At 44.9% G+C, this 72,089-nt stretch overlaps 1 protein-coding gene across 1 annotated transcript; it reads left to right on the top strand.

Moving 5' to 3' along the window:
• Positions 1-16,891: 16,891 nt before the first annotated feature.
• Positions 16,892-65,776, top strand: LOC133028154 (corticotropin-releasing factor receptor 1-like). The gene is made up of 15 exons (XM_061095349.1): positions 16,892-17,009; positions 17,079-17,131; positions 18,458-18,566; positions 21,405-21,464; positions 21,837-21,962; positions 41,411-41,493; positions 47,962-48,068; positions 52,381-52,501; positions 53,369-53,522; positions 57,153-57,213; positions 58,724-58,796; positions 61,137-61,222; positions 61,413-61,548; positions 61,739-61,780; positions 65,636-65,776. Exons 1-15 carry the CDS (start codon positions 16,892-16,894, stop codon positions 65,774-65,776), a joined length of 1,470 nt encoding a protein of 489 aa, XP_060951332.1.
• The last annotated feature ends 6,313 nt before the right edge of the window (positions 65,777-72,089 follow it).

The following is a 72,089-nucleotide window of genomic DNA, read 5'->3' as shown; positions in this document are numbered from 1 at the left end:
CTGCATCAAATACAAAAGGAAATCGAGGAGGCCTTAACCAGGAAGAAGAGTCTGATGTGGAAGAGAAGCCGATGTTACGAGACAGATTCAACGCAAAACTCAAAATCTGTTTATGTTAATTTGTTCGCAAATTCTTCAACATTGAAATCCTTTAAAGTTCACGCACAGTAATTATCAGGTGAAGATAAATGAAGTGAAACTATTTGAAATTACTGATGTGATTAAAACTTAAAAGACCTGTGTTGACTGAAGAGTTGAAGGTAATGAAGAGGATCAAAGTTTAATAACACACAGAGAATACAATTAAATTAAATACAATTATATTTAATACAGTACAATTAAATATAATTCAACTAAATTAAATGAGCTGAATTGACATGACGAGAAAACAAAAGCTTTTAGAGCAGATATTCTAATTTTATCTTTTTGTTTTCTTGACTCCTCCTCCTGAGGTTTGACATCAATAAAAATCACCAGAAATATGATCTGAAAAACACCATTTAAAGAGAAATGCTCAAATAACAGAGACTCGATCTGAAGCTGATGTTGATCAGAAAATGATTCCAAGTCATAGTTTGTCGTACGATCAGTGACATCATGAAGAATTCCAAACATGCATTTTCCTCCCTCCCCCTTCCGACCCAAAGTTTATATGGATAAGAATATTTATTATGATCATATGTTAGAATAATGACACACCAAACAAGATGTGAAGGTGTTTTTAACATGTTGATAATTTGATAAATCACATGAGGAAGATTCACAGATTCATGGTTTGGTAAAAATATACGATAAAGACGTTTTAGTATCAACATCAATGACTTTGAATAATCCAGAAAGTAAAATGAACAGAACAACATGTTGTTGAGAAGAAGAACCTTCCAGATCTCTCTTTCTCTCTCTCTCTCTCCCTCTCTCTCTCTCTCTCTCTGCACACTAACTCATCACCTGAGCGTTTACTTGTCCAGGGCGTTTAATTGACATAGGGGTGATTAATTTAATCATTACAATTAGATAATGGTTCTATCCGCTTTGATGTTTTCCGAAGTACAGAGGGACACACACCCATGCTGACGTTGGCACACACAGACACACACACACACACACACAGACACACACAGCCTGGGTAATTGTTGCCTGTGTTTTTTTCAGGCCTGTCACTTCCGCTGTGGCATGCGATTCCTGTTGTCAGTGTTGGCTCGGGCCCAGACTGCAGGTGCACTGCGGCACATTCCTCACCACTAATAGGTTCCTCCGAAGAAAACCTGTCTAACTGACGCTTATGCATAACAACAAGCCCAGTGTGTCTGCGTGATAATTAGAACGTGTGCCGTAACGAGCTTTGTGCCATCTCTCCTCCAGTCTCTCGGTGCGGTGCCGCCGGGGGACTTTTATTTTTAGCTCCTTGGTCTTTGATTAAAATATGACTCTGTGGTTGACCTTCACACCTGCCGCAGCTCTGCCAGGTTCACGGGAACCCGACCACCTGATAAATAAAGACCTGCCACTGGAACCGCTGACGAGGCGTAATCGATTCTGCACGAATCGGACCCGGAGCTGCTCTCTCTCTCTCTCTCTCTGTGTGAGGAGCAGCTGCAGGAAGGTTCCCGACGCTCCTCTGCAGCGCTGCACACGCACACGTCTGAAATCTGATGCTGCACAGTGGACGTGTGAAGCCTTTCTGCTCGTTAGCCACGCTAGCAGCTCAGTGGCCGCCTGTCAGTCGCTGCAACAAATATCACGTACATCTCCCGACGTTTCCTTGAGCGCCACCATGAGCCTGACGTTGGGACTGCACAAGGGGCCGAGCAGCCGGGGAAGAAGCAGGACGTTACCTGGAGCTCCCTGTTTACCTGAAAACTGACATGCACGTCGTACATGCACTTTGTTTATAATCATATCATAAATTATTTAGGAGAGTGGAATTAAATATCGTTTGGGGAGATAGATCGGTTTGAGCTGGTGAAACTCGAGCTTCCCCGGTGAGACTGGTTCAAACATTCGTATAGAAATTCACGATTCCACAAGATGATGAATCTTACACTTATGGTAGCAAGCTGTTGAGTCACATAATTCTTTTGGTTTTACCACATTAAAATGTGGAGAGAAGCAGATAAATAGATATTCATGGTTCCCAGTGGCTGAATCGCACTGGTTGTGATACTGGAATGGTGCATTGTGTAAACATTAATACAGATATCCAGATATGTCTGAAGTTGCACGTATCAGATCGACTTTGCTGCTGCTCTTCTCACCGTGGAGAAAACAACCAACTGGTAACGAGGAGAATAACAGGAGGAGTTTTATTCTCTCTTCTTCCTCCTGTGTTACAAAAACAGGTGATGAAGCAGGAAGGGACGTGACATGTGTTTGGACAGACGGGAGACGGATGAATGGACAGAACTATTGATCTGCACGGAGAGAAAGAGCTTTGACGGGTGATAGATGGATGAAAAAATGAAGCAGATGTGTGAGCAAAGGTTCAAGGAGACTGACCTGCTGCTTCTTGTCCACTCGATGGTGTCTTCATTACTGTAATGGATGAACGTTGGACAGAACCCTGATGAATTAAAGGAGCAGTTACTTCAATTCCCCGAGAGCTGAGGACATCCGTCTCCGTGGGACTTTATTTATGTTCATCTGTATTAGTTGAAAAAGGGTTTTATTGTTAAACAGCATTGAAGTTTACATTTACATTTTATTCTACTTTTGTATTTGTTGTGTATTTATTTAATTACAAAAATACAGTATGAGGTGTAAGATTCATACTGGTATACTCTTTACAACTGGACCCTGTGCACTTCATTTGTTTTTCATGTTGATGTTCTGTTTTAATGTTGTTTCTATCTTTCATGCTTTTATCTTTTATCCTGTATTATTTTATTGTAAGGTGACCTTGGGTGACTTGAAAGGCGCCTCCAAATAAAATGTATTATTATTATTATTATTAATTTATTATAATAATAAAAAATAGCTGTGTATTATAGAATATGTTTTTTTTATTTAATCAATCTGTATTTTTGTGATTTAATTAAATTTATAGTAAATAGGTTTGATGTTTTTAATTTAACTCTCATTTGTGTGTATTTGTTTTCCCTGTAGTTTGTATCTGATGTGTGTTTGTGGTGTGTTGGTCCTCGTGCACGCAGAATCTCACGGTTACATGACGACACATCGCCCAGATTGCAATTCCATCCGTGTTGTCATCATCTTACACAACCGTCACCTCTATCCCCATAAATGTCAGAACAGTAAAAAAATATGATGTCACTAAAAATTTCACAAACCAAATTGTCTATTTTTTTTCCGCCCAAACATGATTGTCGGGGAGGAAGTAATCCGGGAGAGATCGGAATTGACATGTTGTGTCACCGCTGCTCTTCTGTGTGTGATCAGAAAACAATAATCCTGCCCCCCCCCCCTGCTCTCCACTCTGCTCTGCGTGTGGACGTGAACTCTAACAAGCGACACACACTTCTCTAAATGAACCTGTCGTGCACGTGAGGGACGAAGGTGAGTGGTGCTGGTGAGCATGTGACCTCATTAGCATGCACGGGGTTGTGTTGCGTTCGGACCGGTTCACTACATCCAGCTCTGACAGAAAATCAATACTCCATCTTCTGAAGGCTTCGCCAATAACTCATGTTGGCTTTGTCACAAACTGCTTCAAGGTCCGACTCCTGAAATTGTTTACTAGGTGAAATATCTGTGTAGGTGTTGGAGAAGAGGAACCGTGCACATCGGGTTCCTCCGACCGTTAGCAGAACTGTGTTCCTCGTGTTCCTCGTCCTCCTCCAGGCCGGCAGTAGAACCGTGTTCCTCCTGTTCCTCCTGTTCCTCGTGTTCCTCATGCACATCGTCCTCCTGCTGTCTGTCTGTCTGCAGAACCCTGTTCCCCGTGACCATTCTCTCGTGTTCCTCGTGTTCCTCGTGTTCCTCGTGTTCCTCATGTTTCTCGCGTTCCTCCGGTCCCTCAGTAGAACCGTGTTCCTCGAGTTCTACGTCCTCCTCGAGGCCGGTGGTAGAACCCTGTTCCTTGTGGGGTCTGTCAGTAGAACCCTGTTCCTCGTGTTCCTCTGGCCCGGCAGTAGAACCCTGTTCCCCCTGTTCCTCGTCCTACTCCGACCCGTCAGCAGAACCGTGTTCCTCTTGTTCCTTGTGTTCCTTGACAGTAGAACCCTGTTCCTCGTGTTCCTCGTGTTCCTTGTCCTCCTCCAGGCCGGCAGCAGAACCGTGTTCCTCTTGTTCCTTGTGTTCCTCCGGTCCCTCAGTAGAACCCTGTTCCTTGTGGGGTCTGTCCGCTCGTGCTGATTGTTGTCGTTAGTTGTGTGTTTGTTGTCGTTGGGAGTTCTTCAAGTGTTGCTTTTCTAAAACACGGTGCACAGATGTGGTAAAAACTCAAAACAATAATCTGCAAGAACGCACACGACTGACACACACACATACACACACACACACACACACACAGACACACACACACACACACACACACACAATCACACACACACACACACACACACACATACAGCTTACTACAACAATCAGCACGAGCTGACAGACCCCACAAGGAACAGGGTTCTACTGCCGAGGAACACAAGGAACATTGTGGTATACCAAAAGCTGTTGAATTATGTTACTTGTTACCATAAGTGTTACACACACACACACACACACACACACACACACACACACACACACACACACACACACACACACACACACACAATCACACACACACACACACACAGAGACACACACACACACAGACACACGCACACAATCACACACACAATCACACACACACTCACAGACACACTCTGCTTAAATATGAAGCCGGAGCCTGTTTCTAGGTCACCGTCGCCGACTGACAAGTTTTTCCCTTTTTGAAAAAGTGTTTGAAGTTTCCCTCAGTGATTGGACGAGTGGATTTATGATAATGCAACTTTCCCTGAGTGACAGCTGGAGCATTTAAAGCTGAACTGACAAAAAAATCCCAAACAACCCGACAACTTTTGGATTCAAAGTGTAACTTTAATGAAGTCGACCTCAGGAACCCCCGGTGGACTGAACAGTGTGACCTCACATCCCGCTGTCGCCCTCCGCTGCTCGTCAAACAGGAAGAACCTCCCTCCTTTGCTTTTGAAGTTTTCATCCTCATCACGTGGTTGAATCGTCTCAACACAAAGTCGCTCGGGGCTTCAACTGCATCTTATTATTTGAGCAAATGTTGACTCAAAAGCTTGAAAACTGCAATTAATCTCTCTGCTACAGGAACAGGAGCTCATCAGAGGACTTTGGGGCCCGGGGCAAACAGGCCTGAGGGGCCCTTCATCGTGACACATCACAGAGTTCTTCAACAAACCTCTTAAAGCTGCTGATCATAGAACCTGTTTCTGAGGATCAACGTTACTCATCAGCTGTTTCATCCGAGCTTCAGTCACATGGTTATTAATCAGTTATTAATCAGTTATTAATCAGTTATTAATCAGCTTCCAGCAGAGTTTGGGTATTGCAGGTTTTTATTCATTCACGTTTGTTGGGGGGGTTCAGATCTCAGGTTTTTGAGAGCAACGTTAAATAAAGAGAAGAAGAATATCATATTATTATTTTTCTTTGAAATGTAACATCTTGAAATTGTTTGTTTAGTTTGATCAACTTTAAAAACCTAAATATAGCCGATACAATGTTTTTATTCTTCACAACTGGAACCAATTTCATGTCTTTTTTGATAAATAAACAACTGTAAATATCTTTGTCTTTGAACGCAAAACAGTTTCATTGAGACACTTTTCACTCAAGTTTCATTCCAGCAAACAGTCATCACAGGTGAGGTCATCGTGGGCGAGGTCATCACAGGTGAGGTCATCACAGGTGAGGTCATCACAGGTGAGGTCATCACAGGTGAGGTCATCGAGGCCCTGGTCATCACAGGTGAGGTCATCACGGGTGAGGTCATCACAGGTGAGGTCATCACAGGTGAGGTCATCACGGGTGAGGTCATCGCGGGTGAGGTCATCACAGGTGAGGTCATCGCGGGCATAGATATATATAAAGACTAGATGTCTCATTCAACGGAGCCGGACGTCACCACATGGCGGCCATCTTGCCAGAGGTTGCTCGCTCATCCATAACATTGTGTTGGTAAATAACCAAAACTTGCTCAATTTACAACCGATTTTGAAACGGTCTGGTTTGTTATAAACGTCAGAGATGTAGATATGACACTGCATACTTATGAATAATTATGTTATTTTCTAAAAAAATAATAGTTTATGCAGTGTCATAACTACACGTTCATAACAAACCAGACCGTTTCAAAATCGGTTGAAAATTGAGTAAGTTATAGTTATTTACCAACACAATGTTATGGGTGAGCGAGCTGCCCCCTAGCAAGATGGCCGCCATGTCGTGACGTCCGGCTCCGTTGGCCGGCAACGCAGACGAGACATCTAGACTTTATATATGTCTATGATCGCGGGTGAGGTCATCACAGGTGAGGTCATCACAGGTGAGGTCATCACAGGTGAGGTCATCACAGTGAGGTCATCACAGGTGAGGTCATCATCACGGGTGAGTTCTGCACTTTCACATTTTCATCACCAGATGCTCTCCTGTGAAGAGCACGTTGATCTGGACCTTCACCGGAGCAAGTGCACGTTCATTACATAAATGAACTGCACCCCCGACATGCAGCAAACGCCTGTCATCGTCCAGCATCTGCAGCGACCCTTAGCAGATTGAAGATAAATTATGTTTCAGATTAGACAGGAAGGAGGAGGAGGAGGAGGAGGAGGAGGAGGACGAGGAGTAGGAGGAGGAGGAGGAGGAGGAGGAGGAGGAGGAGGAGGAGGAGGAGGAGGAGGAGGAGCACAGTCGTCTTGATGGTAAACTCATTCAGGAAACAGAGGATTAGAAACACAACCTTGGTAATAAATAAACCCGAGTGGCCTCTGTGGGCGTCGACATCAGGACCAGAACGAAAGCTTCTTCCACCGGCGCCGGCCTGACACCTGCCTGACCGCCGGGCTGATTAACGAGATGCGTTTCCACACCTGAGCGCTAGTCTCCCCCCCCCCCCCCCCGACAGGTGGGCCACCGGGCGTCCGACCAGGGGGGCCGGCTCACACTGATAACAGATCCAAGCCCCATTAGCCGGTCGGCTGTGGTCTCCTTCGCTGCCAGCGCTGACACTTCCCGAGATGAACCACCCAGGGGAGGGGGGGCGGGGGGGGGGGGGGGGGGCTCTGTCACCTTGGATTAAAGCATCTTCTGAATAATGCCTCTTTGCACGTCACTCTTCGCTCTAAAGGAAGCTTTAGCGCACTGTGCATAAAGCGTTTTGTGCACTCAAAGCCTCGGTGGTGTATGGATATTAGCAGCTGTGTCACCCCCCCCCACCCTCCCCCCCCCCCATATCCTGCATGTGAGCATTATATCAGATGCAGTTACACACAGGAGATTGTGCAGCTACACACAGGAGATTGTGCAAAGACTGAACTCGGACATGAACCCGAGTTTATTCTCATCGTTGATTCATCTGTGAATGTTTCTGCCAATTATTGATGTGAAAAATGGACAATTCTTCAAATATCTGGTTTTGTGCGACCAACAATAAGAGATTCAGGATATTCGCATGGCAGAGATAAAAATGGAGAGAATCCGAGAAGCTGGAAGAATAAATGACCCAAAGTATTTGACCTTGAGGAAGAAATGTGAACATGAGGACGAGCGGAAAGAGGAATGTTCATCTGGAGAATGAAGACGCTGGAATGTTTATACATTATGAATAAAAACAGACACGTTAGCCCGGCTCTCCTCACGTCTCCAGTGTTCTATCGTCTCAAAGATCGGGAGCTTTACCATCTACGACTTTATGGCTCAAAATCTCGAGGCTCTCATTAACATCGGTTTCAGCTTCTGCAGGCGACTCTGCAAACACTGAATTATTGAAAACACAGTTACGGTTTTTGCTGGTGAACTTCGTGAAGCATTTATCAGGTCAGACGATCAATAATTGATCTGATCGTTTGGCCTGTGGGGGGGGGGGCGGTAGAAACGAGTCGTAAACTCTTACGTCAACATAGCGATCAATTGAATCTGATGCTTATACGACGCATTGTATTTATATAGCGACATCTTTAATTTGAAGAAATTAGCTCAATATTAACTTTAGACCCTTTTAGCTCCGTTGTTGGTCTCCTCCAACTCCTCCTCCTCTTTATATACAGTCACTGATCCTGTTTATATACAGTCACTGATGATCTTTATATACAGTCACTGATCATCTTTATATACAGTCACTGATCATCTTTATATACAGTCAGTGATCATCTTTATATACAGTCACTGGTCATCTTTATATACAGTCACTGATCATTTTTATATACAGTCAGTGATCATCTTTATATACAGTCACTGATCATCTTTATATACAGTCACTGATCATCTTTATATACAGTCAGTGATCATCTTTATATACAGTCACTGATGATCTTTATATACAGTCACTGATGATCTTTATATACAGTCAGTGATCATCTTTATATACAGTCGCTGATCATCTTTATATACAGTCACTGATGATCTTTATATACAGTCAGTGATCATCTTTATATACAGTCGCTGATCATCTTTATATACAGTCACTGATCATCTTTATATACAGTCAGTGATCATCTTTATATACAGTCAGTGATCATCTTTATATACAGTCACTGATCATCTTTATATACAGTCACTGATCATCTTTATATACAGTCACTGATCATCTTTATATACAGTCACTGATCATCTTTATATAGTCGCTGATCATCTTTATATACAGTCAGTGGTCATCTTTATATACAGTCACTGATCCTCTTTATATACATTCACTGATCCTCTTTATATACAGTAACTGATCATCTTTATATACAGTCAGTGATCATCTTTATATACAGTTACTGATCATCTTACAGTCACTGATCATCTTTATATACAGTCACTGATCATCTGTATATACAGTCAGTGATCATCTTTATATACAGTCAGTGATCATCTTTATATACAGTTACTGATCATCTTACAGTCACTGATCATTTTTATATACAGTCGCTGATCATCTTTATATACAGTCAGTGATCATCTTTATATACAGTCAGTGATCATCTTTATATACAGTCGCTGATCATCTTTATATACAGTCACTGATAATCTTTATATACAGTCAGTGGTCATCTTTATATACAGTCACTGATCATCTTTATATACAGCAACTGATCATCTTTATATACAGTCAGTGATCATCTTTATATACAGTTACTGATCATCTTACAGTCACTGATCATCTTTATATACAGTCAGTGGTCATCTTTATATACAGTCACTGATCATCTTTATATACAGTCGCTGATCATCTTTATATACAGTCACTTACCATCTTTATATACAGTCACTGATCATCTTTATATACAGTCGCTGATCATCTTTATATACAGTCACTGATCATCTTTATATACAGTCAATGATCATCTTTATATACAGTCACTGATCATCTTTATATACAGTCAGTGATCATCTTTATATACAGTGACTGATCATCTTTATATACAGTTACTGATCATCTTTATATACAGTTACTGATCATCTTTATATACAGTCACTGATCATCTTTATATACAGTCAGTGATCATCTTTATATACAGTCAGTGATCATCTTTATATACAGTCAGTGATCATCTCTATATACAGTAACGAATCATCTTTATATACAGTTACTGATCATCTTTATATACAGTCACTGATCATCTTTATATACAGTCACTGATCATCTTTATATACAGTCACTGATCATCTTTATATACAGTCGGTGATCATCTTTATATACAGTCACTGATCATCTTTATATACAGTCAGTGATCCTCTTTATATACAGTCAGTGATCCTCTTTATATACAGTCACTGATTATCTTTATATACAGTCACTGATTATCTTTATATACAGTCACTGATCATCTTTATATACAGTCACTGATCATCTTTATATACAGTCAGCGATCATCTTTATATACAGTCGCTGATCATCTTTATATACAGTCACTGATCATCTTTATATACAGTCACTGATCATCTTTATATACAGTCGGTGATCATCTTTATATACAGTCACTGATCATCTTTATATACAGTCAGTGATCCTCTTTATATACAGTCAGTGATCCTCTTTATATACAGTCACTGATTATCTTTATATACAGTTACTGATCATCTTACAGTCACTGATCATCTTTATATACAGTCACTGATCATCTGTATATACAGTCAGTGATCATCTTTATATACAGTCAGTGATCATCTTTATATACAGTTACTGATCATCTTACAGTCACTGATCATTTTTATATACAGTCGCTGATCATCTTTATATACAGTCAGTGATCATCTTTATATACAGTCAGTGATCATCTTTATATACAGTCGCTGATCATCTTTATATACAGTCACTGATAATCTTTATATACAGTCAGTGGTCATCTTTATATACAGTCACTGATCATCTTTATATACAGCAACTGATCATCTTTATATACAGTCAGTGATCATCTTTATATACAGTTACTGATCATCTTACAGTCACTGATCATCTTTATATACAGTCAGTGGTCATCTTTATATACAGTCACTGATCATCTTTATATACAGTAACTGATCATCTTTATATACAGTCAGTGATCATCTTTATATACAGTTACTGATCATCTTACAGTCACTGATCATCTTTATATACAGTCGCTGATCATCTTTACATACAGTCAGTGATCATCTTTATATACAGTCACTGATCATCTTTATATACAGTCACTTACCATCTTTATATACAGTCACTGATCATCTTTATATACAGTCAATGATCATCTTTATATACAGTCACTGATCATCTTTATATACAGTCAGTGATCATCTTTATATACAGTGACTGATCATCTTTATATACAGTTACTGATCATCTTTATATACAGTTACTGATCATCTTTATATACAGTCACTGATCATCTTTATATACAGTCAGTGATCATCTTTATATACAGTCAGTGATCATCTTTATATACAGTCAGTGATCATCTCTATATACAGTAACGAATCATCTTTATATACAGTTACTGATCATCTTTATATACAGTCACTGATCATCTTTATATACAGTCACTGATCATCTTTATATACAGTCACTGATCATCTTTATATACAGTCGGTGACCATCTTTATATACAGTCACTGATCATCTTTATATACAGTCAGTGATCCTCTTTATATACAGTCAGTGATCCTCTTTATATACAGTCACTGATTATCTTTATATACAGTCACTGATTATCTTTATATACAGTCACTGATCATCTTTATATACAGTCACTGATCATCTTTATATACAGTCAGCGATCATCTTTATATACAGTCGCTGATCATCTTTATATACAGTCACTGATCATCTTTATATACAGTCACTGATCCTCTTTATATACAGTCAATGATCATCTTTATATACAGTCACTGGTCATCTTCATATACAGTCGCTGATCATCTTTATATACAGTCGCTGATCATCTTTATATACAGTCACTGATCATCTTTATATACAGTCACTGATCATCTTTATATACAGTCACTGATCATCTTCATATACAGTCACTGATCATCTTTATATACAGTCACTAATCCTCTTTATATACAGTTACTGATCATCTTTATATACAGTCACTGATCATCTTTATATACAGTCAGTGATCATCTTCATATACAGTCAGTGATCATCTTCATATACAGTCACTGATTATCTTTATATACAGTCACTGATGGTCTTTACATTAGCTACAGTCCCTGATTTAATGATCATTCTATAGACAAACACCATTAGCAGCCCCCCCCCAGTAAAGAGCTTTTATCTCATGAATTATTAATCAGATGATTTACATGTTAATCTTTAATCAGAGCAGATTCTCTAATTGATCACTTGTCTGTGATGTGAGCTCAGTTCGTGTCGGTGGATGTTGTTGCAGCTCGCCCCCCCCCCCCCGGGGACACCTCGGGACTGACTCAGCGGGGGGGGGGTGGACCATCTGTCCCCGAGCTGCTGCGAAGAGGGACCGCGGGGACGAGCCTAGGCGCGTGCACGTACTCGCTCCTAAATCACTTCACCGGTCAACTTTGGGGATCGCGGAACCGAGCCGGTGCATCATTAACCCCACGGAGGAGTGGAGCCCCCCCCCCACATCAGCTGATCGGGAGCACCCCCCCAACACACACACACACACACAACCCAAGACGCGCAACGTGGGCGGTGCGTTCAGGAGGAGGAGACGGATCCACGGAGGAGGCTCAGCGCGGGTCAGACGCCGGATGAGGAGCTGCAGGAGGAGGACGCTGCAGGAGCAGGAGCAGGAGCAGGAGCAGGAGCAGGAGCAGGAGCAGGAGCAGGAGCAGGAGCAGGAGCAGGAGCAGGAGCAGGAGCAAAGTGCGGAGCTTCTGTGCGCAGTGAGTGAGATGGTGCGCGTTTCTCCGAGGCGCGGTCTCCAGTGAGGACACCGGAGAGGACCCGGGAGGACCGGAGAGGACCGGAGAGGACACAGAGAGGACCGGGGAGGACCGGAGAGGACCGGAGAGGACACAGAGAGGACCGGGGAGGACCGGAGAGGACACTGAGAGGACCGGAGAGGACACAGAGAGGACCGGAGAGGACACTGAGAGGACCGCAGAGGACCGGGGGACACCGGGGAGGACCCGGAGAGGACAAGAAGAGGACCGGAGACACGGTCAGGACCGGAGAGGACACTGAGAGGACCGGAGAGGACACCTCATCTCCGCTGGGGACGGACCAGCACCTCTGGTTTCATCCGGAGAGCATCACACCTCGGCTCCGGGTGATGTGACTTCCCCGGAGGAGGACGCACAACATCCCGGCAACTCTTCACAGAGACACCCCCCCCTCACACACACACACACACACACACACACACACACACACACACACACACACACACACCCCACCACCCCCCCCCCGATGATGTGAGGAACTCAAAGGTCTGGAAATGCGTCGCAGAGGCTTCTTGCTGCTCCAGGTAAGTTCTGCGCCTCTTTGACCTTTGACCTCGTGTTTGATTAAGAGTGTAATCTATGGATGTGAAGGGTTGTGACATCATCATCCAGATGTTGATGTTGGGTTCTCTAGGTGCTCCCTCCCCCCCCCTTTCTCACAGCTGTTTATTAAAAGGAACCCATGAAACACAGAGAAGGTTCTGGTGGAACAATCCAGGCTGCTGGAGCTGGACGGACACACACAGGGACACACACAGGGACACACACAGGGACACACACACACACAGGGACAGACAAACACAGGGACACACACAGGGACACACACAGGGACGGACACACACAGGGACACACACAGGGACACACACAGGGACACACACACACAGGGACAGACACACACAGGGACAGACACACACAGGGACAGACACACACAGGGACAGACACACACAGGGACAGACACACACAGGACACATAGAAGCAGAACAACACACTGATGCGTAAAACTCACACATCATCAATTGTGAGCAGAACCCAGAGCCCATGAGGCTCCGGGCGAGTGGTCGACTCTGTTCTCCTCATGCAGATGTTTGCTCCAGATGCTTCTGAGGAGGATTACTTCATCTACCCCCCCCGCCCCCCCCCATTGTGTGAGGAAATCTGTGCCACCGAGAATAGTAAAGAATCCTCTGAAGCCTTTTCTGAAACGACCCTGCTTCTATTCCTGTGGTGATTTAAATGCCCCTGGGGGGGGGGGGGGGGGGGGTCACTCCCAGGAACTCACAGGTCACATAGCAGACAAAGTAACTGAGTACTTTGGTTCATTACTTTGCCCAAATACGAGTATTTCTGTGCAGCTGTGGTGGAAGATGTGCAGAAACACTCAAGTGAGAAAAGCACTGACACGATGCAGCTGAGAAAGGTTAATTTCATTTAAATGGGGGGTTGATAACTATCATCATTTAATTATGAATTATGTTATAAAAAAACACAATATTTCCATTTGAAAGCACTGAGAAGATATTGAAGTTAAAAATGTACAAACAGTACAAAGGTTAAACTCTAATGTTGCTGCTGACTCTAACTCACGTGATCCACAGTCGTCTGACCTCAAATTGATTTATTTATTGATTATATTGTGAAAAACATAATGTTGCTCATTTAGAATGTAATGGAGTATAAGTAGCACTGAGTAGAAATACTCGAGAGAAAGTAGAAAAGTATTGGATCACAGTTTCTTTAATGATGCGGCCGAGTGGTTGGTGAATTCCCACGACGGATCAATAAGGAACAAAACGTGCTTTATTTATTGATTTTATTGTAAAAAACACAATATTTGCATTTGGAATAAAGTGGAGAAGAAGTATCAAGTAGCACCTGAGTAAATATACTCAAGTAAAGTCCCGAACCTGAGCAAATCTACTTGGTTTCTCACTATTAATTTAACATCTGTTCTTGTACTTTTCACAGGAAAATGTCGTCATTTTTACTAAACTATTCTTGTCAGCTTTAATTTTCTTATTTCTTGATTTCACATAATCATCCAGAAACATGACGCACGCACGAGAAAACAAACTCCTCCCTCCCGACTCCGCTGAGGCACTTAATAGAAACCAGCACAACTAAAGTGGATTTAATGGAAAATGAAGCTGCAGAAGAAAAGTTTTTAAAAACACGTGTGTTTGTTGCAGCTTCGCCTCAATAACAAAAAGCTGCTCACATGTGGTTTTGGTAAATGGTTTTGTATTTATTTAGCTTTTCTAGTCTTGATGATTCAAAGCTCTTTACAGTTTTACATTCACACATTCACACAGAGCATCTACAGTCCCTGACAAAAGTCTTGTCACTTTTCCATTCTGTAGAAACAACAGCTTATAACCTGACTTTTAATTAATCCATTGGTTTTAGAAATGGCTCATATGAAAGCTAAAACCCTCCCAAATTATGTTTAATATACTAAAATAAATTTCACTGAAGACAGATTGATCATTTAATGAACACAGAATGGTCAGATTTCGGCAAGACAAAAGTTTTGTCACCTACAGAGAGTAATGTGAAAATTGAACAAATAATTTACTTCAAATACAAAAAATATTGTTGCATAACATCAGTGAATTAAGAAGTGGTGCTGTGAGATCCATATTTAATATCTTGTATGACTTCCATGAGCTTGAAGGACAGCATCATGCGGTTGGACATATATAACCAATCTTATTGATGCCATATCAAGGCTTCAATAAGATTGGTAATATTTCTTGATGAAACACGTGCAGGATTCCTCAGTCTTAACGAGGTGTGAGGATCTGAGCAGCCGGGGCAGCAGGTCAAAGGTCACAGAACCACTTCTCTAGAATCTGGGGCACTCCAGCGTTTATCTGGTGCGACTCCACACCCTGCTGCCGCGGCACGCTGCCGGATCCATCGGTGCGAGTCTGCACACGACTCGCGACCCCGAGAGCCGAAGGAAATTCAGCGGACAAGCGTGAAGTGTTTACTGTTCCTGGTGATGCATCATTGATGAGCTGAAGGATGTTTTATTTAAAGGAGGAAATGAATCATCGGCCTTATTGGTATTAGCCGCCGCCCCCTGGTGTCCACAGGGACCGGCGCACACTTCAGGACAGCTGCACCGGGACATCACCTGGTTTACCGGGGGTCAGTTAGGAAACAGAGAGTGAACTGGTGACATTTCTCAGTCTGTTGTGAGTCTCAGGGAAACGACTCGGACAGATGCTGCAGTGAGCCGGCAGCAGGTCACCGCTTCCACATGAGAAACCAAGCACAATACAAACACACACTGCATGGTATTCTAGCAGCACTGTTGTGTTGTGTTTCCACCTTGTGTGGGTTTAAGTGAGTCTTTGTGTGTGTGATCGTGCCAGCTGTGGTCCGGGACACACTGGCCTCAGCAGGAACTACCACTTAGGCTCCTGTGAGTGCTTTGGCAGGTGTTCATCTGCGGACAGATTCCTGTCACCACAATAACGTCACAGACTCACTAACTGTACAGGTGTGTTGATGGAGGCAGAGGGACGGGTGTGGTCCCAGCGGGGGGGGGGGGGGGGGGGGGGGCGACACTGATCCATCACTTTACATCCTGACGCACATTTCTCTGATCCTTTCTCTGACAGTTTTCTTTAAATTCAGTCCAGATGCACCAAATCACAAACAGCTCATAGACATCAGACCAGTGACTCTGACCAGTATGAAGCCGCCTCCCACCCAGTGTCACTGGGATCGGTTGCAAACCCCCCATGCACGTTCAGAGGATAAGAGGAATGGATAATGGATGAATGGATGTTATGTTATGTTATGTTATGTTGGACCTGCTCATGCATTTTAAACTACATCTTTCCAGGTTGTTACACAAACCTGCTGTTATAGAATCGTATTCTCCAAGACCGAGACAAAGAATCTGTAACTTTACAAATGTGTAGAACGTCTCCGTGGAGATGATGATTCCTCCAAGGACAAACAGCCTCCTCACGAAACTACGTTTAATTCACTAGATCCAGTTTATTATTTGGATCTAAAGCAAATTACACACACTCATAACAATCAGTTCATGTCTTTGTGTTTCATCAAGATGATTTATTCTGTAAGAAATCACAGAACATGTTGAATCGTGTCTTATCTCCCAGTGATGAAGAGAATCCGAGTTGAATGAGCTGTTCTGTGACTCAGACCTCATCCTGCCAACGAGCTCTTAGAGAATCAGTTCAGGAGCTTTGGTGATTTTCTGCTCACAAACAAAGGGAGAGGAGTGGAAACTGTGAAGGCACAAGATGGCAGCTTCACTGTCGGGCCAGCGGGAGGAAGTGGAGACATGTCGTCCATCGGGACATCGGGTCCATGCTTGGAAGCTTCTGGCCGAGTGGACCCGTCTTTGTGGAGTTTACACGACGTGTCCTTCCTCAGTCCAAGGACACGCAGGCTGGCGTTAGGTGCACGGTCGACTTTAAATTGCCTGAATGTGTGAATGTGGGTGTGAATGGTTGTGTGTTCCTGTGAAGTCCGGGCTGAACGCCGCCTCTCGCCCAAAGTCAACCCAATGCCACGAGGACGAGTGAGTCCTCACGACTGGGATCCCAGCATGTTCACTGGTGTTGTGTTTGTTTTTAAGTTGTCGTCCTTCTCGGTTATTCTACAGAACAATGCCACGTGCACTCTCTCATGTGTGGAGACATTTCACCTCATCCAATGTAGAAGGAAAGGCTGTGTACATTTGCAAATACTGTGCAAAGACCTATGTTAAGAATGACACAACGATGCAGAAGCATATAGTCAAGTGCCCAAAGTTTCCTCAGGGCTCAAATCAGCCTATGACACAACAAAATGTTTATATTTATGTCTGTATATGTTATTGTTTTTGTATTAATGACCTATTGTATATTTGTGTTTGTTTATTTAATATTTTCATATATATATATATTTTTTTTCTATTTTATTATTTGACTTATTCCTAGTTATTATTTTTCCTTTATTGTTTACCTTTGTGTGTCTATATACATTGACAGGTATGAGTACATGTGAATATATATTTTGTTATTGATTACTGTAACATTGATCTGTACCTTGCTACATTTCTCAGTAAAATAAAAAGTTGATCACAAAAAAAAATTTATGTCTGTATATGACAAGGTAAATACAGTTAGTATAAATTACCCACAACATTTCCAGTTTATTCCCGTTAATTCCTGTTTATTCCCGTTAATTCCCGTACATTCCCGTTAATTCCCGTATATTCCTGTTAATTCCCGTTAATTCCCATGGAAAGTTTCCAACTTTGAATATTCCCGGAAAGTTTCCAACCCTGGTGGAAACAAATGAAACTCCAGTGTGAGCTGCTTCAGTCTCACGAGATCCAGCAGAACCAGTCACAGAACTTCCTGAGCTCTCGACTGTGGTTTTATAATTATGTGCATTATTCAAATGTTTTCCCCTCTGCACAAATGCAAAGTAGGACCCCCCCCCCCCACACCCCAACCCCCCCAACGCACAAACGGAAACATTGTGAATTGAACATTGCAACCTTCAGAGGAGGTAATAAGTAATTTCTTTGCCTTTAATATTTTAATGAACGCCCGTATCTGTGAACATGAAAGTGTGTTTCATGCGTTTCACAGGGAGAACGGTTCCGCACAACAAAGCGCTCTGTATGCACGCCGCTGCGTTGGGCGTTGGGGGGGGGGTGGGGGGGTGGGGGGGGTGGTGGTGATGTAAACACATGCATCATCCGCTCAGAGGCAGGATGAGTCCTTCAGCTTCACGGAGCCGGGACTTAGAGGCAGCGTGTGGCAGCCGGGCCCGAGTCGTCAGGACGCCGGGATGATGATGATGTCACCCGGATCCCAGATTACGCCTGATCTCTGTGTCTCTCGTCTGTTCGCAGGTGTGTGTCGTCGTCAGCCTGCTGCTGCCGGCCGCCGCCGCCACCACCGCCGCCGCCGCCGCCAACCTGACATGTGAAGACCTGCTCAGGCCGTCAGGGAACTTCTCACGTGAGTCTCACCAGCGCCGAGGACTGGCTGTAAACAAACCGATGTGACGACTCCATGTGTTCCACTGTCCTGCTGCAGATTGAATTGATTTCCAGTCGAGATGGAAACCGCTAAACGCCAAAACCTCGCCCTCAATCACACTTCTCCCCTTGTAGATATTGGCAAACTGTCTTATTATTCCATCTCTGTGCTGAGCTCACAAACACAGTAATGGCTGGTTATTAAACACACACAGACACACACACAAACACACACTGTGTATCTGACAAACTCTCTTTTTTTACACAAAGTTAAATCATTAAAAACAGAGAGAAGCAGGGTTTCCTCGGAGGAGAGAAGCTGGAGCCGGAGAGCGTTTGGGGTTCGGCTTCATTAAACCAATTAAAGCTTGAACTGATTATCTAATTAGTTTGAATTGTGGTTAAATAGCTTCTGTTAATCGGCTCATTTCAGTTATTATTAGTTTCAGATGAGGTCCTGTATTTAAAGTTGGCATCAATCAGTCAGATTCTTTGACCTGTTATTCTTCTTGTGATTTAAACCAGGAAGCGTTTATGACTTTCCTGTCACTCGGCTGTTTGATCGAAGTCTTTAATCGTGTCCCAGACAATTAAAAGGTTTAACAACAATCTGCTCCGGTGACGTCTGAGGAATGATGATTATTATACAAATCTAATGTTATGTTTCGTCCAAAAGGGGAAAAACGTTTGCTCGTCTTCGCCTTCGAGACAGATAATCAAAAAGCAGAACGGTCCAAACTGACATATCAGCAGAGAACGAGCGAGTTAAATCCACATTAATATAATATTTATATTATTATTCAATAAACCACGAGCAGTTTATCCGGTGCAGCTGTTGGTTTTTCCATTTGAAACATTTCTGCAGCTGAGCTACTAAGTTATTAGTTATAATTTATTGGCGCCAATAAAGAAGGATGTAGATTAACTGGCAGTTATTGATGATATCCTGTATCACATACAGGTCACATGGGGGGATATCTCTTTTTTTATCGGCTCTGTAATTCAGCTTCTTCTCGTCCGCGATGACTTGAGGGAAATGAAAATCACTTCAGCAGATATAGAGCAAACAAACAGATCCTATATCTTCATCAAGGTTAGAAAACATTCATCAGGAAACAATCTGATGAGAGGGAATCCAAGGGGAATCTTTCATGTGCTATAACACACTCCTCTCTGTGCACAGATAGGAAACAGGTATATTTCCTCAGACTGTAAATAGAGAGAGCTCCCAAATCCACAAACTACATTAAACAGTGGTTGTCACTAGGGATGGGGGAGAAAAATCGATTGAGTTACAAATCGCGATTCTTGTGAATGACGATTTTAAATCGATATGCTGCCTCCCAAATCGATTTTTTTTTTTTAAAACATATTTATTGGTTTATACCGGGGGGGGGATATATGGGGGGAGCAACATCACCCCAGAGCATGTTGACCAGCTCTTGTTTTTGCACAAGAATCTAAACACACCCAAGCACTAGCTTTGTATCGCCTACATGCAAACAACAATAGCCTACGTTTTGTTTATTTCAAAGTTTATATTTTAAGTTTCATTCTATTTAATTTACCTTTTATTTATTGTTTAAAAGTAGCCTAAGTGGCTTACATTTCTTAATCTGTCAGTTTGTGTGCAGTTGACAGGGGCTATACAATAATAGGGAACATTTTTATTTATTTTCTCTACTGGCTGCCCGGCAGTCATTAAGTTAATGTTAATATTTGAAATAAAACTTGTAAAGCTCTAAGTGAATTTGACTGTGTTGTATTTGAAGGAATGATTCAACATTTTTCCATGATCCGGTATTTAAAAAAATAACCAAAAGAAATCCCAGGAAATCGTAATATCGAATCGCAATACTTACAAAATCGCAATACATATCGTATCGCCACCTAAGTATCGTGATAGTATCGTATCGGGAGGTCCCAGTCGATTCCTGTCCCTAGTTTACACAGGCTCAGGCCAATTTATGCCTTTAAACACCCTCTTGTCTTATAATGTATAATTTAGTTCTCATCGGAGGGAATCACCAAAACCTGTTAACGTTCGTCATTGCCAATTGTTTTGGAATCGCTGTGGGTGAACTTCTTCAATTCAAAGGGTTCCACAGCCAATCAGAGAGCAGTGTTCCTCCCGGTGACAGATCGTGACCCGAACGCTCGGGTTATAATTGCTGGCTTAAGAAACGATCGTTGCCGCGGAGAAAGGAGGAATTAACGGGTTAAAGGGAGAGACGGATAAAACAGGAGTTTAAAGAAAACAAAGAGTGACAGTTGAAGACGTCTCACGGGTCAAAGTCAGATCGGCCTTTTAGTCCAACAGCTTCACACGTCTTCTGTTCTGGTTTCTGACAGAAAGAGATTCTCAGCTCAGCCGCGACAGGAACATGTGAATGTGAGCGACCGGTGCTGTGGAGGAAACTAATCCCTGCTTATTGCTCATGTTTCTTTTCTTGGATTAAATCATTTTCTCGCCACAAAGAAGTGTGAAGACACTGGTGTAAAAAAAAAAAAAAACACATTAGCATTACGCGTCAACTTCTGCCCCGCGGAGCGTCGTCATTTCCGGATCTTCTCATCTAAATCTTCTTGAGTTATTAAAGAAATAATAGCCTGACCCCTGGGGGCACGTCTACATCCATATTCACAGCTCGCGTCCTGTTATTGCTCGGGGAAAGGTCTGTCACCAATGTTTACCGTTGCCCTTTCACGCTCACCCTGTGTCGCTGATAAGCTGAATCTAATGAGACTTTCATTGCCTGGTCTAAACCGTGCAAACAGCGGATCTGGTTATTGATGATTCTCTCCCTGTGGGTTTCAGTGGCGTCCCCGGCGGCCTCGTGGAACCAAACCCTGGGAAACGCCACCGGGCCGTGGAGCGGTGAGTCGGACACGTTTCTTCTTCTCTCGTTTCCCTCACGCTGTTTTACTACAAAGCAGAGTTGTTGTTGGAATCCCCAACACGGAGAACAAGTTAGATCTGAACTCAGATAATAGCGCCGAACATCAAAGAGCAGAACAATGCTGGAAATAGACGCTGGCGTGGCGCCACGGGGGACGGCGTGCGGCTCGGCGGAGCAACGCAAAGTGCAGCAGTCATCATTAGAGCTCGTGTACACACACACACCGACAGTTTACTGACAACATCAGGAGGCATTAGCAGAATTTCTCCGTGTCTATATGTAGTTCTGAGCCACGTCAGGAATGTACGTCTGACATGTCTTCCCCTCCTCCCCCCCCCCCCTTGCTCCAGGCTCCGGACTCTACTGTGACACCTCCATCGATGGCATCGGCACCTGCTGGCCCCGGAGCGGCGCCGGGCAGCTGGTGTCGCGACCCTGCCCCGAGCTGTTCCACGGGGTCAAGTACAACACCACCAGTAAGTCCTGCGTTGTTGTGTTGTTGTGTTGTGTTGTCAGCACGCGCACAAACAACAGACTCACAAACAAGATGATGTTACATATGTGTACCCTGTACCCTACTCCCCTCCCCCCACCCCCACCCCTGGGCAAATCCTGTTTACGTGATTGTGTATTCAGAAATTTACATGAGAATACAATTAGCCAGAGACGCACAATAGTATGTGTGGAAAAAATGCCGACACAAAAGTAGGACTGCTGCGGATTATGTTGCATGAAAAACCAGAAAGAATGAAACGTGTCCCGGAGACAAACGCTTCCCGCTGTGAGAAACCGATGTTTCATCACGACACGTAAAAAGACAAACGTGATAAAAACACAAAGGAAACACAAAGCTGCGTGCGCCTGTCACCACGCAGGAAACAACACACACCCGAGCAGATCAATGTGGTAACTGGTGTTAATAACCTCCAGAAATACTTCATGAAAGCTGAGGCAGGAAACAGAATCAATGATGTGACCTGGATCCACCTGAAGTGTCTCTGTGGATATTCATCAGATTCTGTCGGAGTAAGAAACGTCTTCAGGTTTCTGCTCCGGTGACGAACTGTTCCCCGACCTGTTCCCCGACCTGTTCCCCGACCTGTTCCCTGACCTCTGCTGCTCCTCGGTTTCCACGAAGGTCAAACTCCTCGAGTGGCATCGAACTGCTACAGGGAACTGACCCGCTCCATAAATCACGTCCATCGCTCTCCGAAGAAAAACAATTTGACCAAAAAGGTAAAATCAATATTTTATAGCAGCGTCTGGTCCAGACTAATATATCTCAACAACGGATGAATGGATTGTGATGAAACTTCTCACAGACATTCATCATCTCCCGAGGATTAATCTTACTGGCAATATTTTCCTTGTGATGCATCTTTTGACTTGTCATGCAAACATTCAGTCTTTCAAGATCCCCTCTTCAGGCCAAACTTTCAGGCCACTCCTAGTCTGAATCTCATGTTTTGTGCCTATCATCCTTTCACAGAAGCTTTTTGTCGCATTATCTATTCTCCATATTCACAACGGCCATTTTTCCTCTGTTGACCAGCTCAGGGTCTGAAGCTGAAATCCTGTTATCTGCAGAATCAGGTCGTGACCTCCTGTCGTGATCCAGGTCGTCCAGTGGCTCAATGCTAACGTTAGCTCTGAGTCGATCAATTATATGGATTTACCTTCAGACATGGTTCCCTTGTTCCTTCGGGTTTTAACCGTGCATTGTCTCCTCACTTCTGGATCAATCTGAAATCAGAAATCAGGTATTAGTCATTTTTCCATCAGGGTTTTTCTATTACACATTTGCGAGTTTAGCCTCAAACTTAATTTCCTTACTCACCAAGAGTTCTGTCTCCGGCTGTGGGAAGTTACATCAAGCTCTTGTTCTGCTGCCACTTCTATCACTTATGTTAGCGTTGTCGTTTGCAATGCTTTATGGGATGTGTAGTTCCCTCACTCTTAAATAATTCTTTATTATTTTATTATTTGCTCTGCAGCTGCTCGGCCGGGTTTCAAACTCAAACTTAAAGTTACGAAATGTCAAAGAAGTAAATAAATGGTCTTGTCTTATAAACACAAAGGTGGCTGAGGCTGTGGCCAGCGACCACAAAATAATTAATACTTATTAACAATTGAAAATTCAGTTTCCAGAAAATTATTCGATCATTTTCCCAAACAAAAGCCAATTCTGTCGTTTGTGTCACGTCATTATTAAAGAAAACTCGAGTTTTTGAACTAGATAGATAGATAGATAGATAGATAGAGTACTTTATTCATCCCCGAAGGGAAATTAAGTTGTCATAGCAGCCGGTATATTTGAATACAATAAAATACAATACAATACAATAGAATAAAATTAAAAATATTGAGGTAGAAAGAATAAAAAACAGAAGCACAAGATAAAATACAATAAAATAGGTAGATAAGGTGCAGTGTCAAGATGATGGTAATACTGATGATATGATGGTAATGGTATTGTTACCATCATATCATCAGTACTTTTACTATTACTATTTGTTGGACAAAACAAGTTATTTAAATATGTACCTTTGTGTATTGATGTGCTTTGAGACTTATTAAAGGCTAAATGTCACACTTTAAAGCACTTATAATTATATATTATAATTATAATTAAGCACTGATATTTCCAGGATTACGAAAAAAAACAATTTAGCAAACACCAAAGTTAATGAAACTCGATTTATGAATGAACACACAGACACAGTTTTCTGCCGAGTGATGCCGAACTTCTATAATTCATCAGACCCATGATTAATTCATGTTTTCATTCAGACAATGTACACGAACGACTGCTCTAACTAATAACCTCCTGTAGTTCCACGGGTGGCCAGCAGGTCGGAGCTCTGAGCGTCTTCCTGCCAGCGACTCCATCTCCCTCAGATCTGCAGAGCGGGATCAGTATCTATCTGGGGCACTGCGGCACTCGGAAGGTAACAAACCCCACCCGGGGATCGACAGTAAACACAATTAAGTAAATTTACGAGATAAAAGCCAATGTGTTTCCTTGGCAATTCAAAGTCCAAACCCCCCCCCACCACCACCACCAGGACCCCGGGGAGGCGGTGGAGAGGGAGTGAGTGAACCGGGCTGTAATTCAGCCGCAGCTCACCAGTGATTTGACACCGCGAGGTTCATTTCACCTTCAGGATTAACATAATCTCTATTCCAGCGAAGCCTGGAAGCTTTTAAAACAGACGAGTGTCCATCAGAGGACGTTGTCAGCGAAGGACAAAGGTGGAAAAAGAGTTCGGGACATTTTTTGCTTCATGAGAATTTAACGCTGATTCGCTCTGAACGCCGGATTCCTCCGTGGTGCTGTTCCCTCGCTGTGAGTCATTCACCACAAATGAAGCGTGGCTGCTTTAACCTTTGGGTGTATTATTAGCATGAATGAATTACTAGTCATTGTGAAATATTGGATATGTTCCCATGAGCGAGGTCAAAGGAAGCACGTGTGACCAACCACCTGAAATGTGGGTTTCAGCTCGTCAGCTAACAGATGATAACATGTTGTTTGTTACTGAACAATGTGATTTTATATTTGAGAGAATTCTGAGGTTTGATTCAAGGTTGAATCTTCATCGCTCGTCATCCGTCAGGAAGTTGTGTAACGTCGACAACAATCAAGGTTTTCTCTTTCACAGAAAATGTTGAATGAAGCAGCCGCACACGTCTCAGTCCGTTCATCACTTCATCTCCAAACATCTTGTCGTATATTCTGTTAGAGTAGATCACTTCGGTATGAGTTCAAAACATAATGACAGGCTTATGTTTATGATACTTACCATCTGGACTCTCAGACATTCTCAGAGAGTCCTCCAGATGTTTATCTTAGAAGTTCTCTACCTCTTTGGAAAGACCTTTGACTTAGGGAATGACCTCTGACCAACAAATGGATGGGGGTAAAGAGAAGGTCCATGACCATTGCATTTTCATCCTTATGTGCAAAACAACTCCTTATTTGGGCTGAAGGCCCTGTTGTGTGATGTCATGTTATCTCTAGTCTTGGGGTCCCACCTCCCACCTATAAAACTTCTTGCCCTGCAGGGAGAAGTCAGACTTTCACTATTGGCTTGTGATGTCTCCGGGTATACCATGGTATCCGTCCTGACCTGTGAAACTTCTGTGTAATAAACATTGTTATACTTGTAAGTCCTGGGTCCGCGTTCCTTTCCTTCATCATCAAACTTCGACAACCACATCAACCTCTCGGCCGACCAGAATATACTTCAATCTCAACTATTGGACGGATTAATAAAGTTCTCCGTGTCATCACGTTCCCCTCGGGTTGAGTTCCAATAATTAATCGATCATTTACAAGGTTATTTTAGATAATTATACGGGATAAATGCCCCGAAAGCTCCACTGATCGATGACTTCTCCCCCGTGACTGATTGTGTTATTCTGCTAAAGCTTTGTTTGACTCTCTGGGAAGTCACGGGTGAAAGAGGAGAATCGTTCATCGCTGTGTTTGCAGAAGAGTCAGAGCTTCAAATGAAGAGATAGAACCCAGAACCTTCTTTTTCCTTTATTTTACGTGAAGCACTCGCTGGTTTGTGTGTCTCTGAATATTTGACGAGCACATAGAGACACAAAACTACAAGAGGACAATACACGACTATAAATAGATGCCAAACAATCACAGAGGGAACAGAAGGGACGACAAAGAGACGCAGGAGAAATAGAAGCAGATGCAAATCAAGTGAAATGAAAACCAGCGTGAGAGTTATGGAAAGTTGTACTTTCACTCTGGAGTCTCTCTCATGCACAGAAGGTATTTTACTGTCTTCATGATTCCACCTGAGCTGCACATTCAGTTTTATAGTATTTCATATTTATCCCCTAACATTTCTTTCAGTCTAATACCTTCTGTTTGCTGAAGCGACTCATTTTAACCTCGACCACGTGCTGGATATCATCGTTTCCAGCTCAGTGATTGGATGAAAAGTGGAGGTGGTGAAAACTGCATTCAGATTCAAATCTGCTCCATATGACAAACATTAATATTTTTGTGGGAGCCAAAGAATGTGGAAAATGCTCTAAACTGAGTTTACATTTTCTTATCTGATATGGTGCGTCTTGTTATTGGTAAATATCGTTTGTTTGTGTGGTGATTGTTTAGGTTTTTATCAATAATTCATAAATGATTTTTTAATACATACGTTTTTTATATTGAAATATTTGAGATAGGATGCAATAGATGATTATTATTTAACCCCCACTAGTAATAATACATAATAAATAATAATAACACATTTATTGCAAGGTTCCTTTTGAGAGAACCATAAATTAACACATGAATACTTAAAGTAAAAATAAACACAATATCCTGCTTCTCCCTCCCATAATTAAATTTAAAAAATGTAAATGTCCAATGTACAAATATATGTTTTAATAGTATTAATATAAACACGAACATATTCAAATACACAAATGAACTAAAACATATACATGTTTATAAAGAGGAGCTGAGTAAAGATAAAGATAAACCGGGTCCAGTGCTGATCTCAGTGAAGTGTGATGAGACCAGGACAGAGGACGTGTCTCTGGGTGAAGACCAGGACAGAGGACGTGTCTCTGGGTGAAGATCAGGACAGAGGACGTGTCTCTGGGTGAAGACGAGGACAGAGACGAGCACTTAGGAGCCTGAGTGAAGAGGCTGCTGTCCGGAGATCCAGAGGGAGATCACCTCCGGGTTCAGGTGCACGAGGACAGGAGGACAGGAGGACAGGAGGACAGGAGGACAGGAGGACAGGAGGACACGAGGACACGAGGACATGAGGACAGGAGGACAGGAGGACAGGAGGACAGGACGACACAAGGACAGGAGGACACAAGGACACGAGGACACGAGGACAGGACGACACAAGGACACAAGGACACGAGGACTCGAGGACAGGAGGACACGAGGACACGAGTCGACCTGTCAACTGCCAAGAAGGAGGCGGAGCCACGGGGAGATTTAACGGATCTTAAATCCCGACTCCGTGGAGAACTACGGGCCTGAACCTCGTGATCGCCCCCTGGTGACTGGCTGCAGTGCACGACACATACTTCACCTCCTCCATGTTAGTGGATCGGATCGAACAAAAAGGTTGAAATACTCAAATATCTGTAAACTATATTTTTATTGTATAACAGGAAGTGGAAACACGTCCTTATTTGCAGGAAGCTGCTCCTCAGAGGTTTGAGTCGATCTCGGGTGAATCTGTTCTTTGATGAGCTGAATCTCGTTCTGATCTCGATCCAGAACTCAGTTGAATACCAGTTATAGATGGAGGTGTGAACCCCCCCCCCCACCCACCCACCCCCCCGCTGAGAGGAGCAGGACGATGAAGCAACAGTTTGAGGGATATTCTGTTCATCCAAGAGGTTGATGTGGTTGTCGAAGTTTGATGATGAAGGAAAGGAAGGCGGACCCAGAACTTACAAGTATAACAATGTTTATAAATGTCTGAGAGTCACGAAGTAAGTAAATATAAACACATCACACAAAGTAGTAGTAGTGGTGATAATATCCTGCTTCTCCCTCCCATATTATATATATTAATGATATTATATTATATGTCAAATGTACAAATATATTTGTGTTTTTATAGTATTAATATAAACAAGAACATATTCAGTAGAGAAGTGTGATGAGAGGCCGTGAGCTGGTCTGAGTCGATCAGGACAGAGGACGTGTCTCTGGGTGAAGACGAGGACAGAGGACGAGTCTCTGGGTGAAGACGAGGACAGAGACGAGCACTTAGGAGCCTGAGTGAAGAGGCTGCTGTCCGGAGATCCAGAGGGAGATCACCTCCGGGTTCAGGTGCACAAGGACACGAGTACAGGAGGACACAAGGACAGGAGGACAGGAGGACACAAGGACACGAGGACAAGAGGACACCAGGACACCAGGTCACAAGGACACCAGGACAGTAGGACACGAGTACAAGAGGACACAAGGACACAACGACACGAGGACACGAGGACAGGAGGACACGAGGACACGAGGACAAGAGGACACCAGGACACCAGGTCACAAGGACACCAGGACAGTAGGACACGAGTACAAGAGGACACAAGGACACAAGGACACAAGGACACGAGGACACGAGGACAGGAGGACAGGAGGACACGAGGACAAGAGGACACCAGGACACCAGGTCACAAGGACACCAGGACAGTAGGACACGAGGACACGAGGACAAGAGGACACCAGGACACCAGGTCACAAGGACACCAGGACAGTAGGACACGAGTACAAGAGGACACGAGGACACAAGGACACGAGGACACCAGGACAAGAGGACACCAGGACACCAGGTCACAAGGACATCAGGATTCAAGGCTGGATTTCCCCAAATTAGATTTCAGGTTCAAATCCTCGAGGTTCGTTGCCGAGTTACAGAATGAAATCACTAAATATCAGATTTGATCAAACCGACGTGAGGACATCGCTGGTTGAAGTTTAATGGAACAGGAGGACACAAGGACACGAGGACAGGAGGACAGGAGGACAGGAGGACAGGAGGACACAAGGACACAAGGACACCAGGACACCAGGACACCAGGTGTTCTGTGAATCAGGATTCAAAGCTGGACACGAGGACACCAGGACACGAAGACACGAGGGCACGAGGACACCAGGACACCAGGACACCAGGACATCAGGACACCAGGACACCAGGACACCAGGACACCAGGACACCAGGAAACCAGGACACCAGGACACCAGGAAAGGAGGACACCAGGACACCAGGACACCAGGACACCAGGACACCAGGACACCAGGACACCAGGACACCAGGAAACCAGGACACCAGGACACCAGGACACCAGGACACCAGGACAGGAGGACACCAGGACACCAGGACAAGAGGACAAGAGAACAGGAGGACACAAGGACACAACGACACGAGGACAAGAGGACACGTAAACAGGAGGACACCAGGACACCAGGACACCAGGACACGAGGAAAGGAGGACACCAGGACACCAGGACACCAGGACAAGAGAACAGGAGAACAGGAGAACAGGAGGACACAAGGACACAACGACACGAGGACAAGAGGACACGTAAACAGGAGGACACCAGGACACCAGGACACCAGGACACCAGGACACCAGGACATGAGGACACCAGGACAGGAGGACACCAGGACACCAGGACAGGAGGACACCAGGACACGAGGACAGGAGGACACGAGGACACGAGGACACGAGGTCACAAGGACACGAGGACACGAGGACAAGAGGACACCAGGACACCAGGACACGAGGTCACAAGGACATCAGGATTCAAGGCTGGATTTCCCCAAATTAGATTTCAGGTTCAAATCCCCGAGGTTCGTTGCCGAGTTTCAGGATTTTATGAAATCACTAAATATCAGATTTGATCAAACCGACGTGAGGACATCGCTGGTTGACGTTTAACGGAACAAAAGGTTCAACGCTGACCTCTGACCTGCGTCCAGGTCTCAGACATCAGAGCAGCAGTAGAGAGGAAGCTGAGCAGCTGATCCAGATCCTCGATATCGCTGCAGACGATTCCAACATGTTGTCAAACATTTGCACGGAGGAAACGACGGACGCCCTGGGGGGGGGCGTTGTCCAGACCGATCAGCTGCTGACTCATGACAGGGGCCCGTGGCGCCGTGTCCCCCCCCCCCCGCTCAGAGTCCGTGACTCAGCCTGGCGTAGCCGTCTATGTTGTTGCACCACTTCGCCATTTGTAGCCAAGCTTGACTTTCACTGTATTGGTCCCCGGAGGGAGGACGGGGGGGTTCATGTGCATGTGTGTGTGTGTGTGTGTGTGTGTGTGTGTGTGTGTGTGTGTGTGTGCACGTGTGTGTGTGTGTGTGGATGCCCATTTGTCTGACTCTCCAGTTGTGCAGTGGGAGGAGCTGCTGGATGTGTTCAGAGCAGCGGGGGGGCACAGTGCTCACTCACTGAGGAGGCGAAGCTTCTTTCTGCTGAATGTGCGACGCCTGCGCTGAATATTAATCGTTGGACGCAGGTGACGCTGCAGAAAGGAGGCGACCTGCTGACTCCTCCTGCAGACTCCTCCTGCAGACTTCTCCTGCTGACTCCTCCTGCTGACTCCTCCTGCTGACTCCTCCTGCTGACTCCTCCTGCAGACTCCTCCTGCTGACTCCTCCTGCTGACTCCTCCTGCTGACTCCTCCTGCAGACTCCTCCTGCTGACTCCTCCTGCTGACTCCTCCTGCTGACTCCTCCTGCAGACTCCTCCTGCAGCCGGGCTCCTCCTACAGACTCCTCCTGCAGACTCCTCATGCGGACTCCTCCTGCTGACTCCTCCTGCAGACTCCTCCTGCAGACTCCTCCTGCAGACTCCTCCTGCTGACTCCTCCTGCTGACTCCTCCTGCTGACTCCTCCTGTAGACTCCTCCTGCAGCAGACTCCTCCTGCAGACTCCTCCTGCTGACTCCTCCTGCAGCAGACTCCTCCTGCGGACTCCTCCTGCTGACTCCTCCTGCAGCAGACTCCTCCTGCTGACTCCTCCTGCTGACTCCTCCTGCAGACTCCTCCTGTAGACTCCTCCTGCAGCAGACTCCTCCTGCTGACTCCTCCTGCAGCAGACTCCTCCTGCAGACTCCTCCTGCGGACTCCTCCTGCTGACTCCTCCTGCAGCAGACTCCTCCTGCTGACTCCTCCTGCAGACTCCTCCTGCTGACTCCTCCTGCTGACTCCTCCTGTAGACTCCTCCTGCAGCAGACTCCTCCTGCAGACTCCTCCTGCAGACTCCTCCTGCAGACTCCTCCTGTAGAGTCCTCCTGCAGACTCCTCCTGCTGACTCCTCCTGCTGACTCCTCCTGCAGACTCCTTCTGCAGACTCCTCCTGCAGACTCCTCCTGCAGACCCCTCCTGCAGACTCCTCCTGCAGACTCCTCCTGCAGACTCCTCCTGCTGACTCCTCCTGCAGACTCCTCCTGCTGACTCCTCCTGCAGACTCCTCCTGCGGACTCCTCCTGCAGCCGGGCTCCTCCTGCAGACTCCTCATGCGGACTCCTCCTGCAGACTCCTCCTGCAGACTCCTCCTGCAGCCGGGCTCCTCCTGCAGACTCCTCCTGCAGACTCCTCCTGCTGACTCCTCCTGCAGACTCCTCCTGCAACCAGTCTCCTTCAGACTCCTCCTGCAGACTCCTCCTGCTGACTCCTCCTGCTGACTCCTCCTGCTGACTCCTCCTGCAGACTCCTCCTGCAGACTCCTCCTGCTGACTCCTCCTGCTGACTCCTCCTGCAGAGTCCTCCTGCTGACTCCTCCTGCAGACTCCTCCTGCAGACTCCTCCTGCAGCTGGTCTCCTGCAGACTCCTCCTGCACACTCCTCCTGCTGACTCCTCCTGCTGACTCCTCCTGCTGACTCCTCCTGCAGACTCCTCCTGCACACTCCTCCTGCTGACTCCTCCTGCTGACTCCTCCTGCACACTCCTCCTGCAGACTCCTCCTGCACACTCCTCCTGCAGACTCCTCCTGCAGACTCCTCCTGCAGACTCCTCCTGCACACTCCTCCTGCACACTCCTCCTGCAGACTCCTCCTGATGACTCCTCCTGCAGACTCCTCCTGCACACTCCTCCTGCTGACTCCTAATGCAGACTCCTCCTGCACACTCCTCCTGTAGACTCCTCCTGCACACTCCTCCTGTAGACTCCTCCTGCAACCAGTCTCCTTCAGACTCCTCCTGCAGACTCCTCCTGCTGACTCCTCCTGCAGACTCCTCCTGCAGACTCCTCCTGCAACCAGTCTCCTTCAGACTCCTCCTGCTGACTCCTCCTGCAGACTCCTCCTGCGGACTCCTCCTGCAGACTCCTCCTGCTGACTCCTCCTGCAGACTCCTCCTGCAGCAGACTCCTCCTGCTGACTCCTCCTGTAGACTCCTCCTGCAGACTCCTCCTGCAGACACCTCCTGCTGACTCCTCCTGCAGACTCCTCCTGCAGCAGACTCCTCCTGCTGACTCCTCCTGTAGACTCCTCCTGCTGACTCCTCCTGCTGACTCCTCCTGCTGACTCCTCCTGCAACCAGTCTCCTTCAGACTCCTCCTGCAGACTCCTTCTGCAGACTCCTCCTGCAGACTCCTCCTGCAGACCCCTCCTGCAGACTCCTCCTGCAGACTCCTCCTGCAGACTCCTCCTGCTGACTCCTCCTGCAGACTCCTCCTGCTGACTCCTCCTGCAGACTCCTCCTGCGGACTCCTCCTGCAGCCGGGCTCCTCCTGCAGACTCCTCATGCAGACTCCTCCTGCAGACTCCTCCTGCGGACTCCTCCTGCGGACTCCTCCTGCAGACTCCTCCTGCACACTCCTCCTGCAGACTCCTCCTGCAGACTCCTCCTGCAGACTCCTCCTGCTGACTCCTCCTGCAGACTCCTCCTGCAACCAGTCTCCTTCAGACTCCTCCTGCAGACTCCTCCTGCTGACTCCTCCTGCTGACTCCTCCTGCTGACTCCTCCTGCAGACTCCTCCTGCAGACTCCTCCTGCTGACTCCTCCTGCTGACTCCTCCTGCAGAGTCCTCCTGCTGACTCCTCCTGCAGACTCCTCCTGCAGACTCCTCCTGCAGCTGGTCTCCTGCAGACTCCTCCTGCAGACCCCTCCTGCACACTCCTCCTGCTGACTCCTCCTGCTGACTCCTCCTGCACACTCCTCCTGCAGACTCCTCCTGCACACTCCTCCTGCAGACTCCTCCTGCAGACTCCTCCTGCAGACTCCTCCTGCACACTCCTCCTGCACACTCCTCCTGCAGACTCCTCCTGCTGACTCCTCCTGCAGACTCCTCCTGCACACTCCTCCTGCTGACTCCTAATGCAGACTCCTCCTGCACACTCCTCCTGTAGACTCCTCCTGCACACTCCTAATGCAGACTCCTCCTGCAACCAGTCTCCTTCAGACTCCTCCTGCAGACTCCTCCTGCTGACTCCTCCTGCAGACTCCTCCTGCAGACTTCTCCTGCAACCAGTCTCCTTCAGACTCCTCCTGCTGACTCCTCCTGCAGACTCCTCCTGCTGACTCCTCCTGCAGCAGACTCCTCCCGGGGACTCCTCCCGCGGACTCCTCCTGCAGCCGGGCTCCTGCAGGAGGAGTCACATCTCACAAACCTCCTCTGGTGATGTCGTGCTAAACACACATCGTTGTTTCTCTCATTAAAGAACATTGATGCAGTTTGTTGCAGGAAACACAGAATCAAAGCATCTTGGTTACCCCCCCCTGCCCCCCCCCCCCACAGGGATTTATCACCGGGACTCGACTTGTCTCGTTAGATTTGGGGAAATGAAAAGTGAGGAGATTTGTTTCAGCAGCAGCTCGACGCTGGAGAGGGAAACTATTTCAATTTCAAAGGAGACGAATTCTGCTCGAAAGTTCAGAAAACACAACTTTCCTCTGCTGCAGCTCCTCTGTTCAGCCTGTGGCTCAAACACCTGCTCTCAGCTCCTGTCTCTTTAAGTCCCAGCCTCTGCTCTGATTGGCCAGCTGTCCCTACTCTGTTGTGATTGGTCAACGGATTCCGTGTTCATTGTGCGATTATAGAAACACATTGTTAAATTTAAACTTGCGCTGTTTGAGTAAAATCGCAAATGGAAAACTCACAATCTTTAGGGGGCGTGTCCGATTTGCTGCTGGGCGTGCGTTATGCAAATGAGGGTCATTGAGTCACGTGACATTCTGTGCACGAAGCAGCTTCCTGTTCTACAGACGTTTGGCGTTTTATCTTTACACAACTTACACAAACAAACTTCGACACACTAGAGGAAAGAGAAAAATAACAAATGTCTCCTTTATAATAAGATAAAGATTGATTTCACCATTTCCCCCAAAATACATACGTATCAAACAGTTATTCCCTCAGTAATGAGTCGTTGTCTTCCTGTGTGTTGCAGCAGCAGCAGCAGCTCAGTGTTTGAATATCGCACAACGAGACTCTTCCTGTTTGAAAGTCTTATTGTGTTTTTTTATTCGTATGAAAGTAGATTATTCTCCTCTCTGTAGGTTTGAGAACAGGCTGCACAGTCGAGCCCCGGAGGCAGCAAACACAAACGAGCCAGAAAACACAGCCAGCGTGAAAACTGGCACCAGCGCCGCCCCCCCCCCCCCCCCCCCAGCGCCACCGTCGACCCGCTTCCACTTTGAATAAACTTAAATCACTTCCTTCTGTTTACTGAGAAAGAGGCGGCGGGTGATTCCAGAGCTCAGGTAGAAACTCACAACACTTCACTGTGGAAAGTTTCACTTATTAAATCTGCTGCCGTCTCATTCTTCTTGGCTCAGCTGCGACGTTATATTATAATTTACTCCTGAAATAAACTCCTGACAATTAATGAATTCATTAATTAATTAATTGATTGATTGATTGATTGATTGATTTATGCCTCTTCAGGTATTTCCTTTAAAGGGACTCTTACCTTTGTTGCATTTGAGAATTACAGCACATTCAAATCATCCCGCCTTCCTCCAATGCCCCACCCCCTCGTTCCCATCCGCGGTGTTTTTTTGAAGAAACTTTATTTACAAGCAGTTTGTTTACCAAAGCAATGGATTCGGTAAGTTATATACATTTACATTCACATGCCTTGATGACGCGGGCCCGAATGCGCCACAAGAAGCAGACGGAAAACCTGCATGTCCATGCAGCAAACAGACAGGTCTGTCGGCCAATAAGGTCCTTCGGTCCGAAGAATTTTATTGGTTGAAGTTTTCACTAAATATTATGAGACTGAAATAATTGTTTGTTTTTACTCCTGGTGGGTCTGTCTTGCATTTTAGAGTGTCATTACCTTATTAATACCAATTTAACCTTATCCAAAAAAAGTGTAAAAATGCAACAAAGGTAAGAGTCCCTTTAAGCAGCGTCTGCCCGACTCAAACCGACCGAGACTCTAAAACAAATTGACTCCACACAAATTATCACAGGAAACCAGATCCAGCTGGAATCTGATTTTAACTCAGATGATTTATAATGAAGGAAAAATAAAAGAACATAAATCCTCACGCATCACGATCCATCTCAAAGGATTCTTCGGTTTCCTTTCCTCGGCGTTCGAGTCAGAAACACGAGATTTGGAATAACACGTCTTTGTCTTCCTGCTGCTGCTGCTGGAGTTAATAACAGCCTCCGCCACAGAGGAGGAGGAGGAGGAGGAGGAGGAGGAGGAGGAGGAGGAGGAGGAGGAGGAGGAGGAGGAGCAGGAAGTTGCTCTCCAGCTGCAGCCGTGAATCCGACGTGTTGATGCGCTGAGCGTGTGTCACAACATGTGGGTCAGCACGTTGGCTTGTGCGTGTTCGGCAAAATTACAGCAACGATTCTGCTCTGTTGTGTGTTTCCGAGCCGCGGAGCGTTCCCACCGGACTCCAACGTTTCTTCCTCCGCAGCGTTTTGGAAATCAAATGAAAAGCGGATCTCTGCAGGAGCTCGGCCCCGGCGCCATGTGTTCCAGCCTCGTGAACCCAGAGGGGGGGGGGGGGGTTTACCACCTGGCTTCTGACAACACATTCAGAAACAACAATGCCCCGGCCACTAAGCAAAGATTAAAACCGATAAATGTGTGACACACAGCGTGGAATCGAATCCGGCCTCCGAGCCTCCGGAGCTCCTCCAGACACAAACCTGTCTGCCGGTGAATCCTGTCCCGTCAGCAGTTTGGTGAAGTCAGCACATATTTCAGGACCTTGAGCTCGTGACACTTGATGCTTCGTGAAGCTTCGTCAGCGCTCGACTCGCGGCAGAGATCTCACATCACACACGTGTGTCAGGTAGGAAGGTTCCAGACCGCACACGTGGAGCGAAGAACACAAACACACAAACACACAACTGACTCTCCTCTTCCCACAGTTTGACATCTCCTGCTTGTTCGGAGCTGGAGTCAGGAGCTCGTTCTCCTATCGTTTAGAGTTGGGGTTTTCAACCGGGGGTCCGCGGCCCCCTGGTGGTCCGCGACGGCATTGCAGGGGGTCCGCGAAATTCGATTTGATATTTCAACACATTTCCTGATTACTCTTGAATATCGTGAAAAATATCCAAAGTAAGAAAAAATGTTTAAAATAATATAAAGGTGATGAGGGGAACCTTGAAACCGGCTTGGGGCTAGAAACTGCCAGAAAAATAAATTAGCATAATAGCGAAAACAATTGATTGCAAATAACAGTCAACTTTACCACGTTCGCTGGTTGAGAAACAATTTCTTAGGAGAGCTCTAAGACTTTTGTCTATCCAGTAGACAGAATGAATAGACACAGAGATGCAGTACAACTACAAACTGCATTTTAATTTTGTTTTCAATTCTTAAGCACTGAAAATCAACCGTTTTGTTGTTTTTTTACACAGATTTTCCTAGATTTGTTTGAGGTTTTTAAATAAAACCAACATGCAAAACCAAATGTTAAAACTTCCTTCTATCCACACGCACACACACACGTACACACACACACACACGTAGGCACATCAGTGGGCCGTGGATTACTTTCTAGTCAGAATGGTCCCTGGGACAAAACCAGTTGAAAACCCTGGTTTAGAGGCTGGAAGCAGAGGAAACTTAGATGTATAATTAGTATAATTATAAAAAACAGGCTGAGACCTCGACACCACGTCACCATCACAGCTGCACAAACGCAAGATGGCGTCGCCCGGATCCGGCGTGCGGAGCTTTGTCTCTGCACCGCGAGGGGAAGTGGAGACGATGCATCTTTATTCAGAGTCGCTCGTCGTCTCTCATCCAACAACAAGTCGGAAATGAACAAATGGGAAATAAATCCACCTCGATTTGCTTCAGCTGTAAAAACTCCTTTCATCACTTCTCATGCAAAGCGACAGGAAACGAAAACGGCAAATTAAAAGAAACTGTTAGAAACTCAGAGAGGATTAACACCAGGCCAGGAAATGTGCGTGTTAATTAAAAACACGTCGTTGACACTTTGTTATAAAGCGTTCGGATGTGAAATCAGTTTTTGTGTCTTTGTGGTTCGGAGCCTCAGAGACTTCCTCTCGTGTGTGTGATGTTTTGTTTTGTGTCGTCTGCTCCTTCTTTTAAAAAACTCCCTCTGCAATAATGGTGACTTTGAATTCTGATGGTTTGTGAGCGTGGCGCCGGAGGAGCGTTCGGACCAATCACACGCCGTCACGTGGATTAGATTTAAATCACAGCACAGAATCACAGAAGCCCTGGAGTCGGAAATCATTTCCTCAAGATAATAAACGTTTCGAATCCAAATTAAATACTTTTTAAAATCTAGAGGACGACACATCGGAGACTTGTGCGCGTGTGTGTGTGTGTGTGTGTGTGTGTGTGTGTGTGTGTGTGTGTGTGTGTGTCGGTGAACTTTGTCTTAACTTTTGACTTCTGACCGATCCTCCACAGAGTTTAAAGCTCTCTAGGATATTGCGTCGGCGGTTTAGGGAATATCACGAGAGAGGTAATCTAGATTGGGGATGACAGCTCCCTGACTCTGGCAACATGCTATTTTTACCCGGCTCGTTGCACATTGTTGCCCTGAGGCGACCCGCTCCTGTTCCATCTCTATCCCTCCCTCAAAATATCATTATTAAAACATGTATTTAGGGTTATCTGCCTTTATCTGATTCAGCTGCTGGTTCACCTCTCAGGAAGCTTCTCTCCACACGGCGGTTTGGAAATCTCTGTCTCGTGTAACACAAAGCAGGAATGTTTCCAAATGCCAGGTGTCTCCGTGACATTCTGAAACTCTGTGTTGTGTGTTTGTTTGTGTGCGTGCACGTGTGTGTTTATTCTTTCAATAATGACATTTTGACTTTAGCATGAAAGGACAAGAGCACAAAAGAGTAAAGAAAAACAATCGTACACAGTTAGGGTTACAAAGGGGCGGAAAGTTTCCGGGAATTTTTCTGGAAACTTTCCACGGGAATATTAAGCTCGGGAATTTTGGGAATTTTGAAAAAAAAAAAAAAACTATGCAAATTCAACGCTGAGCAATAAAAACATCATTCAAAACTCTATTTTAAAGATGTATGGAACGTTGAGTTTCAACCCTCCACTGGTCATTCTTCCATCACATGCACAGATAACTCCCAGCATGCTTCACTCTACAGCAGGGCTACTGAGGCCTGCTGTAGAGTGAAGGACTAGTCAGGTAAGTTTCCATGATATTACTGGGAAATATATTATCATGCTGATTGAGGATTGTTCATCTGTTCATCTAGCCTATTTCCATTCATTTATCCATCAATTGTAAAATATGTTTACAGACGATTCCAATTGTTTGGCTAACTATTTATATCTCTGGCATTGCATTAGTGTTTTTTTACAAACTTTTTTCTCATCTTATTCTACAGAACAATCCCACGTGCACTCTCTCATGTGTGGAGACATTTCACTTCATCCAATGTAGAAGGAAAGGCTGTGTACATTTGCAAATACTGTGCAAAGACCTATGTTAAGAATGACACAACGATGCAGAAGCATATAGTCAAGTGCCCAAAGTTTCCTCAGGGCTCAAATCAGCCTATGACCAAACAAAATGTTTATATTTATGTCTGTATATGACAAGGTAAACACAGTTAGTATAAATTACCCACAACATTTCCAGTTAATTCCCGTTAATTCCAGTTAATTCCCGTTAATTCCCGTTAATTCCCATGGAAAGTTTCCAACTTTGAATATTCCCGGAATTTTGCAACCCTATACACAGCTCCAAGAGAAGAACATGTTGTTGGTGAATCCACTCATATTTCATATTTACAGTCAAATATCAAAAGATGCAACAGATGATTGTTTTCTATTCTTATCTCCTCCTCCATTAATCCTCTGGAGGGGCCCGACCCCCCCCTGACCCCCCCCCGTAAGGAACCACTGGACCGGACTCTATACAAAGACGTGAACAGTAAAATGCTTTTTATCGACCTATTAGTGTCAATTCTAATAATAGATTCAGTGAAGATCCTCTCGAGCAGAACATCTCTACTTGTTATAGATCGTTTCTCTATCGTTGTGCGTTTACTTCTTGGCTCGGCTCGAGAGAGAGAACCTGACCTCAGGAGACTTGATCTCCTGAGGTCAAAGGTCACTGCTGCTCATTTCTCCGACCTGCTGGTTCCAGCTGCTTCACCTGTTGATCCTCGTGGTCGATTTTCCCAACACGTCCGACCTCCGCGACTCGTTTCCTCTGAGGACGATTAGATGAGTTTCATCCCTTCATCTTTAGAAATGTGAAATGACAAATATATAATGACAAATGTGTTTCGGATAATTTCATTTCCGTGCAATGATGAAGCCGACAAAAAAGTTTTATTCGTCGTTTGTCAGACGTCTACTCCTCCCTCCATCCCTCCATCCCTCCCTCCATCCCTCCATCCCTCCCTCCCTCCCTCCCTCCATCCCTCCAACCCTCCATCCCTCCCTCCATCCCTCCTCCCTCAATCCTCATCATTTCCATCCCTCCATCCCTCTATCCCTCCATCCCTCCATCCTTCCATCCCTCCTCCCTCCATCCTTCCATCCCTCCATCCTTCCATCCTTCCATCCTTCCATCCCTCCATCCTTCCATCCCTCCATCCCTCCATCCCTCCTCCCTCAATCCTCATCATTTCCATCCTTCCATCCCTCTATCCCTCCATCCCTCCATCCTTCCATCCCTCCTCCCTCCATCCCTTCATCCCTTCATCCCTCCTCCCTCCATGCCTCCATCCCTCCTCCCTTCTCCCTCCTCCCTCCATCCCTCCTTCCTTCCTTCCTCCCTCCATCCTCCTCCCTCCATCCTCCTCCCTCCATCCCTCCATCTCTCCTCCCTCCTCCCTCCATCCCTCCCTCCTCCTTCCATTCCTCCATCCCTCCTCCCTCCATCCCTCCTCCCTCCAACCCTCCTCCCTCCTCCCTCCTCCCTCCTCCCTCCTCCCTCCTCCCTCCATCCCTCCATCCCTCATCCCTCCATTCCTCATCCCTCCATCCCTCCTCCCTCCATCCCTCCATCCCTCCACACCTCCTTCCCTCCATCCTTCCATCCCTCCATCCCCCATCCCTCCATCTCTCCATCCCTCCATCTCTCCCTCCCTCCATCCCTCCCTCCCTCCTTCCCTCCATCCCTCCATTCCTCCTTCCCTCCATCCCTCCATCCCTCCTTCCCTCCTCCCTCCTCCCTCCATCCCTCCAGCCCTCCCTCCTCCTCCCTCCATCCCTCCATCCTTCCTTCCCTCCATCCATCCATCCCTCCTCCCTTCTCCCTCCTCCCTCCTCCCTCCTCCCTCCTTCCCTCCTCCCTCCATTCCTCCATCCCTCCTCCCTCCATCCCTCCTCCCTCCATCTCTCCATATCTCCATCCCTCCATCCCTCCATCCCTCCATCCCTCCTCCCTCCATCCCTCCATCCCTCCATCCCTCCATCCATCATCCAGCCATGTGAAGGGTAAATATGTTTTGTAAACAGAATGAACATCTCTCTTCTGTTTGGCTTCAGTCTTTCTCTCCAGAGGAGACGTTTTTTTAAAGAAACCTTTTAATATCAGATAGAGATAGAGAGAGAGAGAGAGATTACCACTGACGGGTCATTTCCGTGAGGAAGCGTTCGACCTGTTTCCCAAAACAAGCAGGAAAACATCTTCTCTGGAAACAGAAACATGATTGAGGCACTCGTTCGGTGGAGGAGGAATCACGGAGGTGAAGACGTCTGAATGTACAGAATAAAACCCGAGCCGGGCGGGGGGGCGCCAGACGCTCCCGACGGCCGACGTGTGAAACCTCACAGCTTTCCACCACTTCCTCTAATGATATCTCTCCCTATTAGTCTGGAAAAGGTCACGGCGTCGGCGGGAGCTCACGTCCTGAGCAGCTCCAGGAATCTGAGGAGCTTAAGATTCAATAACAACATTTTAAAACAGTGACGAAAACCCGGGAAAGTGATTCTCGCTCACGTTTTATGAACGGCTCCGTGTTTTCTTTTGTTTCCAGATAACGTTTATCGGAACTGTCTCTCCAACGGGACGTGGGCGCTGAAGGGGAACTACTCCATGTGCAAGGCCATCCTGGAGGAGGTAAGAGTGTTTGTGTGCAACATGCTCTGATTAATGAGGCTTTTCATGGCAAAGCATGAAACAGCCCCATGCGTTAATCTGAAGGCAGCCGCCGCAGGGACGGGCGAGCTGCGGGAGACGAGCGCCGCCGCCGCTTCACCCCCCCCCGGCTTATTTATAGTAAATATGGATTCAGGCTTCGGTTTCTTGGGGCTCGCGGCGACGGAAGGACATTAAAACTGAGTGTGAGCGCAGAGCGAATGTCCCCGAGCAACACGAGAGAGAAACAGCTTCAAACGCACAACCAGCGTCCTGCATGCGTCGCTAACAGGAAGTGACATCGCTGCTTTAAAGTCAACTCACTGTTTGAGGCTCGGCGGGTTTCGTGTGTTATAAAACACAAAGAAATGACACGAGTATAAATAGAAATAAATTAAACAATAATAACAGTTTGTGATGAAAAAGGGTTATTTTGGTATTTCTATATTCATTCATTCATTTATATATGTCTGCATGTATTTATTTATCCATGTCTGTGTGTAAATGTAAAAAAGGGAGCTGGGTGTAGTGTGAGTGAAAAGTTCAAAGGTCAAAGTTCATCGAGGTCGAACATGAAGCCACAGACGAAGGTTCAGGTCCTGAAGTCAGGTCGCTTGACCGATATATAGAGAAGAAATAAATGAATACATTTTTAAATAAGTTAATAAATGTAGAAATAAATACGTAAATAAATGCAGATGTGAGTGAATTAATGTAGAAATAAATAAATGAAATAATAAATGTTGAAATAAATGTAAAATAAATGAAGGAATAAATGAGTGAATGTAGAAATATTTGACTAAATAAAAGTAGAACATTTTAAATCAATGACTCCACATAGAAATTAATGAATAAATGTCAAAGTAAAGGTAAAAATGAATGAATGAAGAAATTAATATGCAAACTCCCACATGTCTTTTTCATAACAAACTGTGTTTTCTCTATTTATTTGCTCCTGTAAACATCTTGTTTTTCAGTAGAACTTGTTTGAAGCTTGAAAACAACCTGCAGTGAATCTCTCAATTGCTCCTGCTGTGCTCCAGATTCTCTCCAGTCACATGTTTCTGTTTCTCACTTCCTCCTCCTCCCGGACGCCGCTTTGTGACCAGCGCGTGTGATGATGAGCTCATTTTAAATTGGCCCGGCAGACAAAAGCTTTTCCGTCGGAACACGCCGACCCCGGATCAGACCTCGACATTTGTAAATGAGCTGTTTGCTAAATTACAAACTGGCAGAGTGCGATTGTTTTGTTCTGATGGAGCCGGATGAGAATCACTCGAGTTTCACATGAACACTGAGAGAGTTCAATTAGTTCTGTCCTGATCAAAAGAGACAATAATAATAATAACTTTCCTTATATCGCACCTTTCAAAAACAGCGGACAAATATAATAACGTCAATTTAGATTGAATTAAATTCCAGACCAAAAAATCCATATGAAATCCAAACAAAGTCCAAACGCTTCACACAGTCTGTGAATGTGAGAGGAAATGTACATCTTCTTCACAGCAGCAGAGGAACATGCTTTTATTATTATTATTATTATTATTATTATTATTATTATGTTGTTATTATTATTCACTGGGACAGAGGAAGAGAGATGGAACTCAAATATGCAGAATGAATAACACTGAGCGAGTTCAATAAGTTCTGTCCTGATCAAAAGAGACAATAATAATAATAACTTTCTCTATATCGCACCTTTCAAAAACAGCGGACAAATATAATATAGTCAATTTTGATAGAATTAAATTCCAGACCAAAAAATCCATATGAAATCCAAACAAAGATCCTAACGAGGATGATCATAATAATAATAATGATCCGGTGAATCTTCAGATATCGACCTCAAGCCGGAGACGCTTCGTGGATCTGAAGCGTCTGAGACTCGTCACTTCCTGTTTTCTCTGACTCGTCACTTCCTGTTTTCTCGGAGACTCGTCACTTCCTGTTTTCTCGGAGTCATCACTTCCTGTTTTCTCTGACTCGTCACTTCCTGTTTTCTCAGACTCGTCACTTCCTGTTTTCTCTGAGACTCGTCACTTCCTGTTTACTCTGACTCGTCACTTCCTGTTTTCTCGGAGACTCGTCACTTCCTGTTTTCTCGGAGTCATCACTTCCTGTTTTCTCTGACTCGTCACTTCCTGTTTTCTCAGACTCGTCACTTCCTGTTTTCTCTGAGACTCGTCACTTCCTGTTTTCTCTGAGACTCGTCACTTCCTGTTTTCTCTGACTCGTCACTTCCTGTTTTCTCGGAGTCGTCACTTCCTGTTTTCTCTGACTCGTCACTTCCTGTTTTCTCAGACTCGTCACTTCCTGTTTTCTCTGAGACTCGTCACTTCCTGTTTTCTCTGAGACTCGTCACTTCCTGTTTTCTCAGACGTGTCACTTCCTGTTTTCTCGGAGTCGTCCCATCGATCAGGATTCTCTCCGTCCGACCTTTAAAAATCTGTGTTTGATTTTTTTTTCCTCCTCTTTTGTGGCTGAAATGAATCAGTGTGAGGAGGCGTCGGCTGCAGAGGTGTGACTGACATGAGGACATGGGGGGGGCTGAAGAAGCGCCTCTTTAAAGTTCAGCCCGTATCGAGCGGGATGGGCGGCGTCCCGCGGGGCAGTGCGAGCGGGGGGGTGGGGGGGGGATCAAACGCTTAATGAAAAGTTTGTTGAGGGGAAATGAAGAGAATCTTCTTCTGCTTTGGGGACCGAGAACGTGAGAAGTGGCTTCGTTTGTTTCCTACGAGACGACAGTGAGTTTGATTCCCGCTCTGTGGGGCCCGAGGCTGGTGGCGGGTGGGCGGGTCTTATCTGGTCCTCTCGTCCTGCACCCCCCCCTCCTCCTCCCTTCCTCGCCGTCCATTTTAAAAGCTCCTGTTCTCTTTGATTTACGAGTCCTCGGCTCCGGCTCCGACGGCTTCGCTCTTTATTCTCTGCAGCTCCTGTTAATTCTCAGATGAGTCGTTTCTCTCTGCTCGCCGCCGTCCTTCAGACCATCGCTTCACACAGTCTGTGAATGTGAGAGGAAATCTACATCTTGTTCACAGCAGCAGAGGAACATGCTTTTACTATTATTATTATTATTATTGTTGTTATTATTATTAACTGGGATAGAGGAAGAGAGATGGACCTCAAATATGCAGAATGAAGGATTTTCCCTCAAATTTTGGCGCAAATGTTCACTCGGATTGGAGATGAACTGATTCTGTTTCAGGGGTCAAAGGTCGAAGGTCACGGACCTAGTGTGAGTCTGGGAAAACATTCATTGAGACTGAAAGTGGAGAATCTAGTTGTTTTTTAGAGAAAACGTACAATTGATCTATCAACTGATATGATACGATTACATAAGTGAGATAAGATACGATATGATACAATACAAAAAGATAAAATATGATACAATATAACACAGTTCTATATGCTAAAAAAGTACTACAGGGTAAATACAGAGATAGAATAATATTGTTATTGCTTTAATGACTATTATTTCAGCTCTGATTCTTTTAATTTGACGTCAGATTCCTGTGACTTCTCTTCTCGTGAGTCATAAATCCTCCTTCACTTTGAAGAGTTGTCGTTTCTCTCTCTCCTTCGAGCGGCTGCAGCTGTTTCTCATTATCCCGAGGCGAGGCCGAGTCGCTGCGGGGAAACTTTTAACAAAGCGAGTTTTACCTGGAACATAAAAGATGTTCAGGAAGAACGCCCTTGCAAACAGGATCTAAAAAAGTTACCTTAAAACAGAATAAAAGAGATAAATAAATCAACTTTATTTAAGTGCAGCTCAAGGTTGAAGACGTCAGAGATAAAACACGAGAATAAACGTGTCACTCAGCAGGGAGCTGCTTCAGCCAAGCTCTGGTTTTCTTATCGTAGAAGACGTGTGAGAACGTAAATGGTTAATTTAAAGTTAAAGAAAAGCTCAAATAAAAACTACAGGCTCCGCCCCTCCGACAACTTTGAGATAATCGATTCAGTAGTATTTGCGTAATCCTGCAGAAAAATAAAACAACAGTCAACTAATTTAAACTAAAAATTAAAATTATGTTCTTAGACTGCAGGACCCGATTCTGTGTAATGACCAGCAGGGGGCGACGCCACTGTCTATGAGAAAATGACCTATCAGCATTCAGGCTCCACCCCCTGCCTCCAAATATGGTTACTTCTGGTTTCTAAGAAGCCAAAACGTGAGCAGCAGGAAGTGATGTCACGATCCCGACTCTGGTGTCGTACTCGGCTGACGCAGATTCACCTTCCAGTCAAATAAGCAAAAATCATCAAGTAGTTTCACATCTTTAAAATAACCCAAACTGTTCATACGTCTCGTTTTGCAGTAGCTTATCCTTTCTTGTTTCGGATGAACAATTCATTTCCTCTTGTATTAACTCTACTTCCTGAGAGAAGCTTCTTCACCATCTGTCCACCGCAGCCTTAGAAAGAGTCGAGACTTGAGCCACTGCACCGAAAAACATCGTGAACGGGACAGATGACGGGTCGCCGGGCGGGGATTAAACATTTAATCTGCGAGTAGACACCAGCAGGTTACATAAATCCACTTACAGCCCAGATTACTGTCCGTAGTGTGGGGGGGGGTGAGGGGGGGGGGCCGTGGGCCTCACCCAGAGATTCACAGGAAGATGTTTTATGTCGGGTGTAAAAAGCTCCAGCTGCAGCAGGAGACCTCGAGTTAGAGACCGAGCACGATTCACGAGCGAGTTCCTGTTGCAAAACCAGGGGAGGGGCCAGAGCGGGGGGGCGGGGGGCGGTACCGGCCCTCCTGCAATCTGATTGGCTCCTGTAGGTGGCCGCGCTGCAGGAGGGATAAGGTGAGAGGTGGTTTTTCTTAAAGTTAATATCCATGAAACGACCAGAGGGACGTAAATAACAAACCACAAAACCACTATGAAGTGAGTGCAGAGACACACAACAACAACAACACAAAGACTAAATATGAGAGGACAAAAAGAGACAAAAGAGTAGGGACACAAATTAAATACAGAGACACACAACAACAGTAAAAAGGAAACAAACGACTACAGAGAGACAACTGCAAAAACATAATAAATGAAATACAAAGATGTGACAAATGATGGAGAAGTAAAGGTAACAGCTGCAAAAGCAAAGACACAAACACACAAAGACACAGGAAACGGCAATAAAAGGTCAAAAGTAACACAAAGAGGCATAACATACAAGAGAGGCTGCAGAGAGAATACAGAGTCTCACAAAACATGCAACATGTGCACAGACACACATTAAACTGTCATAAGAATAACACAAAATCACCAAAAACATGAAACGACCAGAGGGACATAAATAACAACCACAAAACCACTTTGAAGTGAGTGCAGAGACACACAACAACAACAACACAAAGAGTAAATATGAGAGGACAAAAATAGGCAAAAGAGTAGGGGCAAAGGTAACTAACTGGAATTAACAGGAATTAGCGGGAATTAACAGGAATAAACTGGAAATGTTGTGGGTAATTTATACTAACTGTATTTACCTTGTCATATACAGACATAAATATAAACATTTTGTTGTGTCATAGGCTGATTTGAGCCCTGAGGAAACTTTGGGCACTTGACTATATGCTTCTGCATCGTTGTGTCATTCTTAACATAGGTCTTTGCACAGTATTTGCAAATGTACACAGCCTTTCCTTCTACATTGGATGGGGTGAAATGTCTCCACACATGAGAGAGTGCACGTGGCATTGTTCTGTAGAATAAGATGAGAAAAAAGTTTGTAAAAAAACACTAATGCAATGCCAGAGATATAAATAGTTAGCCAAACTATTGGAATCGTCTGTAAACATATTTTACAATTGATGGATAAATGAATGGAAATAGTCTAGATGAACAGATGAACAATCCTCAATCAGCATGCTAATATATTTTCCCAGTAATATCATGGAAACTTACCTGACTAGTCCTTCACTCTACAGCAGGCCTCAATAGCCCTGCTGTAGAGTGAAGGATGCTGGGAGTTATCTGTGCATGTGATGGAAGAATGCACAGTGGAGGGTTGAAAATAGAGTTTTGAATGATGTTTTTATTGCTCAGCGTTTAATTTGCATAGTTGTTTTTTTTTTTCAAAATTCCCCAAATTCCCGAGCTTAATATTCCTGTGGAAACTTTCCACCCTTTGCAACCCTAGCACAGACAGACATTAAACTGTCATAAGAATAACACAAAATCACCAAAAACATGTGAAAAATCACCTGAAGATGCAAAACGACCACAAAAAGAATCTGAGGAGAAAATACAATCGTATCATTTGTGATTTATTTGATGTTTGTCAGATGTTTAAAGTCACAGCAGCTTTTTAATAGAATTCTTATTGTTGATTTGTCGGTGAATAAAGAAACTGTTGTTAACCTTTGTGTTGAATGTGTTTCTATGAAAATACTCATTATGATTAAAGAGGAATTTCTTGTGTTTTTCTCCGTCTCTGCAGAAAAAGTCCAAGATGCACTTCCAGATCGCGGTGATCATCAACTACCTGGGTCACTTCATCTCCATGGTGGCGCTGCTGGTGGCGTTCTTCCTCTTCCTGTGTCTGAGGTGAGATCATCCCTCTCTTCCTCTTCCTGTGTCTGAGGTGAGATCATCCCTCTCTTCCTCTTCCTGTGTCTGAGGTGAGATCATCCCCCTCTTCCTCCGTGTGACATGTGACGGGTCCCGGAGATCCCTCGTTCAAAGCGCCTCTCGTTCTTATTCTCAAACCGTTTGGTCATGGGCTGAAACCTTCGCTATCTCAATCCGGCAGATGTAAAAAGCTTTAGACGCCCAGAGAGAAACTAGGGCACGTCCCCCCCCACCCCCCCCCCACCACCCCCCCACAAAGGGGAATAATAGACCCTCCTCTGGAAGGAGAGAACACAAACCCGTGTAGCGGCGGCCTGCTGGGACCGCTGGTGCAGCTGGAATGGGTTCCTGCGACAAACCGGAGCAAACCGTGCGTTAACCAGAGAAAGGTCTTAGCACCCCCGGCTGCCGGGGGGGGTGAGGGGGGGGGGATCGATCCCTCCAACACCCCCGAGCGGTGAGAAAAGCGTGAAAGGCCACAGAGACGTAATGAATAGAAGCTGGACAGGACGCCGCTTATGCACAAGCCGTGTTCCAGGGCCAGGTGGGGGGGGGACTGGGGGGGGGGGGGGGGATAAGTGACAGCCGGCTAAAAGTGGCACAGAGGTGGGTGGGTGGGGGGGATGGGGGGGCGGTGGAGTAGTTTGGCATTTATTACTCAGTCACTCACCTTCTCCTCTTTGTAACGAGACTGAAGCATTTAAGAGAAGGTTGCTGCAGCTCGGTGTAGGATGGAGAGAGAGAGAGGGAGGAGAGAGAAGAGAAAAGAGGGGAACCGGAGAGAGAGAGAGAGGAAAGAGAAACAAGGGGAACCGGAGAGAGAGAGAGGAGAGAGAAGAGAAAAGAGGGGAACCGGAGAGAGATAGGAAAGAGAAACGAAGGGAACCGGAGAGAGAGAGAGGAAAGAGAAACGAGGGGAACGGAGAGAGAGAGGGAAGAGAAACGAGGGGAACCGGAGAGAGAGAGAGGAAAGAGAAACGAGGGGAACCGGAGAGAGAGAGGAGAGAGAAACGGGAGGAACCGGAGAGAGAGAGGAGAGAGAAACGAGGGGAACCGGAGAGAGAGAGAGGAAAGAGAAACGAGGGGAACCGGAGAGAGAGAGAGGAAAGAGAAACAAGGGGAACCGGAGAGAGAGAGAGGAGAGAGAAACGAGGGGAAACGGAGAGAGAGAGAGAGGAGAGAGACACGAGGGGAACCGGAGAGAGAGAGAGGAAAGAGAAACGAGGGGAAACGGAGAGAGAGAGAGGAAAGAGAAACGAGGGGAACCGGAGAGAGAGAGAGGAAAGAGAAACGAGGGGAAACGGAGAGAGAGAGGGAAGAGAAACGAGGGGACCCGGAGAGAGAGAGAGGAAAGAGAAACGAGGGGAACCGGAGAGAGAGAGAGGAGAGAGAAACGAGAGGAACCAAAGAGAGAGAGAGGAGAGAGAAACGAGAGGAACCAAAGAGAGAGAGAGGGAAGAGAAACGAGGGGAACCGGAGAGAGAGAGAGGAGAGAGAACTGGACTACTTCCTGTAGTTAGAGTTTCCAGAACCTCTGGAATCTCCTCATGTTTCCAAATCGACGTCTTCCTCTTCCTCGTGCTCGGCTCCTCCTCTTCCTCGTGCTCGGCTCCTCCTCTTCCTCGTGCTCGGCTCCTCCTCTTCCTCGTGCTCGGCTCCTCCTCTTCCTCGTGCTCGGCTCCTCCTCTTCAACGTGCTCGGCTCCTCCTCTTCCTCGTGCTCGGCTCCTCCTCTTCCTCGTGCTCGGCTCCTCCTCTTCCTCGTGCTCGGCTCCTCCTCTTCAACGTGCTCGGCTCCTCCTCTTCCTCGTGCTCGGCTCCTCCTCTTCCTCGTGCTCGGCTCCTCCTCCTCTTCGTCCTGAGACGTTTGAGACGCCATCAACACGTCCACTCGCTCACAAAGTCACTTTTCATGTTTTAAGTCGTGCACGTCACCAACGCTTCATATGAAGGAACAGAATCTGAATGGGATCACACAGGTGATGCATGATGGGAATAAAAGTAATTTGACCTCTCACCTCCTCCCTCACCTCCACTCTCACCTCCACTCTCACCTCCTCCCTCACCTCCTCCCTCACCTCCTCCCTCACCTCCTCCCTCACCTCCTCCCCCTGAGGTGTTTGATCAGTAGGAGAAGAATAGATTAATAAATGAGACGCCGGACACATATTAACAAGAGGAAATCCAAACGCTGACCTCTGACCTCTGCTGTCATCGGCCTCGTCGTGATGCAACAATATATATCAAGCAATATATCACAACTTAAAATTTTACAGTATTATACAGTATTATACATGCAATAATACAATCTATAAATGTATATTAATTTAATTAAATGATATAAAGAGAATAAAGTCAATAACAACAGGAAACAGCACAAGAGGAAAATCTTTAATTGTTAAATCTGCGTCTCTGCGACTTTAATGAAAACGTGTGTTAACGAGCGTTCGGCGTCTTCATCGGGTCGCTGGCGCCGGAGGGAAGTGAGGTCACGCCTGAGAGAAGAACAACTTCCTCCTTCTGCTTGTGGCGAGGAATCGAGGAATCCAGCAGCTTGTTTGTGGAGGAATGTGATTTTTTTTTTTACCCTAAATTAATATTTTTAAACCCTGAAGGATTTTCTTTTTCACGTGTGCGTAATATTAACATTATTAAGAACAGCTGCCGTGTTAATGAGGCCGTTATTTTCTTTAAGCTGATTAATAAAGCGGCTGAATGATTCAGTGTCGTCTGCTGACTCAGCACAAAGCCGCTGCAAGTGACACCGATTAAGAATTGATGCTCGCGGAAAAATAAATCATGTCATTCGTGGTCGACGGAGGAGGAGGAGGAAGAAGAGGAAGAGTAGGAGGCAGATAACGCCGTCAGCTGGTGACAGCGATGGAGGCTGTCGCTATGGGGACGGCGTTCGTCCGTTTAGTCATGAGCGTCTATTTTTGACCTTTCGCTCTGAGGCAGATTTTAATGAATTGAGCCTTGAGGTCGATTTATTTACATGTAAAGAAGCAGCGAGAGTTTTTTCAAGATGTGACACTAGGGTTGCAAAATTTCGGGAATATTCAAAGTTGGAAACTTTCCATGGGAATAAACGGGAATAAACTGGAAATGTTGTGGGTAATTTATACTAACTGTATTTACCTTGTCATATACAGACATAAATATAAACATTTTGTTGTGTCATAGGCTGATTTGAGCCCTGAGGAAACTTTGGGCACTTGACTATAAGCTTCTGCATCGTTGTGTCATTCTTAACATAGGTCTTTGCACAGTATTTGCAGATGTACACAGCCTTTCCTTCTACATTGGATGAGGTGAAATGTCTCCACACATGAGAGAGTGCACGTGGCATTGTTCTGTAGAATAAGATGAGAAAAAAGTTTGTAAAAAAACACTAATGCAATGCCAGAGATATAAATAGTTAGCCAAACTATTGGAATCGTCTGTAAACATATTTTACAATTGATGGATAAATGAATGGAAATAGTCTAGATGAACAGATGAACAATCTTCAATCAGCATGCTAATATATTTTCCCAGTAATATCATGGAAACTTACCTGACTAGTCCTTCACTCTACAGCAGGCCTCAATAGCCCTGCTGTAGAGTGAAGGATGCTGGGAGTTATCTGTGCATGTGATGGAAGAATGCACAGTGGAGGGTTGAAACTCAACGTTCCATACATCTTTAAAATAGAGTTTTGAATGATGTTTTTATTGCTCAGCGTTTAATTTGCTTAGTTTTTTTTTCAAAATTCCCGAGCTAAACTTCCCATGGAAAGTTTCCAGAAATTTACCGGAAACTTTCCACCCCTTTGCAACCCTACGTGACACGAACTGGGAATCAAACGTTCCCTCATCAGAGGCCACGGCGTGGATTCGTTATTCTTCTTCTGCTGTTTTCCTGAGGGATGGACGACAGGTCTCCACTTCCTGTCTCCATCCAGAAGTGAAGCCACAACATCCTGGATACAAACATTTATTTGACCTTTTAGTTTGACCCATGTCCCATTCACTAACATGGAGGAGGCTGGGTTCATGGCCATTACTGCAGCCCGCCACCAGGGGGCGATCGAGAGGATCTGGCTTCCATTGTGTCGTCCATCTTTGAGTCTGATCTCATCTCTGGACTCAGCAGGAGGAGATGTTTAATTCGGTCGTTTCACATCATCTCTCCTCTTCTCCTCTCGCAGCAGGAGAGAAACAACCTCTCAGTAATTTCTCCTCTTCCTCTTCCTCTTCCTCTTCCTCTTCCTCTTCCTCTTCCTCTTCCTCTTCCTCTTCCTCTGACAGGAGCATCCGCTGCCTGAGGAACATCATCCACTGGAACCTCATCACCGCCTTCATCCTGAGGAACGCCACCTGGTTCATCGTCCAAATGACCATGAGCCCCGAGGTGCACGAGAGCAACGTGGTGCGTGACACACACACACACACACACACACACACACACACACACACACACACACACACACACACACACACACATCATTAGATCAGATACATTTACGTCCGGACACGACTTCATTGATCCACTGACAAATCCGGTGTCATTTATTTTTAAATGTGCAATACTTCAATTGAAAAAGCAATTTCAATATTCAAATACATTTCATTAGGGCACTCATAACTTCCTCAAAATACCTATTATTAAAATAAATCCTTGAGAGGTGACACAGATAGTTCAACCCATTCTTCCTCATTGTGACCCCCAATGTCTGCATGTCAAGTTTCAGAAAATGTCACTGTAGAATTTCAGAAATAATTAAAGGCAAAGTTAGCTACTTTTCCATTATGGTCTCATAACAAGCTCATATTGAATATTATATAAAAATAATCCTTGAGAGGAGACAGAGTTATTTCACCTCGCTCTTGCTCATGGTGAACCCCAATGTCTGCATGTCAAATTTCACAATGGATTTTACTGTAGAATTTTAAATAAAAGCACAAGTACATCAAAGTAAAAATGTGGAATATGGCCAAAATGGCCACTAAATGCAAAATAGCAGACTTCCTGTTGTGTTTATTTGAATTCAGTTAATTTCCATCAAAATCTCTTGCATTAAACCGACAAGAAAACACGACTTTACATTAAAAAGTGAAAATATTTCGTCCTGATTCTCACAACAAAGTGTTTTCTGAGCTCAGTGAGAGAATCGGGACGAGTTCTGGTTCCGTGCTGACGGGTCTGATCTGGTTCCGTGCTGACGGGTCTGATCTGGTTCTGTGCTGACGGGTCTGATCTGGTTCTGTGCTGACGGGTCTGATCTGGTTTCCGTAGATCTGGTGTCGACTCGTCACCGCCTCCTTCAACTACTTCCACTCCACCAACTTCTTCTGGATGTTCGGCGAGGGCTGCTACCTGCACACGGCCATCGTGCTCACCTACTCCACCGACAAGCTGCGCAAGTGGATGTTCATCTGCATCGGCTGGTGTACGTTCACCACACCCCCACTCATGGATGGTTTCAGAAATATTATTATTATTGGAGCTGCTTCCTCTTCTTCTTCTATTGTTTAATTCTGTTTAAATTTTTTAGATTAGATTAGATTAGATTCAACTTTATTGTCATTGCACAGTACAAGTACATATGCAACGAAATGCAGTTTAGCATCTAAGCGAGTATCGTGCATATTAAAGTGAAAATGTAATAAATAAGATCTGTACAGTAGAAATATATATGGAATATAACAGTATTAACAGGAATTGTAAGATATAAGGACGATGAATATACTATGAGCAGGATAAAAATATAAATATATATAAATATGAATACACTATAGGCGGGATAATACAGTATAAAAAAACAAAGTCAAAAATACTGACCAAACGCAGTAAGTATGATCTAAAACAAAAAGAGGACTTTTCATGTTCCACTCAGTTACTTTTTACAGGTCTAAAGGTCATTTCTAATTTCTGACCTTCAGATTTTATATGATTTTTTTTTTGCCTGAAACAAAGATGGGAAACATTTACTCCAAGTTGCCTCCATCTCTTTTCTCGTCTTCTCAGAGGAGACACGGCAACAAGCAAACAACGTCGAGCCTCAAAAATACCTGTGATTGGTACAAAAGTCCGACAACAGAATGGAAACACAAACTTTAATGGATCTTTAAAATATTCAATTACCGCAAATCAAGCCACTAATTACAGTTTGAAATGAGTTTTTTTAATCGTGTCCATGAACTAGAACCTGAGAAGCTCAGGTCAGTTTCTCCGCATCATTTCAAAATAAGCGTTTGGTTCCGATCCCGCTCGACAATGGGCGAGTTGGACGTGACGGAGACGGGAGGATCTGGTGTGGCAGCTGAGAAACGTCCACTCGCTTCACTCTGTCAAACCCAACTCCACGCTGGTGGGATTAGGTGTATTGTGCCGGCTGGATTATATTTCCCCAGGGCGAGTGTGAAGGCTGAAGAGGAGACGGCGGCAAATCTCCAGGGAAAATAAATAGGTTTTATTGGCTTCACTCAGCTGCTGCTCTCTGGATCTGTGATGGAGGCAGCGACGTGCGGACGGGAGCTAAAGACAACAAGGAAATGTAATCTGTGTTTATCTGGAGCCGGGTGCTCACGCTCGTCTCTCCAGCACGAGAACAGAAACCTGTTCCAAACGACTCCAGCACTGAGTCGAGTTAACGGCTAAAGGTTCAGACTGTATCGTGCAAATCAAACAGAGACTCAGGTCACATTAATAATTCTCTCTACGACGACTCTTCAGTTTGGAGATGACGTTTCCAAACTGAAAAGATCTCTGAGTGTTTCAGCTCCTCATCTGTTTCCATCGCCTCACGTCTCATACACTGGTTCTGAACGTCTGACCAAACTGAACCGATCACACGTTCTCTGACGAAGGTGAAAGAAGAGCGACTCGTCATCGGCAACACGTGAGAAAACCATTCGAAAAAGTGTAATCTGCATCATATGGGACGATTAAAGTAATAAGTCGTTGCGAGTAAAGGTAAAGGCCGGAGCATGCTTCTGCGTTTTCACGGCCCGGAAGCGTAAAGGCCGATTTATACTCGGCTTTTTACGGACGCACGCACGCGAGAGACGCAACACGCCCTTCGCGTACTTGCGGCTTGCGTGCGTCAGCCAATTTTTCTGACTATACGACAAAGCGACGCGAGCCTCACGCAGCCTGCAAGGCTTGTGATTGGTCTGCTTACTAGATCCCGTCCGGAGTCGCATTTCCGGTTTCAATCCCGGAAACTGCGGAAGCCACGGAAGATTTAGAAGAACAAATATGGACCAAATAGAAGAGCACTTGGCAGAAGAGATCCGAAACTATGACCACTAGTATAACCCGTCACTAACCAGCGGATTTGTCCGCCAGAAAAAGGCTCTGAGGAGCCGCTGTGGCGATGTCAATAAACGTGTGCCACACACGAAGAAGAGCCGACTTCAACAACAAACATTACTCCGCCTAGTGGTCTGGCGGTGAATTGCGTTGCAACACGCGCAACTCTGGGGGAACTATAAACCAAAACAAGTCCGTAGAAGCTGTGTGCGTGCGTGCGTAAAAAACGACTATAAATCGGCCTTTAGAGCCCTTCCGGGACCCTTAAGTACTTACGTATCCCTTCTTACGTGCTTACGTGCGTCGGCCAATTTTTCTAACTAGACGACAAAGCTCCGCAAGCGTCACATAGCCGGCAAGGCTGTGATTGGTCTGCTAACTACATAATTTCCGGAGTCGCATTTCCGGTTCATGCCCGATAATACCGGCGGAAACCACGGAAGATTTAGAATAACGAATATGGACCAACTGGAAGAGCACTTGGCAGAAGAGATCCGAGACTATGACCACTAGTATAACCCGTCACTGACCGGAGGATTTGTCCGCCAGAAAAATGCTCTGAGGAGCCGCCGTGGTCGATGTAAATGAACCGCTCTTCTTCGTGCCACACACGAAGAAGAGCCGACTTCGACAAAAAACATTACTCCGCCTAGTGGTCTGGCGGGGAATTGCATGGCAACACGCGCAACGCTTGGAAAACCATGAATGAGAACGAGTCCTGCGTCACAACTGCGTGAAAAGCCGCAGACGCCGTTTCAGAAGCATGCGCCGGCCTTAAAGGGACTCTTACCTTTGTTGCATTTTTACACTTTTTGTGGATAAGGTTAAATTGGTATTAATAAGGTAATGACACTCTAAAATGCAAGACAGACCCACCAGGAGTAAAAACAAACAATTATTTCACTCTCATAATATTTAGTGAAAACTTCAACCAATAAAATTCTTCGGACCGAAGGACCTTATTGGCCGACAGACCTGTCTGTTTGCTGCATGGACATGCAGGTTTTCCGTCTGCCACTTGTGGCGCATTCGGGCCCGCGTCATCAAGGCATGTGAATGTAAATGTATATAACTTACCGAATCCATTGCTTTGGTAAACAAAAACTCACGTGCGTGCGCGGAGGCAGTAGGTGTTAAGTCTGCTTGTAAATAAAGTTTCTTCAAAAAAACACCGCGGATGGGAACGAGGGGGTGGGGCATTGGAGGAAGGCGGGATGATTTGAATGTGCTGTAATTCTCAAATGCAACAAAGGTAAGAGTCCCTTTAAGTCGTTGCGAGTAAAAGAAAAACGTGGTCAGGAAAATCAATATGCAAGTAAGACACAGAAGTACAGTAACAAAGCACTCTGTGTGTGTGTGTGTGTGTGTGTGTGTGTGTGTGTGTTTGGCAGCTGGCGAGGCCTTCACGCTCCTCTCAGCCTCCTGTCCTCCTGAGTGATGGCGGCTCGCCGGCCGTGTTATCATCCTCTCACCAGTCACTTCATCAGAAGATCACTTTGCATCTTCGTCAGCGAGCGTCCGGCTGGGGGGGTGGGGGGGGGGGGTCGTTCACACAGAGACGCTCAGCTGACAGAACTTGGCAGGAGCCGCCGCGGCGCCCGGGGGAGGGGGGGGGTGGAGAACAATAGAAAGAGGATTTGATATTGCAGAGAACTCCCTGGAGCAGCGCTGTGAGGTTTGAAGAGAAGAACAATGTGATGTGTGACTCTCTCTCTCTCTCTCTCTCTCTCTCTCTCTCTCTCTCTCTCTCTCTTCTGCCTCACAGGTATCCCGTTCCCCATCATCGTGGCGTGGGCCATCGGGAAGCTCTACTACGACAACGAGAAGTAAGCTCCTCCCTCTCAACGCCTCCTCTGTGCTCCGGTGATAAAAAAGCAAAGTCAAACTGCTTTGAATTAAAGACACGAGCGTCTATTAATAACCTGCGGTGATGACGCTCACATCCCTCCAGAGAGGCTCCTCCTCTGTGAAGCTTCATCCACTCAATACACACGTTTCCAGATTACTCTTGAATATCGTGAAAAATATCTAAAATAAGAAAAATATGTCTAAAATAATATAAAGGTGCTGGTGATCATGAGGTTAAACTTAAGTAGGCCTCAATTGTTTGTGTGATATTGTATAATTATCATTACTTTGTCATCTTCCCTCTTCAGTTGTAGCCCCAGTTTATGATGATTGTTATTGATCACCGTTACTTTAACCTTCTCTCAACATGAAAGCTACATGTCTGAACATTTAAGTCATGAACGTTATTTATTGATGTGCATATGGTTCTGAGATGCAGTACAACTACAAACTGCATTTTAATTTTGTTTTCAATTCTTAAGCACTGAAAATCAACCGTTTTTGTTGTTTTTTACACAGATTTTTCTAGATTTGTTTGAGGTTTTTAAATGAAATCAACATGGAAAACCAAATGTTAAAATTTCCTTCTATCTACTCACACACACACACACACACACACACACACACACACACACACACACACACACACACACGTAGGCACATCAGTGGGCCACAGATTACTTTCTAGTCAGAATCGTCCCTGGGACAGAACCAGTTGCAACCCCTGGCTTAATGGATTGAAACTGGATTTTAAAAGTGTTTCCTCGTTGTTAAATCATCACATCCTTCATGAAATTGGATCTTTTTCAACATTTTGGTTGATTTCTTAGAGAATGATTCATGGGTCTTGATGAAATGAGGCTGATATTAATAAGTGTGTGTGATTTGGTGCAGCTTGATTGGCTTCAAGGGATTTTTAGGGTCTTTGTGGAGCTCGAGTGTTTCTGATGTTCTACGGTTTCCATCTGTGATTCAAACCCTTTAAGGATCAGGCAGATTTTTGCTCCAATCAAGTTTTTTCAGCCACAATAATACAAACAAATACACACACTCACACGCACAACATACAAAATACACAAATAACAGACGGAGAAAAGGTTGATGGACGGAGGCCTCCTCACTGAGACATTTATTTGAAAGCCTTTATTTTAAAGGAAGGAGAGTTATTTTCATCAAGATCCATGAATTATCCTCTGAGAAATCTATTAAAATGTATTAAATAGATAAATAAATAAAACATCTAATCCTACGATATTACAGAAATTCCCAGATCTGTGTCCTGATCCAGATCCACACAGAGATTTGATAAACTCTGTTTTGGACGACGTCCTTTTTGTTTGCAGTAGAAATCCTGCCGACAAACAAACAAACAAACAGACAGTAATATTTGTCTTATTAAAGTAACCATGGTGACGAGCTGTTGGTTATATATTATCTGTGAGCGTAACGTTCTGATCACGTTACACTTTGTGTTGCTTGTTGTCTCAGGTGCTGGTTCGGGAAGCAAGCCGGTGTTTACACTGATTACATCTACCAAGGCCCCATGATCCTGGTGCTGGTGGTAAGACTCTGCTTTTCATAACCTGCTTTTATAATCACGCCTCGTTACGTCTGTGGTGAAGCAGCTGGAAGCAAAACACATTCTTGTGTGAGCGGCGACAATTCAACTTTGACAGTTGTGTAACCTGGCAACCAACCAACCAACACAAAACCACCTGAAAGCCGCAGCAGCTCCAGGACTCTGGGTTCCTCCGACAGCTGATGTGATAAGTGTGTTCTGTGTATTAATAGTTCCCACAAATTGATCGGAAACAACTGATCAAACGCAGATTTGGCTCCGATCTGCTGCTTTTGTGAAGGGGGCGTGGCCAGACTAGTCGCCACGCGTGCGTTATGCAAAGTGACATCACAGCGATGAGGAGGTTTCAACCTGATTGAAGAGGACGAGCTTCAGGACTTTGTTCTCAGAACTTGAACTTTCACACAAAAGGAAACAAACATCAGGTTCATATCTGTGTTATTCTGGCTGTGCTCACAATCTGCTGACCCCCCTCCCCCCCTCAGCCCGGCAGATTTGTGCTGAATGGGCGGGGCCTCAGCCCGACTCCTCCCCCAGGCCTCAGTCATCCAGACGACAGTGACTCCCTCCTGGCCGCGCTCCCAAAGCTGTCGTCCGTCCTCGTGCACGCCCTCACACTCTGACCGCCCCCCCGCCTCCCCCCCCGCTGTGGTGATTTGGGCCTGTCCCCCCCCCACCCCCCCCCTCTGGGTCTCCAGGGGTGGGGGTGACCTTCCCGGCAACGTCGGAAACAGCACATTCGCTTATCTTCCCTCCTTTGTTGAAAAAGTCAACACTCCTGCCGTCCTCCCCCCCCCCCACAGCTCACATCTGCCTCCTTCAATAACCCCCCCCCCCCCCGCTCACAATAGCTCTCTTCTCTCGGGCCCTTATCTTTGTGTTTGGCGCTCGCTCCTCCAGGATCAGCGCCGGGTCAGCGGCGTGTTTCTCTCATCTCCCGTCGGGAGCCGCTGCTGAACGCTGGATTTTCAAAACAGTAATTAAGTGAAGCTCTGCTCCGACGGATGAATGAAGGAAGTAATTTAGAAATGTTTTCATTTGCATTAATGCTCGTGGTTCGTTAGCGAGCAGCGGCCGAGCGGAAGGTTCTGGAGAGAGACTTCAGGTCAAGGTCAGGTCGGCTGACCCCGGGATGTGTTTCATACTCACTCTGTTTCATCACATGTGAATCATGAGAGTGTTAACGATTGTGCAGCGTTGAGTAGTTTCATCAAAACATTCTTCTGATGTTTTCTCCTGGCGTGCCGACGCCGGCGCCGCGTTGACAAACCGGTTTGAATCTGTGCAGCTTCGTGTCCTCGTCTGATCCCTGAGACCGTCTGCAGCTGCTTCACACCGGTGACCTGCACCAGTTCACACCGGTGACCTGCAGCAGTTCACACCGGTGACCTGCACCAGTTCACACCGGTGACCTGCACCAGTTCACACCAGTGACATGCACCAGTTCACACCGGTGACCTGCAGCAGTTCACACCGGTGACCTGCACCAGTTCACACCAGTGACCTGCACCAGTTCACACCGGTGACCTGCACCAGTTCACACCTCTGACCTGCACCAGTTCACACCGGTGACCTGCACCAGTTCACACCAGTGACCTGCACCAGTTCACACCGGTGACCTGCACCAGTTCACACCAGTGACCTGCTCCAGTTCACACCAGTGACCTGCACCAGTTCACACCGGTGACCTGTACCAGTGACCTGCACCAGTTCACACCAGTGACCTGCACCAGTGACCTGCACCGGTGACCTGCTCCAGTTCACCGTGTTCCTGCAAACTGGAGTTTTATTTCTCCTGAGCTGCAAATAGATATTATAATTATTAACATTATTATCAGCACTCATGATAATTGTTGTTTTTAACAGTTGTGTGAAGATCTCCTTACGTTCACATAACAATGCTTTTTATTTTGTTACTGCAATTTGTTTTTTCCCTGAGTTCTGAAAATCCATAAGCTGTAGTTGTGATGGATTTCCCCGCCCCCCCCCCGCCTGTCTTCTTGATGGTGAATGAGAAATCCTTCAGTCGATGGGTTTTATTGATGTGATAAAGAATTGTGGATATTGCACTCGAGGACCAATCCATCTTTTACCGTTTTATCTTCTGTCTTGTTTTTCTCATCATCTTGATTCCCTGATATTTATTCTGCACATTTGCAGTGAAGTTGCACATTCGTACATTTAATTCTTAACAATAATATCACAGGTTTCCGAGGTTAATGATGTGTGTCCAAACAAGGAATTACTTAAAGTCACCGTCGGTTTCCTGCTGCAGAAAAAACCACGACTCTCTGACGTGTCTGCGTTTGATTTTCCCTGCAGATAAATTTCATTTTCCTCTTCAACATTGTGAGGATCCTGATGACCAAACTGCGAGCGTCCACCACGTCAGAAACCATCCAGTACAGGTAAAACATTTATACTGAACTGTTTTATTCAGTTTCACCTGCAGGAGACAAAACTTTCCGGTTAGCTCCTGTAGTCTCACACCTTGAATAATTCAGAGGTTGCACTTGATCGGTGGAGTGAGGGACAACAGGGCCTCACTCCAGCTCCCGTCCCTGTGTGACGCCTCTGTCGTGGCTGTCTGACCTGCAGGAAGGCCGTGAAGGCCACGCTGGTGCTGCTCCCGCTCCTGGGAATCACCTACATGCTGTTCTTCGTCAACCCGGGCGAGGACGACATCTCTCAGAACGTCTTCATCTACTTCAACTCCTTCCTGGAATCCTTCCAGGTACGATTCCTCAGCCGGAGGAGACGTGAAGAGAGTTTAACGTTGTCCGAGTGAAAGAGTAAACGAGAGTGTGACTGATGAACGTAGGGTGTGTGTGTGTGTGTGTGTGTGTGTGTGTGTGTGTGTGTGCGTGTGTGTGATTAAAGCAGGACGAGGGAGCTGATGGTGTCTTCTCCTCTTCCTCACACAGGGTTTCTTCGTCTCGGTGTTCTACTGCTTCCTGAACAGTGAGGTGAGCACCATCTCGTCCGTTTATCGACCCGACATTTAGCTTCTCCCTCTCCCTCTCCCTCTCCCTCTCCCTCTCCCTCTCCCTCTCCCTCTCCCTCTCCCTCTCCCTCTCCCTCTCCCTCTCCCTCTCCCTCTCCCTCTCCCTCTCCCTCTCCCTCTCCCTCTCCCTCTCCCTCTCCCTCTTCCTCTTCCTCTTCCTCGGCTGCTGCAGTGAGCGGTGAAGCTCCGGGCCTCGGGTTTCCAGGGCGCAATTAGGCCTTGTCATGTCCCGCCACGTGTGACATCACGTTCTACGCTTCCTGACAGTGTCAACATTCATTTGTCTTCATGGAGAAATCAGCAGTGAAACCAGCTCGAAATAGAACAGAATGTTTTCTATGCCTGGGCACAGACACGCCTGCTCCTCCAGGGTTAATGTGTGCTATTATTATTGTTATGCATATTAACATGAGTAGCAGTTGTGTGTTTAATTATTATTCTATAAAAATATATATAGTCGATTTCTGGTGGAGCACAAGCTTGAGAAATGGAATTCAACTTTATTTTTTTACTTTATTTTGCGAGTTTGCGTAAACATATCGTCCCTCGTGTTTGAGCCCGACTGTTAGAGGAGGAGTTTTTATTCTTTTTCTCTTAAACATCACAAACACAAGGCGCTCTGTCACCTGGCTGTCGGGGGGGCAGGTCCCGGGGGGGGGGGGTCAGGCTTCATTCAAACTTCTGAGCATCGACTGCAGAATGGTTTGACCCGTGAGTGAATGGAGATTGAATCTGTTCAGGTCCAGACAAAAGGCAGATGTTAGAGTCTGAGGTGGGATTGTGACCGTTGGACAAACGGCTTTGATCTCAAGGACGAGCTGATTGGATTTTGGTGGATTGAAGGTCAAAGGTCACCGTGACGACACAATAACCCCCTTTTTTTATCTCGTGATCGTGTTTTCTGGAGATCGACTCCACGGGATCCTTTCAAATTTGATTTAAAACGTTCAAAAGATGAACTGACTCGATGAGATCGGTGGAAGGTCAAAGGTCACCGTGACCTCACATGAGAGTAGTTGGTGGATCGGTTCAAACACAGGGCGAATATTCTACTGTACATTTGAGTGATCAATAATGAGAACAGAACAGCTGCATCAGGGAATAAGATTCATTTAATTTTAATTAGGGCTGGGCAACGATTAAAAGTTTTAATCGCGATTAATCGCATGATTTCCCTGATTAATCACGATTAATCGCATTTGTAAACGCAAAATCCAATAATGAATTAAAAAGTAGTGTATAGCGCAATTTTATTTTCAATGTTCTGCCATATGAACGAAAGTGCCATAACATTTGTTGTGCAAACACTTTTAACATCAGCATTTAATACAGTAGCAGTTAAATAAAATATTCAGTGTAAATCTCAACTTAACAATGTTATCAAAGCAAATACAAAGTTAAAGCTCAATGCCACTGCCAGGGCATTAATGTTATCCTCTTCGTTATGAAACATCTATACTCCTCCCTGCGTCTAACGTAGTCTGCCGAAGCCTCGCTCCACTCGCTGTTTCGTTGAGTGATTTGTTGATATCAACTGTGTGTTTTGCATTCAGGTGATATTTTAGACTGGAAGTTCTCCGGTGATAAGAAAATTCACCTCGGCAGTGGTTACAAATAACTTTGGTTCTGTCGACTCCGCCGTCTGGAAGAACTTTAAAATGAAAATGGCCATGTAAAAGCTCCGTAGCCTTATCCATGGTTGTTTATCCGCCAATTATTTTCTTTTTTCCGGTTCTGCAGCAGTCAGCAACAGACTTTCAAAAATAAAAGCCTGACTTTCACAATAAAACAATAAATAATCAAACCTGAGTTAATGCGAGATAAAATAATTAGTTGAGTTAAATAAGTGATGAGTTAACTCGTAATTAACTAGTTAACTTGCCCAGCCCTAATTTTAATATATTGAGTACAAACAGCAATACTAACTTTTACTCAAGTAGAAAAGTTAATGTGGTACTTTTACTTTTACCTGAGTGCATATTTGCGTGTTTATTCGTACTTTTAACTGGTCCACCACTGACCCCGTGCATGTTTGACCTGATGACGATTTGTTAATCCTCCGCTGCTCAAGGATGGAAGTTTGAGTTTGAAGAAGCGTCATGAACCCGATCAGTCTCCAGATGCAGCCGCCTGGGACACGACGATACTGGGAATCTGAGCAAATCGGTTTCCAGGAGCCTCAGAAGGTTTGAATCTCACGGCGCTGGTTGAATTAGCCGCTCCGTCGTGCTGCCTGAGTTCGGATCGATACCGTTTTGTCTCTAACGACGACCTGTGAGTTACGTGCCGGTGTCTCCGAGCGGATCCTCATCGTCCACCTGAGCCGGAGCCCGGGAAGAATCCTAATGATGCCATCACGTCTGAAGGGTTTGTGTTAATCCGGGCGACCCGCTGGGTTGATGTGTGAGTCGCTGGCGTTCGGCCTCACATCACATCACATGCTGGTCATTACCTCTGCGGTTATTCCTCGAGTGGCATGTGGATGTGATACCAGCTGACTGCTGCCCTTTGCTCAGCGTCCCACCCTGTGTTCCCCGGCCCGATGATGAATGACCATCTCATCCTGAGTCAACCGGGGGATATTGATTCAGTGTTTCGTTAGAGAAGCAGGAGAGGTGAGCGGAGGGAACCCTCGGTCACATTCAGGAGCAGAGAACAACATTTAGCTGAGGACATGTGTGGAGGATTAGATGATGATGTCATCGGGCCGGAGGACAGACGTGGAACACGAGGCTGGTTAGTCCGCTGATGAAACGAGCTGTAAAACATTACAGAGCTAAAATGAGGTTTGGGGGGGGTTTATGTGGATCAGCGCTGCAGATTAAAGTTCCTCCTTTGCATTATCACAGAGGACAGGAAGTGAGGGGGCGGGCGGGGGGGAAGTGGGACACATTGGACGATTGATTTTGGGACGCTGGAGAAGAGGAGCCGGTTTTAAAATGATGAACGACTCCATGTTCCTGTGGATTCTGTTTGCAGAGCACATTAAGGAAATGAAGCGGAGCTGTAAATTCACTCTCACTCTGCAGAGACGTGTTGATACCGAAGCTCGTTTCTGCCAGAAGATAAAGATAAAAGCTAATGAATAATAAAAAGTCCAAAGAACGATTAGAAACTAAAATCCTCTCTTTAGTGTAAATAATGAGACGGTGACAGTTATGAACCATGAAGTCAAAAAGTATGAGAGCAGCAGAGGTTTTTACTTTTAAATTCTTAATTCTAATTCTAAAATCTGTGGCAGTAAATTAAAAGCTGACTTTTATCTTATTCTTTGGACTTTAAATCTTAGAATTTACTTTAAAATGTCACAATTCTGTGTTAGTGTCTAATAATTTATCTGATTTTCTCATAATTTGTAATTTGCATTTTGTAATTTACCTTAAAATCAGATATTTTTACTTGACCTTATCTTATCTTATGGAAATGCAAAATAAAAATATATATTGGCTTCTACAGATTCAAATATAAAAAAATAAACTTAACATTATTTGCACATATGCAGTATAATTTATTCAATCTGTACCGAGAGTGTTTTTATAATGAACAATGTTCTTTTACATTCTGTCTCTGTATAAAATCTGCTTTCCTGTTGAATTATGACTTTAAGTACAAAGAAGCATTTGTTTTTATGCTGAGTGCATATTTAATATGTTTGCATTTTGCTTCTACTTAAAATACTTTTATTTCAATGTTGGCTTTTAGCATCCATGCACATTACATGTTGAATAATTCACACCCAGCACGAGGCTGGTTCCTAGCAACCAGCCTCAGTGTGACGGACTCTAACCGCTGTGTCTCTCTGGCTCGTGGTCGTCAGGTGCGCTCGGCGGCGAGGAAGCGTTTCCACCGGTGGCAGGAGCAGCACTCCATCCGAGTCCGGATGACGCAGGCCATGTCCATCCCCACGTCCCCTTCACGGGTCAGTTTCCACAGCATCAAGCAGTCCACGTCGCTATGAGAGCCTGGTCCTGCCGTGCACACACACACACACACAGACACACACACACACACACACACGTTGAGGTGTGTTTTCTGCCGCATCACTGGAGTTCACTGAAACACTTAGCGAGCTCCGCAGCTCGAGAGCCTGCGTCCGGCTGCTGAACCTCCGGAGGGACATGAGCCGTCTGACTCTGAGGGCCGAGGACGCTGAGACTCTGAGACGGGAGGTCAGTGGATCACGAGAAGCACGAGACCGAGCTGGGTTTGAATGTACAGCACTCCAGCTCCTGTCCTGTTTGCCTGCCACAGAAGTTCTCTGTTGTATTCCTGCTTTTACTTTGCTCGTGCCACTGAACTGGATCCACGGCGGCAGACACTGGACTCAAAGTTACTCTAATCTTACTGTTTAGATTCTATTTTCAGGTGTTGTTTTTTTTTTTTATTGCGTTGTCACAGCGATTGTGTGATCACCGTGTTTGTGTTGATTTGGTGTTGTGCGATCCTCCTCAGTTCTCTGTCAGCTCGGTGCAGTCGTGCTACTTTCATCAAACTTTCCAGAGCGTTTAACTCATTCCTGACTTTCTACCTGAGGAGATTTTGTTCCAGAATAATTATTCTACGTGGGAAAAAACTAAGACATTCTGGATTTGTTCAGATATGCGAGTTCTTCTTCTTCGGCCGATTTCTCATCCTGCCACCAAATTTTGTGGGAAATTCTTCTGGATTTTATGAGAAATGATAAACAAATAAAGAAACCAGGGTGAAAACACAACGTCCCTGGTGGAGTTAATAAAAGTGATGATGTGAGGAAGCTAATGACGATTATTGTCAAACCTCTATAATATTTACTTTCACATTCATGGTTGAATTTGATGTGGAACAAACCTCTTCAGCTAAATACAGACTTGCCTCTTGATCCAGTGGAAGCATCAGCACAGAAGGATCCGTGTGATGGCGTTCACTTGACCTGACGTTTGAGCCGTTTACTGATTTCTTGTAAATATAAATTATGGCGCAGGGTGTTTCAAACAATCCAGTGGAGTCGTGACAGATATGAACCAAAACAGGAAACACAGACAAACCACACACACTGTAAATCATACGGACACATTCTCCACGTGATCGCTCACAGTTCACATTCCCACCGGCTTGCCTCACGCCCGTGCTTTTCTACCAACTGCTGTTTTTGTCAAATTGTATTTCATCTTTCTTTTTCGTCATGTTGTTGTTTTTGTTTTTGTCATCCTGTCACATGATGTTTGAGTTCTGGTTGTGATAAAATGTCAGATTCATAGACTGTGAATAAAGATGGACGATGCGTCACCACCTCCTCCCGCTGTCTAGAAATGAAGCTCTAGTAAAAACTCTGGTGCCTTGAACATTTGGCCCCAGAGTCAGTTGTGATCAGAGGGTTCTTGTCCCATCTGCTCACATGGAGGAGGAGGAGCTTATGACCTGTACTGCCGCCAGTCACTAGGGGGCGATCCAGACGCTTTGGCTTCACTTTATTTACAGTCTTTGTTCTGATAATCTGAGAAAAGAGAATTTCCCGTGTTTTATTCTGATGTTTCAGGAGGATTCAGAGTTTTTGTTTTTTTTACACATGCTCCAATTCAAGAAAACTCTCGTGCACTCTTTTCGCAATGTGAAGGAAGATTCCCCTAATAATAAAAGTAAAGATATTTTATTTTTTAAATGCAGAAATCTAATATGTTTAGTGGGCAGGAGTCTGTCGGTGACATGTTGTCGTTCCAGCACAGAAAAAAAACATTTGCTCGGACACAGAGAAACACTGACTTCTCCTCTTGTGTGGTGGTCATTCAAAGTCACTATGTAATTCACTTTATCATTACTATTTATTGTTATTTATTTCTATTATATTGTTATTTTCATACTTGGAAAGATGTCAAGAGATAATAATAAACCTGGGTGTTGACTTGGACTGAATGAAAAATTCAATGGATGCGTTGTCAAGTTTATTTATAGAGAACATTTTACAACACAACACAGTTTGCTTTGGGTTAAAATAAGAACATATTCACGTCCACACATTCAGCCGCTGTGATAGGAGCTCTGAAGACTCAGCTCGGGATCATCCGGCCATTTGTCTGCAACGTCCCCCGACACCAAAGTAAACAAGAAATACACTTTGGAGCATCTTGTGATCCTTTTAAGGTCCGTGTGCATGTGTGTGAGTGCATGTGTGTGTCTGTGAGTGTGTGTGTGTCTGTGTGTGTGAGTGTGCATGTGTGTGTGTGTGTGTGCCTCAAAGGGGAGCACAGCTTTTAAATAAGATCTTTCTGCCCAAGTGAACATGCTCTGTTTTCTCCCTTGACCGCAAACAGGACAGGAGTATCTCCTGCGTTGACTCTGTGATGTCACGACAGCGAAGTGGAAGGCGATGTGTGTGTGTGGGGGGGGAAGGTGGAGGGTGGTGGTGGTGGTGGAGTTGCAAAAATCGACTTTGACAGCGTTCATGATGTTTTTTAACGGATCGCAATATGCAAGATTCTGTTTAGTCGGCGCCCGCAGAGCAGCTTCTGGGCGAAGATTCATTTTTACCATCAGATTTTCTCGCTCCTCTTCACAGTCGCTGATGAGACTTGAATCAGGATGATTTAATTATTCTTCTCATTAGTGAAGCGGCTGTGATGATGGTGTGATGACTGTTTGTTCCTGCTGTCGGATCAGGCTGCGGCGCCACCGGAGCACAAACCACAGCCCGGCTCCTTCTGCACAATAATGAAATCCTAAATAGGCAACGGAGGAAAATCAATAAAGCTGCCTGCTCACCAATTCCCTGATTTAACTCTTTAAAGCCGGACTGACCTGATTGCTGGTCGGTCGATACCAACTCGTTCTGTGCAGCCCAACCTTCCTGAAACACGAACATTTAATAGAAGATGGACGACACGTTTAAACTTCAATACAAACGCTATTGGACTGAAGGTCGTGAGTCAAGGTCTTTGTACTACAAGTCCGTATCACTCATTGAAAACTGTATTAAGCTCAGAAATAATCCCAACCCCATGTTGTGTCAATCACGTTGTTCTCATCCGTCAAAGATTTATTCAATGTCTACTTCTTGGCCAGCCACAAGGGGGCGATCAAGACGCTTTGGCTTCACTTTTTGGAGCCGTCAATGTCGTCCATCTTTATTAACCGTCTCTAAAACCCTCTTGACTTTACCTTCGGTTCAACGAGTCCTCAAATGATCCACAGATATTAAACACAAAAAGGATGAACTCTGAGCAGATGTAATAAAACGATGCATTAAGGATATTTTCATTTGATTTAGTGATGCACTCATTAGAAAGATGGATTCCCGGGATTGAATATTTCATCCTGGCGCAGCGTCAGTGACGAGCAGGAGGAGCTGAACATAAATCCCCACAGACAGCGTTGAATACGATGGGTTTAGAAACTGTAAATCCACTCGTCAGGAGGTCTGAAGCCGTCGACGCTCGGTGGAACATCTGTTTGAGAATCACATCCGGAAGAACTAGGTCTCCTCAGGTTAACCACGTAGGAGAATAACCAGCTAAGATCATATTCCTCCAGCAAATGATTAAGTGTTCAATTACTTTATTAAGCCAGGATGGAATATTTAATCTCTCAGATGTACAAGGTATAATTACCTGTACTTAAGTACAGTACCTGAGTAAATATACTCCTCTTTTCTTCCTGGCTAATTAAATGTTAAATTCGATGTTAACATGCAAATTATATAACAATAATCAAATATGAATTTCACAGTTGTACGTCTGCACTTAAGCTTGAATAAAACTTTGAAGGTCTTTTATGTTTGTCTGTGTTCCACAGTCAGACAGTTTCATTATTTAAACCTGTGTATTAAAACATCAAGCCTTTGACCTTTGACCCTGCAAAGTCTTCACTGGTTCCATCAACATAAAACTGACTTTTAATTTGAGAGAAGTTCACAATGTCTTAACAAACAATAAACGTGTCTTTCTGAATTACAAGAAAATCCATAAAAATGTGATACATGATAAGCGCAGTGTTCATTTAGTATTATTATCATAATTATGTAATATCATAATACTGATAAAAGTGTGAGTTTCCTGTGGAGGAGAGATAAGTCTCTGCTGGCTGTAAAAGTTATATCAATAAAAGAAATGTTTTTTTAAATATATCATCTTTATCTCTTGTTTTTCTTCAGTAAAATTGCATTTGAACATAAAAATCTGTTTAATAACAGATATTAAATAAAGTGGTTTCGGCTGGAAAACGTGAAACCATCTGTCACAAGTGAAAATTAAAATGTTCTTCTTCAACAGTGTGCAGGGAAATGATGAAACAACTGTGGATCTACTGAAAGAGAAGTTTATCACTGAAGCATTAATATCAACATTTACTTGACAGCTTATAATTAAGCAGCTTTTAACTAGATATAAATGTTTAACACGTTTGTCAACACCTATAACTTCTTCTGTGGACACACATAAAGTGGAGGCTGCTAAACAAACATAATTATACATAATTGTAATAACCTGAAGTGTATCTTCACAGGAGACGTTTAATCTTGAACATCTCATAAAAACTTTAAGAAAACATTGTATCTGTTTACAATGACACACATATGTGTTATTAACATTTTAATGTAGGATTATAAAAGATGAATAAAGTGTCACAGTAAATAATAGAAATGTTATGTGTTTCCATGGTGATGTAATGGAGACACTTTGTTATGATGTGTCAGCTCCATCTAGTGTCGTTTTACTGCAACTACATGTAGATGTTTCCTCAGTGTCCTTCAAACTTCAGGCTTTCATTCTGAGGTTAAACCAACACAGCAGAAGATCTACACACGTCCAGAGGAGAGAGGAGGTGTCGCACCAACCTGTGAAGGATTGTTTCATGAAGAAGAGGAAACCAGGGGGGACAAGATCCAGATGTGGTTTAAAGAAACTGGGTTCTGTAAAACTAAACTCGACTTTGTTTCACTGAAGGAGAGAAAGTGTGACACGTCCCAACAACTGCAGGCGTCACAGAGAATAACTCAACAAAGTTAACTGCTCATTTCCACTGAGGTTCATGATGAAATGAAACGACCCACAGTGACATCAGATCCATGTTAATACAATCAGAAATAAATGGAGAACAAAATCAAAATCCCATATTTATATCTACTGTATAAGAATGATTTACTTGCATTTGTAAGTTTCTCATGAAGCAAAATGTTGGGAACGATCCAGATCAACACATGAAACTGAACCTGGTCTGTAAGGTGCTCTGGAATCTGGATGGAATAATCAGTGACTGGACTGGATAAGTTTAATATAGCAAAGACAGAAAGTCTGAGATTCTAAAGCAAAACTCAGAGTAAAAATGCACATGAATATAAACTATCTAAGCATCATTGATAAAGTGTACATAAACAAAAATAGCGTGTATTTTAGAGGCCTACTGAACAAATATACATGTGTAAATTTCTTATTGTACATGAGAAGAACATTTTACTGACACACATGTCGATACAACATCTGAATTGATTTGACATATTGTACATGAATATTAACAATCTGAACTTCAACGACACATTGAACACGTACAGAACGAGTCTGTGTATCAGGGACATATTGCATATTGTCTTTATTCCATACAGTGCATGTATAGAAATAGTCAATATTTTTATTTTACTGATACACACATATAAACAATCTGAACTCCATGAAAACATTGCACATGTACAAAAACGACTTTATTTCAGGGACACGTTACACAAGTCTCTATTTCATATAACACATGCATTGAATAACATGTCTGTATTTTATTTCATTGACATATTACACATGAATATACATTTTCTGAAATAAACAGTCTGTGTCATTGTGCCCACTAGACGTGTACATGCACATTTCTACTTATGTACACAGTATTTCTATTATTTATCTCATTCAATATGAATTCTTCTTTCCTTTCTCACTCCATTCCCCCCTGTGCTGTCACCTTATTGAGTCAAATCCAATCCCATGGTCTCTTCTGGTAAACAGCTTGTTTCTGATCCAGGCCTGTGGATCAGAAACCAGCTGTGGGTGGATTTCACTGAGTGTTTAAGTGTGGATGTGATTCAGGGAGATCAGACCTCCACTGACACTAAGTGGAGAAGTGCAGTGAGTCTCTCTCGGGCCTCTTCTGTGAGAGTCCCTCTGCTCAGCTGAATCCTGGAGCTCCACACCGTGCTGCCTGGCTCACTAACACGTCCACCCAGCCCCAGAGGAGAACCCCTCTCTCACCTCCTGCCTCAGTGTGACTCCACTCCTCTCTGACATGTTTCCTCTTCTCCTCACATCCACCCTCCTCCAGCC

The sequence above is a fragment of the Limanda limanda genome, chromosome 21 (genome assembly GCF_963576545.1).
Source record: "Limanda limanda chromosome 21, fLimLim1.1, whole genome shotgun sequence".
NCBI classification, from domain to species: Eukaryota; Metazoa; Chordata; class Actinopteri; order Pleuronectiformes; family Pleuronectidae; genus Limanda; species Limanda limanda.
Note: the sequence above shows the minus strand (reverse complement) of the source record. Positions and strands in the feature narration are given on the sequence as shown.

What these genes read in the sequence shown, in the direction of transcription:
- LOC133028154 (XM_061095349.1), top strand. Translation starts at nt 16,892, where the DNA reads ATGTCGTCCATCGGGACATCGGGTCCATGCTTGGAAGCTTCTGGCCGA. An exon ending in GCCGTCAGGGAACTTCTCAC is followed by an intron (nt 18,567 to 21,404) that starts GTGAGTCTCACC and finishes TGTGGGTTTCAG; the next exon opens with TGGCGTCCCCGGCGGCCTCG. An exon ending in GGTCAAGTACAACACCACCA is followed by an intron (nt 21,963 to 41,410) that starts GTAAGTCCTGCG and finishes TTTTGTTTCCAG; the next exon opens with ATAACGTTTATCGGAACTGT.